The 69728-nt window shown below is 53.3% G+C and overlaps 3 protein-coding genes across 3 annotated transcripts in view; 1 reads left to right on the plus strand and 2 right to left on the minus strand.

Annotated features, from left to right (window-relative positions):
- Positions 1-12690: 12690 nt before the first annotated feature.
- Positions 12691-13232, minus strand: GP9 (glycoprotein IX platelet; the record flags this gene model as incomplete). The annotated part of the gene is made up of 1 exon (XM_084248433.1): positions 12691-13232. The coding sequence occupies one exon, from the start codon at positions 13230-13232 to the stop codon at positions 12699-12701; it is 534 nt and encodes a 177-aa protein (XP_084104559.1). The 3' UTR covers positions 12691-12698.
- An 11084-nt stretch (positions 13233-24316) lies between these two features.
- EFCC1 (EF-hand and coiled-coil domain containing 1) lies at positions 24317-52197 on the minus strand (the record flags this gene model as incomplete). Its single annotated transcript, XM_084247428.1, has 8 exons — positions 24317-24453; positions 25237-25306; positions 26729-26869; positions 28300-28465; positions 29608-29749; positions 31902-32041; positions 50143-50450; positions 51517-52197. 8 exons carry the CDS (start codon positions 52195-52197, stop codon positions 24317-24319), a joined length of 1785 nt encoding a protein of 594 aa, XP_084103554.1.
- A 7888-nt stretch (positions 52198-60085) lies between these two features.
- The window catches only part of CFAP92 (cilia and flagella associated protein 92 (putative)), a gene marked incomplete at its 3' end in the record, with an annotated part of 28484 nt that continues 18841 nt past the window's right edge, over positions 60086-69728 (plus strand). The window contains exons 1-4 of the mRNA XM_084247823.1: positions 60086-60487; positions 63145-63274; positions 64061-64265; positions 65807-65935. Of these exons, the coding sequence (XP_084103949.1) occupies positions 60108-60487; positions 63145-63274; positions 64061-64265; positions 65807-65935 (844 nt within the window). The 5' untranslated portion in view covers positions 60086-60107. The remainder of the gene's footprint in view (positions 60488-63144; positions 63275-64060; positions 64266-65806; positions 65936-69728) is intronic.

The following is a 69728-nucleotide window of genomic DNA, read 5'->3' on the forward strand; positions in this document are numbered from 1 at the left end:
AGCAGAGGCCTGGGCCTATACCCAGGGATTGACTTGCCACCCCAGTTCCAGTCGAGCACAGATGGTGACCCTGCCCTTTGCTACCCCCCACCCTCTCTGAAAAGCCTTCCTTCACTGGGTGCCAGGTTGGAACAGGGTTAGGTAGCTTTGGCACCTTGGACTGAGAGTCACGCATGGGAGACTTGAAATCCCATGCAGGCTCAGCTTGGGAGGGGGTGGCCAGTCCAGCCTGCATCAGGGAGCTTACCTCTCATTGGTGGCTCCGTGGCTCACCTAGCCACCAAGAAATAGCACCTCACTTTCACAGCCCAAGATGTCAGAACTTGGACTGAGAGGGCTCCTGCTACCCCATCCTCCATGCTTTGGGGCAGCCTTACACTCCAGGGGTTTTAGCCTAGAAATCCAGGATCACCTGAGCTCCACATTCTCCCACCCCCACAGTGCTGAGGATTCCACCTTTACAACCCCCTGCCCCTCTACCCCAGACCCCATCCCCTCAACTGGACCCCTCACGGACCTCCATGCCCTGGGGTTTCCCTTCTCTACCACCCAAGCCACCCTCTTGCTCCTGTCAGAGTGACTGGTCCAGCAGGTCATCCTGGTCCTGTCTCCCTGCTCTAGCACTTCTGGGGCTCCGAAGCAGCCCTTACTCCACCAGGATGGCCAAGACTGCCACAGCCCCACCCTGCCCCAGACCCCTTCCTGGCCTCCCCCTTTACCCACCCTGCCCTTTGATTCACTTAGAATCCTACAAGTGACCCAGCTGGCTACACCCCAAGTTCATCCCTTGCCCGTTGTACCCTCTGGCAAGAATGAGTTCTGCCCCAACCCGTGGCCTGCTGGGCTCCCCTATCCTGGGCTGAGGTCATTTCCCACTGCGCAGGCCCCCCTGGGGCAGGGATGACCACATGTGCCTGGGTGCCTGCTCTGTAGTGGCCCCTCAGGCGGGGCCTCCCCAACTCTCTGGCCCAGACATGGGTGAGAGAAAATGGGGAAGTGTGTGCAGAAAACAAGATGGGCCTCTATTTCCTTCCCTCACTTGGCCAGTCCCTCTCCCAGCAGATCAGGCCTCTGGGGCAAGAGGAGAACAGTTTAATCTCTCCCCTTGTTTATAAATTACCCAAGAATGGAGCAGGTAGGGTCGGGGTGAAGGGGAGGGGTCCTGGGAGGGAGGCCAGGAAGTATCCCAGCTGAAGGAGGCTCCTGAGGAGGGCAGGTTTTCCACGGTGGGGTCGGCAGGGATGTGTCCGGACTCCGAAGCTGGAGGGTACGTCTCTGTTCTCCCACGAGGCAGGTCTTGACCTCGAGGACACAGGGCCCAGCAGGTTTGGAGCTGGAGGAGCTCCTAATTCATATTGAATTCAGTTATCTTCCCCAGGAGGGCTGTGCAGGGTGGGGCCCCCGGAATGCTGTGACCCCCTCTGGCTTGGACTGTTGGGGTGGGAAGGGCCTCAGCCAACCCAAGGATGCCATTTGCATTTGGGAATTTTTCACATTACCTATTTATGAATATATAGATCTTTATATCAAATCTATTTTTTAAAACATGGAAAAGTTGCCTTTATGGAGACTTAGCAGAGCCAGAGTGTGCACATTCCTAAACCATTAAACAGATTTCTGTAACGAGCCAGTGGTGCCAGAGACTGGTTCTCTCACCTTTGAAACCAAGATGATCCAACCTCCTCAGCTGACCTCCCTGTCTCCGGGCCAGCCGTGGGGGGGTAGACCTTCAGGAAAGCCAAGGTGTCACGGCCCCTCACCCTCACAGCCCTGAAGTCCCTCTTCTGTCACCATCCCCAGGGCCACACTGGCCCCTCCCGGCCTCTCCCCGCTCTTTCCTGGATCCTGCCTCCAGTCTCCACATGCTGCAGGGAGTTTCCAAAGCTCGCTCGCTGAGTCACCCCTTCTCAGAACTCCGCACCATCCATGCTGCCCTCAGTCTCCTTCAAGAGGCCACAAAGGACAGACAGGCCTGGCCACTCTCCCGACACTCACCACCCCAGCCATTCATCACCCCAGCCGGCTCTGACCTTGCTGCTCCCCTGCCGGGCAGACCCACCTGAGGACCCGAGACCCCTGCTGGGCGCTGGGCTTCTCCACACAGGGTCCTGGTTTACAAACAGCTTGAGCTGGGGTCTCTGACACAAAGAACAGCTTCCCTCCCTGGTCCCTAATCGACTGGGACGTTCAGTGCTGACCCCACACTGCCTGGGTGGAGAGTGGGGCGCTGCAGCCTCTGCTGGAAAAGAAAGACCCAGCTCAGAGGCTGAGTCTGGGCTCACCGAGCTTCCTGGGCTTCCATGGAGTGCTTTCCCCCAGGTCTTTGTGGCCTGATCTGCAGCTGGGGATTTGGGTGCGGGGTACGGTTGGGCTGGCCTGACATGCCCCCTTGGCTGGGCATGTACCAAGGCTGCAATGGGCCTCTCCACTGCTGGGATTCTAAACCTCACATCCTAACAAGCAGCACCCTGGTACAGGTAGCCTGGGAACAAGCTGCAGGTACAGGGGCTCCCCATCACATCAACTCAAAGCTTCACCTTCTCAGCACAGTGACAGTATTTCCAGAAACTGGGGGTCTGTGTGCTGGACTGAGGGGACACAGGAGGCGAGGCCCTCAGAAGCAAGGGCCTCGAAAGAGGCCAGGAGAGAGGTGAGTTCTCCCCCCTGGGGGATTGCATGCAGGGCTGCTGCTCACTCTCGGGTCCCGGGACCCGAAGCAGGCCTCGTCCAGAAGAGCGTTAGCAAAAGAATCCCAGTGTCCACCCCAGAACTCATGACTCAGAGTCTGAATTTCATAAGGTCCCAGGGAATTTGTGTGCACGGTGCAATTTGAAAAACACTGGTCTAGACAGCCTGCCTACCACCAGGAAGGTCCGTGATCAGACCCTGATATAAGAAGAAGGATCTTGCTCTTTTCATTTCTAGATAACACGTGTTTTCCTTCCTGGGTGCAGTGCTGACTTTACCTGTGGCCATCGGGCTAAAGGCCTGCTGGTCTGCTCCCTGTCAAGGCTCTGACTGTCACCCTCTGTCTGGAGCCAGAGACCATCTGTGGAAGAGGTCACCCTACCTGACACCAACACACTATCATTCAAACTTGAATTGTGCCAAGATTTGAACTTGTCCCTGTCAGGGACGATTTTTTTCTGGATCCTTAACCCCTTAAAGCTGTAGACCCCTTTCATCAGAATGGATACAGATTCACGAGACCCAAACATGGCACACCGTTGGGGTTAGGCTGCTCACTTTCCAGTGTAGGCTCTTCAAACATCTAGCAGAATGGTGGGCACAACTGATGTTTGTTGAGAGGTTTCCACACAAATTCACAAGAGAGTTTCAGGGCCTCAAAAGCACACCCAGTAAGCGGCACAAGGAAGAGCTGTGCCAGGAGCTTTGGTTCGGGGGCCTTGGATATTGTGGCTGAGACGGGGCTGCAGGGACAACTGCCACAAACTCAGGCTTAGATTCAACAAAGGCATGTGATTATAAAATGATAGCCCTTGTGAAGCTCGCTCCAAAGGATGAATCTTAAAAACAGTAAAACCTAAGACAAACCATGTAGCCTTAGTTCTAGTCCAGGAGAGATGTGGAGCTAGCCCCCCCTCGCCACAGTGTTTTAGACAATTTCTAAGGTGCTGATCTCAGCAGAGTCAAGGCCATCTCCAAGAAGGAGCTGGGGCTCTGGGTCATCCTGCTGCTTTTCTACACTTTGCAGTTTTCGATAATAAATCCATAGCACATTTGTACTGGAAAGATAGAATAAGCTTAAGAATCACAAAAACAATATTCAAAAATGTTTATGATGCAACATTCACTGAACAATTCAGAGTCCTTGGATATGGAATGTTAGGAACAACATAAGAAAAGTCTGGACGTGAAAATGTTATTAATGTTTGTACCAAAATAAGGTTAGAACTTCCTCTTTTCCACACTTTATAAAATAGAACTGCATGGCTTTCATAATATCATATGCGATATATATACAAGATATGTAAGTGTGTGATTATATAGCTATCTCTACCTATAGACACACACGTGCACAGACGTGCTCTTGTGGGAAATAACCTGATAAAAATTTGAGGGGAAGATTTAGAATATTCTGATCACATATAAACCAGCTATGGTTTTAGGGAGACCATCATGCATGGTGGAATGATAGAGGTAATGAAGTTTCTCACTTATTTTGGGGGGGGAGGGGTTGCTTAAAAGTCGCCTATGTGTACGTGACATTTGTTTGAATTTGAGAATTTCCAAATACTCACAAAAGCAGAGTTGGCAGGGAAATCCTGTGTGCCTACCACAGAGCTTCAGTGACCCTCATCATCTTGTCAGACCCGACTCTACCCACCCTCCTCCTTTTTGATGGGATATTATAAGGGAAATCACAGACATCTTGGCATTTTATTCTGATTTTTCAGTCTGAATCTGACAGCAAACAGGTTAGCATAGCCATAATGCTGTTCTCCAGCTAGCAAAATTAATAGTGATTCCTTCTAGTCATCCTCTGTCTGAGCCATATTCAGATTCCCCCTTTGTCTAAAGAATGTCTTACCGTGTCTGTTGTGGTCAGTTATATTTGGGTTCTTATCTCTTTTAGGTCTACAGGTGCAGGTGGGTCTTCTCTTACCTGCTGAGACTACTGTGCACCTCCATCCACCTCCTTTTTACAGAAGCTGTTGTCTTCTCCCTTCACCTTGTCTGTTGGATTTGCCCCTTTTTATAGCCATCTAGTGATTTCAGCTGGGTTTGGGGCAGGGCGACATGTCATTATGGTGTGGTCGGTATGCCCAAGTAAGCAAAAGTCTGGAGAGGTTCTATAAGCTTCGCCATCACCACCTGAAGCCGCTCCACTGGCTCTCCCTGCTCTGCTAAAATCCCTCCCGAGGATCGATAAGGTAGTGCCTGTGTCATTCCTTCATTTGTCAAATTCTACAAAATCCGAAACAACAGAAACCCCCAACCCAGTCAGGATGTTGATGGGGATGAAATTTAATTTAGAAGTTAATTGCGAGAACTGAGTCTGCTGATGATAAATGGCCACATCTGTCCACATACTCAGGCTGTCTCTCCGTCCCCAGTGACAATTTACTATACTTGCTTTCTAATAAATTTAATATCCCACTAGATCTATTTCACAAATGGGCTTTTAAAGAGTTTCAAGCTTGTGGAGAGCACACAAGAATGGGGGCAGGTGGTGAAGAAGGAGGTGAAAGTGGTTGTGCCCAACCAGAGTGAGTGGCTTTATTTCACATACCAGGTGCTGTTAAGGAGTTTGTTGAAAAAAAGATCTTCAAACCTTTGAAGAAAAAGGTTTGAAAACTATCATTCTAGACTTTAAAAAAATTTTTTTTTGAGTAAAGTACATTTCTACTGCATAGCAGTGTTAATTACATTCTTTGTACAAACAGCCACCAACACCACCCTTGCCAGAGCTTTCTCTTTGTGTAAAACTGAAACTCTGTACCCAGAGGCAACTCCCATTCTCCCCGCCCACAGTCTCCTCTCTAGACTTTTTAAAGGCAAAAGAACAGGTGACTGCTGTGTCTTTTGAAGGCTACTCCATAAATAGATGCAGGTTTGGTGAAGGTTTGGTTAGGAAGCAGCTTTTAGAAGATAAATAAAACTTTCTGAACTCAAAGTCATTCAGGTTATGATTCAGGTATATGGAGTTCTTTTGGAATCTAGAACATTGAAATAAGGATGTATAGATTCCTTCTTCGGCTTTTGCTTTTACTAAAGGCAGGCATCTGACTATCAAGTGAAAAACCCAATGAGTTGGCAGACTTTACGGCCTGCCTTCTCTTTTTATATCTTTGTAAACCTCACTTTTGTTTTCTAATTACTAGGGATGCACAAACCTAAAATAACAGAATAGGAGTTGGCCTCTGTTCCTGCAATGGTCTAAACAAGAACATCAGAATGGGAAAGTGGGGCATTTAGGGGTTCCATGAGTGCCCTCTGTGTTGCCCTGATAAACCTGACTGCATCCAGCCCACAGGAAGAGGAAAGGGGGTGGTGGAAAGCCTTTTCCTTTAGGTCACCACCAAGAAGTTGCCACATCTGCTTTCACGCCCTTGGCTGGAAGGTGGTCCCGTGGCCACAGCTAACGCAAGGTCTCTGGGAAACGTAGTTTATATTCTGAGCTGTCATGTGCTTGGCTAAGACCGTGTTCCCTGTGAAGAAGGGGACAGCAGTGCTGAAGGTGCAGTATTTGTTGTACTTAGTTGTCCCTGACCAGTTGCAGGGGTGCTGGAAAAGACCATGGTGCTCAGGGTTAGCTGAATTCCTACTCTCCCCCAGGCCCATCCCAATAGCTTTGGGGGCACCATACTCCCCCTCTAACTGTGAGTTTTCTCACTGCAAAAAAAAGGGGGACAATTCTTGTTCTCTCGTGGGACTAGTAAGCTTAGAAATAACCTCAATATCTCAGAAAAGGACTGGCATAGGAATGAACTTCATGAAGGATTTGATTGGAATATTGATTGGAATTCTAATATTGATTGGAAAATAGCATGAGTGAAAACAGTTGGATTGCTGTTTATAACTGCAACTTTTCAGTTAAACCTAAACGTTCAGCAATAATAGATGAACAAATAAAATTATGGTACAAGGCTGATCTTTTAAAATGACTAAGTAAACACATATGGGCCATGGAAATATGTTTCTAATTAATCTAATAAGTAAAACACTTTTAAGTATTAGGCAAAACATACATAACTTTTTTGGGAAAAGCCTGGAAGGATATTCAAGCTAGCTTTAGCAATAAATATCTTTCTGGAACATGGAATAGTTTGCTTTGTAGTTTTCTCAATTTTTGGCTATGAACATGAATTAATTATATGTAGTTAGGAAAACTGATGAAACCATTCCCACTTAGAAAAAGAAAAGAAAGAAAAAGCTAGAGTAAAAGTGGTTTGTCTGGTTATGATCTCAAGCACATACAACTTTTCAGAGAAACGAAACCTCCCATGGTTGCCTCTGGATGATGGATTCGTGCCGGATTCTCCCCCTCTGTCTTTATGTTCGTTTCAGGGAGGATGTATTCTTTCCAGAGTTAGAAAAGGAAAAAGACCAAAGTTTATAGATTAAAAAAAAAAAAAAAAAAAAATGACGGGCCTCCCCGGTGGCGCAGCGGTTGAGCGCTGGGTTGCGAAGCTGCCCGCAGCCTCAGCGGCGCCGGTTCGATCCCCGGCTGCTCCCCGGCCACCAGAGGAGGGTCCCACATGGCGCGCAGACCTCTCTTGCCGCCCGCTGCTCCCCTCAGCAGTGTACTTCGGTCCTTCTGCCTGCTCTGCTCCCCGCTCTGGCTCTGGTGAATTCTCTCACCCTCCCGCGCTTCTGACTGTACCCAGTGCATGTATAAACAAAACAAACAAACAAAACAAATAAATAAAAAAAAAAATGCCTCTATAAAAAAAAAAAAAATGACAATGTGATCATGATTGTGTTTGGCTAAGAGAACATACAGAAATCTCCTATCTTGCTCCTTAAGCATTTTATCTTTAGAATGTGGGCAAAAAATTATGTATAGCATAATATTTATCGATTTAGCCATTTGTAAGTGTACAGTTTGGTAGTGGCAAATACACCCACTTTGTTGTACAAACACTGCCACTATCTACACCCTACATTTTTCACCACCCCCAACGAAAATTCTGCACTTATTAAATATTAATTCCCCCTTTCCCCCTCCCCCTAGCCACACCTCTCCTCTACAACCTCAGTCTATGAAATTGAATGTTCAAAGGACCTCAGGCAACGAGAATTGATGCTGAGACAGGCTAGGAGCACTCATGAAATGAGTCATCCTTCAAGGCTGCCCTTAAAACCATGTTTTAAGAACCAAATGCAGGTGAAAGAGGAGACAGGTAAAAGGACAAAATAAAAACATTTGGGGATGGCATTTTTTTTTAAAGATTTATTTATTTATACAAGCACTGGGTACAGTCAGAAGCGTGGGAGGGTGAGAGAATTCACCAGAGCCAGAGCGGGGAGCAGAGCAGGCAGAAGGACCGAAGCACACTGCTGAGGGGAGCAGCAGGCGGCAGGAGAGGTCTGCGCGCCCTGTGGGACCCTCCTCCGGTGGCCGGGGAGCAGCCGGGGATCGAACCGGCTGCCGCAGAGGCCGCGGGCAGCTTCGCAACCCAGCGCTCAACCGCTGCGCCACCAGGGAGGCCCTGGGGATGGCATTTTATTTAAACCTGTGACATGGCCTGTGAAATGGGGGGAGTGAAAGTGACAGTGGCAGCTACCACCCAGTAGTGGGGCTGTTCTGAGGTTAAATTACCTTAACAAGGGAGGTGTGGGCCCAGTGTTTGTTGACTCCAGTAGGGACAAGAACTGAGCACTGCAGGGTCCCGCCTGTGACGCTCTCCCTGTTGCCACTCTCCTTACTCAGTGATTAGAAGCATCAGGGGCACCTCTGGGGCTTGTCTCTTCACTGCGTGCCCCTTGAATGAATTTGGAAATCCCTCAAACTAGCTGACAATGAAAACATTAAGCATTCATGATACATAATTAAAAACATAACCAAACCCATAGCAGTGCAGGTAAGACAGAAGGGCAGTTCCCTCTAACAGAACCCACTTCGGGCAGGCACAGTGATAGAAAAAAATCCAGCAGGACAGTGTTTATCCAGCTAGCTGACAGTGATATGCAAGTGATAAAAACTTGAGCGGACACTATTTTTCGCAGTTACCAAAATAGAAGAAATATGTTAGCACCCAATGCTGGCAAGGTGGCCACAGGGCTGTAACAAGCTTTCAAGGATGGAGGTTTTCTGGGGGCATAAAAACTTTCTGGCAATCTGGAGGACATGCGTTTTTGAAGCTAGAGGTCACCAGGCTGGCCTATGTGCCATCCGGGTTGCCCATGGAAAGGCTGCAGTAAGGGCAACTGGGTGCTTGCAGAAGAAGGGAGAAATGTATCCATCTCACCCCCTCTCCCCCACCACCCAGGGGAATCCAGGAATGCAGGTTGAAATGTCCTCCCTATCAAAATGGCAAAGTTTTGTAAAGTATCACGTATCAGAATTTAGAAAGTGCAAAGTCCAATGTCCAACAAGTAATTTCTTTTTTTTTTTAAAGATTTATTTATTTATACAAGCACTGGGTACAGTCAGAGGCGCGGGAGGGTGAGAGAATTCACCAGAGCCAGAGCGGGGAGCAGAGCAGGCAGAAGGACCGAAGTACACTGCTGAGGGGAGCAGCGGGCGGCAGGAGAGGTCTGCGCGCCATGTGGGACCCTCCTCCGGTGGCCGGGGAGCAGCGGGAGATGGAACCGGCGCTGCAGAGGCTGCCGGCAGCTTCGCAACCCAGCGCTCAACTTCTGCGCCACCGCGGAGGCCCCCAATAATTAATTTCTTGGTCAAATCAGCAAGCTAGACTTTTTGGGCTAGAGCAACAATTCTCAAACTTTTCCGTCCCAAGACTCCTTGACACTCTCAAAATTTTTGAGGGCCACAGAGAGCTTTCGCTTATGTGGGTGTATCTATTAATAGTTTACAAGATGTGAAAATAAAGCAAAGACATTTGTGTTATCTAATTCAAAATCATGACAAGAAACTCAAAGATGTTAACATAAATAAAACATAATTAAAAATAGATAAGCCCCAAAACAACAAAAACCATTGAGAGAATGTTATAGAGCAGCCCCGATATTGAACAGGTTGCCTGCCTGTGGGTCCTCACCCGTGCGCTTACAAGGGACTTATGAATACTCCACTGCAGGCACACACAAAAGGTTAATAAAAGGTTTATTTACAAGGGAAAAGGAAATAAGGAAAATGTACAACTCAGGGAGAAAATAGGGAAATAAAGTCTTTAATGCGTCCTACCTGATCCGCCGACCTGGAAACCCAAAGTCACTCTCAGAGCTTGCCGGACTGCTGCGAGCTGGCGGAGAGCCAAAATGGGGGACCCCCTCCCAAAGCCCAATTGTCTGCCGTTTATATCAACCTGGCTGCTTAACCCCACCCTCAGGTCCCAGCCACCTTCCCTTGGGTGGGGATGGGACTTGGAGTTCCCAGTGTCTTTGGCTTTGGCCTGGGGTGGGGGTGGAGTCCACAAAGCCTGTATGGGATTAGCTTTAGGACAGCCTTTTCCCCCTAACAATTAGTGTGGCATTGTTTTATATTTTTGCAAATCTCCTTGATGTCTGGCTGAACAAAGTTAGCTGGATACTTAGTTTACCACTGCAGTCAACTTATTGGCTTCTCACACATCAGATAGCTTCTGGAATGCTCCCTTTAATATTAGGAAGGATTTTTTTTTTAAGATTTTATTTATTTTTATACAAGAACCGGGGTACAGGCTCTGTCACCGAAGACAGAGCGGGGAGCAGAACAGGCAGACTGCCTGAAGTACACTGCTGAGGGGAGCAGCGGGCGAGTCAGGAGAGGTCTGCTCGCCATGTGGGTTGCTCCCTGGCTGGCCGGGGATCGAACTCGTGCTGCAGAGGCTGCGGATCCCAAAGCCTGAAGTTCTTATTGTCCAGAGTGATTTAAAGTTTAAACGAGGATTCCAGCACCGGAGTTGTTTAGAAAGCGAACCGCCCGAGGCCGGGGAGTCTCTCCATCCAGAGCCGGTTCTTGGAAGGCTCCCCAGGTCATGGACTCACTGTCCCCAGCTCAGGCAGAGCCCGCGGGGACAGCCTTCCAGCTTCCGCAAGCTGCCTTCCCAGCACGCCCTTCTCGGGAGGGGAGAGGGAGCACGCTCTTGGCCAACAGGGGGATTCGCTTTCGGCTAGTCTGAGGCGTCACCCCCACGGCTGGAGAGGCTGAGGCCTGGCAGCTCCTCCGGTGGGATGGGCCCGTAGAGGCGGGTTGAGCATGTGCGCGCATGCGCGCGCATGCGCGCGCACGCACACGCACGCGCACGCATGCGGGCGTGCTCACGCACGCACATACGCACGCACGCACACGTGCCCGCAGACACGAGGGCAGGCGGGCGAGGATGAGGTGGGCCCAGCGTTAGGTCCCGGGGGCGGGGTGAGGGGGCTCAGGGTCAGGACTGGGCGTGGCCCCCAGAAGGGCCCACGCGCGCGTGTTCACAAATGCCCAGAAGGGCCAGGCGCCCGCCGGGAAGAGCCCCCCGCCCCCCCCCCCCCCGGGCTGCGGCTGGACACTGGCTGCTGCAGAAGGAGCTCGCGAGGCCCGCCTGGCCGCCTGCTCCCTGCTCGCTGGCCGGAGGAAAGCAGAAGATGCCCCGGGGGCCCCAGAAGAAGGGCTGGCAGGAGCCAGGGCCCGTGGAAGGCCTCGGGGCACAACCCCAGCAGGAGGTGCGAGGGAGGAGCGAACCTTCTTGGAGGTGAGCCGCTGCCAACGGGTGGGGCTGGTAAAAATGACCTTCAGGGAACCTCCATGTGCAACTGGATTTTGGAAAGGATGTCCCGGTGACTGTGGGGTAGACAGGGGACGGCAGAGCTGGTGTTTCGCTTATCCTTATGGGGAGAAGGCGCCTGGGTTGTTTGGGGGCTAGTGGTGAGGGGTGGGGGGCAGGGTCTACTCTTGGGGCTGTTGGCTGTGGAGGTGATGGAGAGAAGAGAGGGGTGGCAGACGTGAGGCCGGTGTGCAGGCGGTGGTGGGTACCAGGATGGTGGCGGAGGTGGTGTTAATCTCCATGGGGTGGGAAGTCGTGTGGAGGGTGGTGGGAGCTGACTGGGGTCCCTCAGGGGACGGTGGTGGCCAGCGGGGCGCGGCTGGGAGGCAGTGAAGCTGGCTGGCGGTGGTGATGCGGTGGAGCAGAGGCTCGGTGTGGGCCTTGCTGCCTGGCATGAGACCGTGGGGAGTTGGAGCTGGTGAATCAAACTTCCCAGGGGACCTGCTTCCCTGGGGCTCCAGCGCAAATCAGGAAGTCCCTCCCTGTCACTGAAGGTCGCTCCACTCCTCCCACCCTCAGGGGAGTCATCACCTGTAGTGGTGACACTGGGCTGCCTGGGCAGGTTCTTGCTGAACCAAAGCCAACAGGTGGTAGCGTTGGAAGACTTTGGTGACCAATCCTGGGGTCCAAGTTGGACCCTGAGCTTGCAGGTGTCTGATGTCATTTCCATGAGAAAGGGAGGAGTTGATTATTTTTCCAAAGAAGAGTAGCAAGGAGGGGAAGGAGAGAGGGGCTGCAGCGGGCTTGAGACTGGGGTGGGGCCTCGCACCCAGGAGGCCCAAGGGCCAGGACAGTGCAGCCAGAGCCACTTTGGGGTCTCAGTGCTGAGTCTCAAGGTCTGTCTGTGGCAGGTGTGGCCTGCAGGAGGGGGCCCTCAGCGCCTTATGCTCTGCCCACGGCCGTGTTGTGGGGGCAAGCTTTTTGTGCAGCGTGGATGGGATAGGAAATGGGCCGTTGGATGGCGGCGTGGGAGGCAGGTGTGGCTGATGGGGTGGTGTGAGAACTGGTGCCCTGGGGCCAGGCGGGCCCTGAGGAGGGCACAGGATGTCTAGAGAGGATAAGAAGGGGGGTAGCTGGGTGAGGGGGAAGGGTCTGGGGCCTCCCAGAGAAACTCCAGTTGATATCTGGTTATAACAAACCTGACCCTGGTTTCCTGGAAAAAGCCAGACCCTGGTGCTTGAAAGGAAATCAAAATCTCTGGGTTTGGATAAAATGGCCAAGCAGCCATTTTATTTTGAGCTGTGGTGGTTAGGACTGACCAGGGCAGGTGGCGTCCGGGGAGCCTGGCCCTCTGGTCTGGGGTGACCCTGGGGCCTGGGCTCAGTCCAGGGGATCTGTGGCGGTGCACAGCAGACCAGCCAGGAGAGCCAGGCCCAGCACCGCCATGACCACCAGCGCCACGTCCCACCAGACGCCCGGGTAGGCCCAGGGCTCCTGGAGCCGCCAGCCGCAGTTGCCCAGCTCATAGCCGGTCAGCTGACCCAGTGGGCGTCTGGTGGCGAGGCGGGGGCTGGCGCAGCGGACATGCAGCAGGGCCTCGGGCGTGTGGTCCTTCAGCCAGAGGCGCAGGTAGGTGAGGCTGCAGTCGCAGTGCCAGGGGTTCTTTGAGGCGTCCAGGGTCTGCAACTGGGGCAGGTGGTCGAAGGCGCCGGGAGGCACGGAGCGTAGGCTGTTGTTGGCTAACAGGAGGTGGCGGGTGTGGATGGGCAGGGCAGGCAGGGCTGTGAGCCCCCGGCTCCCGCAGTCCACCCACAGCCCCATGGTTTCCAGAGCCTGGCAGGTGCACGGTGTGGGGCAGTTCGTGGTGGCCTCTGCAGTGGCCCAGAGCAGGAACAGGGCCCCCCAGGCAGGCATCGGGCCGGCTGACTGTGGGGAGAGCCGCCGAGAGGTATGGGATGAGCCTGCAGCCTGCACCCCATCCCGAGGACAGTGCACTCTGGGGCTGGGACTCACCTCCCTTCTCAGGCCTCAGCTTTCTCCTCTGAAATGGGGTGGTGGTGACAGAAGGGGGTGAGCAGGTCCAACCCAGGGTCTAGTTGCCCCTCACCAGACAGATGGAAGACTGGATGACCAGGGTGGCTGTGGTGGGCGAGGTGGTTGTGTTCACTTTGTCCTTGGGTCGGGGAAGGGACTTCCTGGCCTTGGTAGAGACCCTAACCCTGGCTCAGGGGTAGGGGGAGCACCCCTGCTAAATGCCTCCTAGCCCTGGACCCAGCCCCCAGACCCTGGGGAAGGCCTTGGAGTGGGTCTCCCAGGCTGCCCCCAGACCCACACCTAAGCCTGGGCCGGGCAGGTGGTGTGGGCTTCCTAGACTGTCCCCTGTCCACTTGGCTACGACTACCCTGACACTCGACAGAAGACAGCAGGGTGAGGAAGCCGAGGTCAGCTGGGGGAGGGAGCCCGGAAGGGGCTCATCTGGAAAGCCAGGGATCTGGGCCAACACTCTGGGCTGGGAAAAGGAGGCAGAGAAGGAAAGTGACTTGTGCAGGACCTCCCTGAGTCAAAGACCAGACTCAAACCGAGGTCTCATGAGCCCCATCTCTGCCTGACTCTCCACTCTCCTCCAGGCTTACGGGGGTTGGCTCTGAGCCCTGAGACCAGCCGTCCCGGCGGGGACAGAACTAACCAAAGAATCTGGACATAGCCGGTGCCCTTGGCTTAGAGTGACTGCACCCCCCACCCTGTCTTCTGGAGGGAGCAGCCAAAGGGAGGCAGAGGCAGCCTGGTGGTCTTCCCTGGGGCCTGTCTGCCCGGAGAGGCCCTGCGTGGGAGGCGGTGCTGGGTAATGAGGTGTGCCACTTACCTGTGAGGCTGGGGCTCCCTTCTGCGACACGTCCCGCCAGAGGCGCTGGAGCGGCTGTGTGTGGCTGCCAGTGGAGGCCACCACTCCAATGGAAGGAAGGAAATGGTGAAAATAGCCGCTTATCCCTGCGTGCAGCCCCGGGGGCCTATCTCTAGAGGTGCAGGACCATAGGGCATCTCCAGCTAGTGCAAGAGGCCCCCCCCACACTATACTGCCAGTGCCTCCATAGGGGAGAACCCAGGAGCCCCTGTGCCAGGTGTGTGGGGCTTCCAGACCCTGACTCGGTGCCTCTTTCTCGTCTGTAAAGTGTCCGTGGCCTCACAGGTGTGGGTTGGGCCGCGGCCAGGGCTGGGCTGAGAGTCCCATGGCGGGGGAGTGACTTGGTTTTGAAGTCTCCTTGGTCTTCCAAATAGGTGGAGGAGAAGCTGTACTATTGGTGCCATTGCTTCTGGAGCACCTGACCCCATGGATAAAGGGCGCCAGCCTGGGCTCTGAGCCCTGCTGGACACGCGCCTCTCCCTGGGAGAGAGGCCGATGTTTCGTCTGCGTCACTTTTATTCCATCACTGCCTTCTACACGGGGAGTGGCCTTGTTCTCCATGTATGCCAGTGTATAAAGTTTCTCTTCAAAGAGAAATGTATTTTTAATTTAATTATATATATTTTATTATCTTTTTTTTTTTTTAAGATTTATGTATTTATACAAGAGTACAGGCCAGAGGCGCGGGAGGGTGAGAGGATTCACCAGAGACAGAGCGGGGAACAGAACAGGCAGACAGACCAAATACACTGCTGAGGGGAGCAGCGGGCGAGGCAGGAGAGGGCTGCTGTGCCATGTGGGTTGCTCCCTGGCAGGCCAGGAGCTGAACCCGCGCTGCAGAGGCTGCGGACAGCTTCATAGAGGGCGCTCAACCCACTGCACCACCAGGGAGGCCCAAATTTAATTTTATTTTATAGTTATAAAATATGAATCAAAATAAGCCAATAAAGGGTTTGTAACAGAGGGGGGGAAATTGCACTTGAAGGGGGTGAGGGATGACTGAAGTGTGGGGGTCCCTGGGGTGGAGCAGAAGCGGTTTGGCTAGAGGGCCCAGAGACAGGGAACGGGAGGAGGGTGCCGGGACTGTACCCCATGGCCACAGTCAGTGACAGCCAAGGAAGTGAAATCGGAGGAGAGGGTCTGGGCTACCCAGTCTGGAGGCCATTCGGGAGGACTTAGGGCCCAAGTGAGACTGGGAGCGGCTCAGCCGGATGCTGAGGCTGCCCTTGACCTGCCCTTGACCTGCTGAGGGGCTGGGTGCTATGCAGCCCACTCTTCTTTCCCTTTTTCCTATATTGTTGTTCATTTTCGTGCAGTTACTGTTTCTCCCTCAGGTGTAGTCCCTGTAGCTCTCCCGCCATGGCGCCCGGGACCGTCACCACAGCCCCTTGTGTTTTTTCCCTTCCCTGTCCAGCCCCTCCCCCTCGCCGCTCCCCCCCACTGGATGCCTCGGAGCTTCGGTCAGCTTAAAGGTTTTGTCTTTTTCCTGACCCTTCGTTAGGGTCGTCCACATGGAAGGGAGATCGTCCGCTATTTATCGTCGCCCTCTTGGCTTGTTCGGCTAGGCCAGTCCCTCTGGCTCCACCCCGACTGCGGAGTCGCAGTCCCTGTGTAAACACACCTGCCTTTTTCATCCCTTCATCTATTTGGGGCCTTTGCCTTGTTTCCTTATCTTGGCTGTTGTAAATAGTGCCACAGTAAACATAGGGTGCATAGGGGTGCAGGCTTCCTTTCGAATTAGTGTATTTGTGTCCTTGGGTAGATTCCTGAGTGGAATCGCAGGTCACACGGTAGATCCATTCGAGGCGCCTCCACACAGCCGTCCGTGGGTCCCGGCCTGGAGGATCTAGGCCTGCAGGGGTGTCCCCGTGTTCGCAACAGCCTGTGTGGTTTCATCTTGTCTTTTTTCTTTTTTTTTTTTTTTTTTTTGACCATCCTGCACTTCCTAGCCCTCCTCAGTGCGTGGACTTGACATCATGCAGTTAGTTGTGTGTTTATCACCTGTTTCTCTCCCCGAGGACGGTGTCCACCTCCTAGGGCCAAGGCAGAGAGCTGCAGTGGGGGCCCCTGGGTTGTGTGCGGCGGGTTGAGTGAATGGTTGGACTTTAAGTGACGCCGTGTGCAGGAGGGACCTCCCCCTTTCTCACCTGCCCCCTCTTCTGCAGATGCTGAGGGGCCTGTGGGGGCCTGGGCGGGGACAGGTGGCTTCTGAGCCTGTGGGTGCACTGGCAAGAGCTTTTGCTGGCAGAACTCCTGGGTTTTTTAAAACGCTCAGCGATGCGGATTGCAGCGTTGGAACGAAAACCTACCGTGTGACCTGCGATTCCACTCAGGAATCTACCCAAGTGGTGAAAACCAGACTCAGGGAGTGAATCCTGGCACACGTGCACCAGCGCCGTGCACGGGCGTTCAGTGAAGTGGCGAGAGTTTGTGCTGAGGGAATCTCCATGAAGTATTATCAAGGGACAGAGTAAAATGCGCTGAGGTCTAAAGGAAGACCCCATTTCGGTAACAGACTGGAAAACTCTCCATGCCCAGGGTGCCCCGGAGGCCTGGGTGTTGCTGGTCCGCATCACGCGCCCTCGCAGGGTAGCCTATTCCTCCATGGGCAGGTTGGGCGTCTTCTGAGGGAGGCTGGGGTCTCCCCTTCCCTCCTGAAGGGGGGCACTCCGTTCTCTCCCCCCAACTCAGCCCCGTCTGCAACCTGGAAAGGAGCTGAGTGTTCACCTTCCTCAAGGCCCAGGGGGACTGCCGGGTGTGTCCAGAGGAGTGGCCTTCCCACCGCTGCTGCTGGCCCAGAGCTGGCAGGCCAGGGGCTGGGGCGTCGACACCCCTGCATGGCAGATGGGTCACACGTGGGCAGAGACTCTTCCAGGACCCTGCACCCCGACAGGAGCTCATCCTTCCTGGGCCTTCCCCTCCCTGCCTCCCTCCCTTGGGGAAGGAAACCTGGCCTTGTCCCCGCCCCCACCTGCCCGGGTACCCTTAGAGCTGGTGGGAAGGGGGCCTGCCAGCCGTGTGTCCTCTACCTGACCTGGTGGGCCCCTCTCTCCTCCCCAGCCTCTGAGACTTGCCCCGTGTTTGTAGTGTGTGTACCTTCAAACAACAAAAGCTACACAACACATTTTTTTTGTGGGAAAGTAAGAGTTTCAGATAGGCAGGAGGGGACAGTAAGCTTTTCCTCCATCCCTCCCTCAAACAAGATTTCCCTTTTTTCCCCCCGTCTGTATTTTCTTCTGCCCAGGCAGGGGCGGGCGGGGCCTGGGCTCTCGGGAGCCGCCTCCTGTGCCCACGGGCCTGTGAGCAGCCTGCGGGGCACCAGCATCCTGGGCCCAGCGCGTGGGCGGCGCCCTCCGCTGAGGGCATTCTCTGGGCATGCGGCAGGCCTGCTCTCCTTATCGCAGGCGCACAGACCCTCGCGGGGGCTGCGGTGTGGCGGGGCAGAATTTGGGCTCCTGAGAGAGGGCTCCTCTTTGCAGGGACCGCCCAACCCGGCCAGCCTGATTTACTGCACTTTTCCTTGTGGGGAGCCTTCAGGCTCCTGTTAGGTCACCCTCACCTCCTTGTGTGTGGAGACCTCCCCCGCTCCTGTCCCTCCCTCAGTCTGTAAACATGCTCATAACCTCCCTTATTCTGCACAAATTGCGTATGTGTATATGTGTGTGCATGTGTGTGTCGAGCTCCCCACCCCGCTCCATTTCTCCCTGCTGCTGCACAGCCAGACCAGGTGGGGTGGCGCCCCTCTGTGGGCACAAGCTCTACCCTGTCCCCTGTTTTCCTCTCAACTTCAAGTACAGTTGCACCCACAGCTCCAACTCCAGCCCAGACCTGGGTGTGCTGTGCCTCCTGGTGGTTCCCTTACCACCGCCCTCTATCCTGTCCACCATCATGCCCTCACCAAGCTGCCCCCTCTCCTCTGCTTTCACATTGACAGAATTTGAGCTGATTGCCTAGTTTTCTAGGTGAAAATTACATCTCCCAACTTCCCTTGCCTTAAGATGTAGTCATGTGATCAAGCATGACCCAGTGAAAAAGAGGAAGACATTGAGGGCGCAGTGTGTGGCTTCCAGCTTCAACTTGCTGGCTGCAGCTCTGGGGACGCCGTCTTGGCCCATGGGGCAAGCTGTGGGTTGAGCATGGCAGAGCCAAGAGCAGAGAAACTTGTGTTCTTTGCAATTCTGGAAACCAACTCTGGCATGCCTACCTAGACTTCTCCCTGAGAGCGATGAAATTTTCTGTTGTTTAAGCCTCTCTCTTTTTAGGTCTGTGTTACAGCGGCTCCTGACACCAAGCAGGCCAGTCAGCCTGTGGCTGTGCCCCACATCTGCCCCCACTCTTGCTACTTATTGCACAAAATGGTCCTGCCTGTCAGCCTGGGTGGGCAGAAGTCCTAGGCGTGGCTCCCAAGACCCCACGCCCTAATCCCCAGCGCCGGTGGATCCAATGCGGAGCTTGTGCTGTTTTATGCTAGGGTCAATCCTAAAAAAGAGGGGTTTTCCAGTATGTCCTGATCTAATGTGAGCCCTGAAGTGCAGGCAGCTCTGGCTGGTGGTTGAAGAGGAAGTGAGAGAGCTGAGCCGAAGGGGAAGTCGGAGACATGCCCAGTGCAAGGAGGGCTGGGGACGCTGAAGAGAGAGGAGCTGCTGCTGCCTTGGCATTAGGGGGCTCCCCAAGAGCCTCTGGGGAGGAGCACAGCCCTGCCTGGGCCTTGATTTCCTTATGAGACCTGAAGCAGAGAACCAGAGCCACCTTGTCCCCGCACTCCAAACCCACCAGAAGAGTGAGAGAGAGATGAGTGTGTCTGGGAGCTGCTGAGTTTGCCTCAGTTTGTTACAGCGGGAAGAGAAAAACCCTACAAGGCTTCCCCACTTGTGCTCTGTGTTCTGCCCCGTCACCCCCCAGGGTATTGCCTCTGCAACTGTCTCCTTTCTCCCCCCATCGCCAGTTTCTTGCTCACTGGGTCACTTCCCTCGGATTACAAATAACCTGTAACATCGCCTTTTGAAAACCTACCTAATTCCCCATCTTCCTCCATTTACCACCGACTCTCTGCCTCTCTCCACCATATGACTCCTGCAAAGATTCGTCCCCACTCACTGTCCAATGCTTCGTAGTTTCTGTTGTCTCGCCCCCTCCCCTCCAGTATATTCAGAACTTACCTATTTCCCCCTTGGGCTGCCACGCCCCTGGGCTTTGGTTGACCCCTTGCTTCCCGCTGCCCTCAGAACGAGCCCCGTGCTCCCCCTTGGCTCGTCCCTGCTGCTTCTCGGCCTCCTCATGCACCCTCCTCTTTGCTTAACAATCTTCACTCACATGGACCTGCTTTCTGTTCCTCAGACACTTCAGTGCCTTCCTGCCTCAGGGCCTTTGCACTTGCTGGTTCTTCTCCTGGAACCTTCCATGGCTGTTTCTTGCCATTGTGTCTCAGTGCAAATGACTCCTCTTCTCAAGGCCCCCCAAAGGGAGGCCCCACAATGCTGGACTTCTTTATAGCACTTATCAGGACCTAAGATTATCTTCTTTTTACACTTTGTAGGCATTTATGAAGTGTTTTCTCCACTGCACGTGAGCAAGATGGAGGGGACTTTGCTCCATGAGCTGCTGTTTAGAACCACACCTGTGACTGACACAGCGTGTGCGGAATAAATATTTGTCAGCTTTGCTGACCATCTCTCTTCTGCTTCCAGCCAGTCCATTCTCTCAAGGACTGTTGTCTCCTGGGTGCCAGTCTCTGCCTCTGGCTGCAAAGGCTTGACCTTGTCACTTCCCTCCTGGACATCCCTGCAGGGCTTCCCAGTGTCTTCAGGATAAAACCCAGCCCCTCAGCGGGTGCTCTTGGGCCATCCTTTGCTGTCCTCTCTGCCTACCCTGTCACCTCCCCCTGTCTTGCAGCTTTGTGGTCGGTCATCTTTGCGCCTTCCTCCCCACTCACGTGCAGATTCTTCTCTCTGCCTTTGCCTCTCCAGTCCTCCCTGTCTGCAGCGCTCCCCTGCATTTTGCCCGGCACTCTCTATCCTTTAAGCTTCACACAGGGCATGACCTCTTCCAGGAAGCCCTCCCTGACCTGCTCCCCCACTGAGTGAGTGGTGCTGTTTTTGGCTGAACTGTTTACCCACAGCCCAGCAGCTCCTAGGGGGCCCCAGGCACCCACAGGGATGGGCACCGGTGCTGTTCCCCTACTGACGGAGAGTCAGCAGTCTCCGGTGACTTCAGATGGTGCCGCCTGGGACACGGTGAGAAACGACAGAGTCTTCCTTTCCCACCCCCTGACCTGAGGAGAGAGCCTCAGTCTGGTAACTGTATTTTAGGGGGAGCAGTGCTTAGAAGGCCTTTATTTTGGGGGCCCAGGGTCCTTCACTAAGCTCCATGTAGGGACAGGAAGGGCCAGAGCAGGATCTCTATGATCCGAGCAGACAGGTGAAGGAGGAATCCTGGAGCCCTCAGTGGCTTTTGCAGGCTTTTATTGGGATTTACTGGGTACACAGCAGGCAGGGATGCTGGGGGGGGCCGGGAAGCTGGCAGGCCACCCAGCCCCCAGCAAGTCTTCACTCTATCTATGCTCTCTGGCGTTCTCTGCTTCTCTGCTCTCCTGGCGTCCCCGTGAAGCCGCCCTTATACGCCCAGTCTTAGCCCAGGTGTATCCACTTACGCATGCCCACACCCCGGGGCAGGTGCCCGCCATCAGGCATGCATCTAGGACCGCAGGGATCCATCATCCGTCCTAATGTTGGGAGGGCAGGAAAGCCTGGTGCTTTTTTACCTTACCCTGTGCTTCAGGAGCAATGTTTTCTTCTCATGGGACGCAGAGAGGATTAAGGGGCGTTGACTATAGTCTAGCATTTTCAGCTTGTATACAACCAGGAGGAAAATGGGGTGCCCCCGTGACCAGGAACCCTGTTTGCTGATTCTTTGCAGGTATTCCTCTCCACTGTTGGGGTGGGGCTGTGGAGGAGCACCCTGGCTTCCGAACCCAGTGTTGCCACTTAACAAGTCTGTGATGTTGGGTAATAGTTCCAGCCGCTCCCTGCTCAGTTTCCTCATCTGTGTAATGGGGGAATATAAAACCTCCATGGTCCTGGAGGTCCATGGGGCCGAGTGTCAGGCTTGTAAAGTGTGTTGGCACAATCTGTCCCAGGTTCACCAGCCACAGGCAAGGTGTGTGCCCCTAAGCAATCGGGCCATCAAGATTGGCCTGATGCCCTCTGCTGAGTTGTCTTCAGTGTCTAAGGATTTGTCTGTTGTGATTAATAAGAGACAGAGTCTGTGCTCCAGCTTGGCGGCCAAGACTTTGACCCTTTGGCCCAGTTTCATCAGGTTTAGCAAATGCATCTGGTGAGCAGTTAACGACATGCTTGTATTGTCTGTGAACTTACTGTTATATGGCCGTCTCTGTATGGCAGGGGAAACTGGTTCCCAATTAAATGAGAGCACATCACCTTTTCCCTGTTAAAATTATTTCCATAAATTTAAAAAGTGAGCTGATCCTAAGGAAAACACTAGGGCAGTAATAGCACAGGTGGAAGGAAGATCCTGCAAATAGCCAGAGATGGAGGGAGGTGATGCCCACCCCCTGGGGGCAGGCTTGGGGGTGACTTTGAACCGTTCTTCAGTCCTCTGTTAAGTGGGTGCGTTTGCCACCTAGTGGCAAGAGTGTGAAATTACAGACTGTTTGCGGGAAGGGGGCAATTTAAGGTCAACACAATGATTTTTGTTTCCAGGTGTGAGAGGACATTAATTAGAAATTCACAGACGACATTTTCAACAAGTTGCAGATGGTTTAAGCAATCCCAGAGAAACCTCTTTAGAAAACAGGGGAGAGTGGTAGACATGAAGGCTGCGCACAAATACAGGATTCTCCCGTTTGCCCTGAAACATGGTAGGAATCCTGCCCATCCCCCACTCCCTCCCCTTGGCCTCCCACCAGGCTGGCTGAAGGGGCACACAGGGATCCCCACTTGGCCCCGTGCTTAGGGTTTAAGGCTTGGTGGCTGCTGTCTTGAAATGTATATAATCAGTTCATCTCTGGATGTGTTTTGCCAGTGAAGTCCAGCAGGGCCGTGGAATATGCTCCAGGGACGTGGAGCCTCAGCTAACACTTACTCCGCTTCCTGTCACCTCCGGACTCTTGGTCGCCTGCTCCCCTGTCCCTGACCTGCCCTTTGCCTGGGTGTGTTATGCCAGTCTGCTGGCTGGAGGCTGGCAATGGGAGGGGTTGCCTGGCAGCCTTCAGGCCTGAACAAATGAGCACATTCCCGACCCCCCATCTCTGTGTCCTTGTGTACTCCCTTCAGCCTTCAGCAGACTCTGTGCCTGGGGGGACCCTTGTCTTCTTTTCAACATGCTGGTGACCGTTGGCAGCTTACTAATATACCTAAATAGTGTAGTGCTGGTTACTGATATACCTAAACCCACACCACAAGCACCCGAGTCACCCTCAGTTTTGATGAAGCATATTTTTATTAGGGAATGTATTTGTTGCTACTGCTGCCTAACAAAACATCCCCCAAACTAGCAGCTTAAAACAATGACATATTTATTATCTCCCAGAACTTGTGAGTGACTTAGCCAGGCAGTTTTGGTTCTGGAGACTGCAGTCAGAATCTCAGCAGGGGCTGCACTCGTCAGAAGACTTGAGGACAAGCTTCCTAGCTGTGAGCCAGGGCCCAGGATTTCAAGCATGTGAGGGCAGCCGGGCTGATCTCAGGGGCTGATCTGACGATGGTTGTTGTGACTGGAGGCTGGTCTGACAGCAGGAGGCCTCGTTCTTTGCTGGCGATTGACAGGAGACTTTGGTCTGTCACGTGACCTTTCCCACAGGGTTGCTTGGGGCACTTATGACGTGGAGAGCAAGGACAGAGCTACCAGCCTTTTATGACTAATATCAGAAATCACACCATCACGTCTGCCACGTTTTCATTGTTGGAAGTGAGTCACTAAGTCTAGCACATGCACAGAGGGAAAGGAATTCAGCTTTATATCTTGATGGAAAATTATCAAAGACTTTCTAGGCATTTTAACAGGAAATTTTCAGATGTAAATAGTTATAAGACTTCCATGGAGAGAATGCTGGAGCTTTGCTGGAGGCCTCTCCCGAGGGATGAACAGTTCCCAGGAGCCTCCCGTGCTGGGAAACTTCTGGGTGGGCCTGTGACCGATGCTGAGGCCCACATATCAGGGGAGGTCCTGTTTCTTGTGAAGGTTTCTCAGAAATGTTGCACTTACTCTGCTTCTGTCCAAAGGAAACCCCAAGTTTCCCCTGATGACTGCTCCCCGGAGCACCATTTCTCCCCTGGAGACATCCCCCAGCCTTCAGCTCAGCAAAGAGGTGCCCACATCTTTCTATGAAATTGTACCCTCGACCCACTTTGCTGTCAGTGACCGCAGGCCTCGGTGCTCCTAAAGGCCCTGCCTGCTTATCGTGGCGGCAGGCTGGTCACTTGGTTGTGAGTATAGGCGTGGGGTGGGTTGCTTGGCTCTGCAGGGCCGAGGGCAAGGGCAGTCTTGGGGAGAAGAAACCCGAACCTGGTTGCTGTTTGTTGAAGAAGGTGATACTGCCTGACTGGGGGTTTCCCCAGGGAAGCCCCACATTCTCTCGCCCTGAGGGGGTGTGGGACTGCCAGCCTCTGGCCAGGTTCTGCTCACTGAGAGCAGCAGGCCAACCTTGGGCCAGGCACATCATTGGGCAGATGACCAGGTAATACTGAGGTTCAAGGCCTTAAAGTTGAGGGCCCAGCCTCTCTCCTGTGGGCAAAAGGAAGGCCACCTGGGCTGCAGCCAACAAGGCTGAGGGTTCCAGGAAGTGCCTGACACTAAGGCCGACTCTGCAAAGACAGCAGAGAGCCCTCCTCTATCTTTGCCCCTCCCCAACTTTTTAAAAATCAACTTAAAAGCAGTTGTAGTTCACAGAAAATTGAGCCCAAGGAAGGGAGGCTGCCAGGCTCTGACACGGGAGGCCTGGGAGGGGGCCTAGGGTTTCAAGCATGTGAGGGCAGCCGGGTTGATCGCAGGGGCTGAGCTGATGATGGTTGGTGTGACTGGAGGCTGGTCCTCGAGGCTGGTCCGGCTCACCAGGATGCCCACAGACTGATCAGTGATCTCAGCAGGAGATGAGGCAGGGACTGGTGAGTGCAGGAGCTGCAGAGGCTGGTGCCAGTGGCTCTTTCTGCAAGAGCTCACAGCCAGCTAAGGCTTGGTGCAGGGCATCCAGAATGGCCAAAGGGCTAGCTGTCTCTGCTGGAAGGAGAGAGTGGGGAGGGAGGGCTGGGTCACTTGCCCCCTTCCTTGCACCCTCCTCCATCCCGTCCAGCTACCTCCTCTTATCTCTCTACCACGGAGGTCCTGGGGAAGGGGCTCCTAGGGCACAATTTCTGGCCTTCTCCCTGATGTCAGGGCCTGTTCAGGGCACATATCCTAAATCCAGGCCCGACGGGGCCAGTGAGGTCAGGCTCATCACCAGTCAGTCACCCCAGGCCCTTTGCAGCAGGAGCTCGGCCTGTCATTTTGATGTCACTGGTTGGCACAAGTTGGCACCGAGGAATTTCTGCTGCCCTGAGCTTTGTTTAAACATGTGGGGGAAGGTGCTTAGCTTGGCACTTAAAGGGAGATACCCAGAGCCTTGGGGGCAGCCAGCATGTGGCTTTTCTTCTGCACCTCAGTCTCCTCATCGATGGGACACAGGGGCCTAACAACACAGGTGCCACCTCAGCCCAGCCCACTGAGCCCAGTGACTGTGGACAAGTCTGAATCGCCAGCAGGGAGCCTACCCAACTCCCTGGGAGACTTGGCCACACTGGTTTCTTTAGCTCTTCTTCCTGGGACTTCTGTTCTCTGCCCTTTTCAGATAGCACTTTTACTTTCCTCAGAACTGGTTCTGCCTGTCCCCTTTACAGCTGGTCAGGGCGGGAATGACGGTGGCATTTGTAGGCAAGACATCAATCTTGGGCCAAGGCTGGGGTTTCCTGGTCAGGACACCCTCCAGCCACCGTCCAGGCTCCTAAGGTCGGGGCGCTGTCCTACCGTGTGCAGGGTCCCCGCAAGCATCCAGCGTGCTCAGCAGAATCTTCCCCAGGGCTCTTTTCGATATGTTCTGAAAGAGAAATGGAGACGGGGCTGAGACGGTGCCCGCATGGCCTCATTCAGCAGGTGGGGCTTGGTGGCCACTGTGGGCTCTGGCTCCCTGGGGGCTTATGGCAAACCCCAAATCCCTTCCTGCACCCCCAACCCTGCCGGTGACTGCACTGCTTGATGGGTGGATGGAATAGCCTGCAGCACCCATCCCATCAACCAGAGGGCAGGTATTTACTGCCTGTCACCTATGCCCAAGTAGGCACTTGCGAAATAACCCTGAATAAGAGCATTTTTATGTATTAGCACTTTACTCCTTGCAGCAGCTTGTTTAAATGCCCATTTTCACCAGTGGAAAAGGCTCTGCAGAGAAAGAATGAGGAATTTGCCCACAGCCAGGAGGTAGCAGGGCCGGCATTTACCCCGGGCTGTTTGTCTGGAGCCCGTGTGGGAACCAGCGTCTTTGCTGCGGGTGTTGGCGGCCGCTCTCCCGGCCTCATGCCCTGTGTGCCAGGCCACCCTGCTGCCGGCGGCGCCTCCTTCAGACCTGGCTTCAGGTCCCCGCCCACCTCATGGTGGCCAAGCAGACCTGGCTAAATCAAGTATCTCTTAAAAAAAATTATTTTTGCTGATGCTATTTGGGAACATAACTGGCTACTGTGTACTATGTTGTCATTTTTTCCTGTCGGCCGCCTTGCCGGGGAATCCCAGCCTTTGGCCTCTGGTTTCCCTGGGTGTCCCATGAGGGTGACTCTGCTCTACAGCGACCGGTCGCTCTGTGTCCCCTTCCCAGTTCTTACGCCCTCTCTCCTGTCGTGCTGCCCTGGCCAGAAGGTCTTGGCGGCAGGCAGTGGCGACAGGCATGTGGTTAGAAGGATTCATCCTAGCGCTTCCTCAGCACGTGTGAAGTCTGCTGGGGTTTAGCAGAGACTCTTCTTGGCTAGGAAGGTTGTTCTTAACTTGCTGAGTGGTTTTATAATGAAACCAGACTGTTCCTGACTTCTCTGCATCTACTGAGACAAACAAATGCTTTTTCACTTTTAATCTACAATGCGGTAGGTTGTGTTGGTAGGTTTCTTGTTCTGATATGGAAACATCTTTGCTTTCCTGGGATAAGTGCAATTTGATTATGTTGCATTTCGTTACATTGTTGGATTGGGTTTGCTAATATCTAATTTAAAAATTTTCCATCCTTATTTAAATGTGCCATTAGCTTACAGTCTTCCCTTCTTACACAGTCACGTGTCGCTTAAGGACATGTCCCTTCAGACCCTGCACCAGAGCATCCTCCTTCTTGATTAGCTTCTCTGAGCCTCTGTGTCTGATCTGGGTGTGGACATAACACCTCCTACGGTGAGGAAAGCCCAGGGCCAGGGCCTGGCACCAGTGGGGGCTCCCTCCCAAGAGCCCCTCCCCTCCCCTGGGCAGCCTGCCCCCAGCCTACCCGGTCCCGCAGCCTCTGCAGGAGCTGCAGCACGTCCACCAGCTTCTCTTCCAGCAGGGACAACCGCACCCGCTCCGTCTCCACCATCTGCAGCTCCAGCCGCAGGTGCTCATTCTCCTCCGCCTTCCGTGGTAGCTCGGCCTGTGGGACCAGTGGGGCTCAGTGCCCGCCCTGCTGCCCTCTGCCCCTGCTCATGGCTCACTCCCAGGCAGGACCCCTTTGCTGGCCTTGACACCATCACAGAGATCATCTCACCTGGCCCCTCGCCTGCCAGGTGGTTAGGCAGGTAAAATCACCTGTATCTCCGCTGTGGCACTGAGGCCCAGAGGAGCTGAATGGCTGGCCTGAGGCACACAGAGAGCCGGGCTGATGGAAGAATAGGAGGAAAATGTTTTATTTTACAGTCAAGGGACTCTAGGTGGAGAAAAGAGAAGGAGACTCTTCTCTCCACCTTTCTGATTCTTTTTCTTTTTAATAATTGCTTTTCTTGGTTGCAAGCAACAGAAACTGACCTGGCTGGTTTAACAGAAAGGGAATTTGCTGGTGGTGGACTGACTGGTGGGGTGGTCCAGAGTGGACTGATGGCTGGAGAGCCTCAGGAACCCACGGGGGGGGGGGGGGGGGGGGAGCCGAGAGCAGGAGCCGCTCAAGGCTCGTGTCTGGCAGCAAAGCAGAGAACACTCTCCAGCTGTTTCCTCCACCTCCCCGGATATGTAAAAAGAAGCGCAGGCTTAGAACTTCAGGCATGGAAATACAAAACTCTCTTATGTTAAAACCACGGTTTGTGAAAGTGCAGTGCTAGGGCTTAGTAAATGCTAATTCTTGGTAGCATCCTGCGGTTAATTACTTGGAGCAGAGACATGAGGAGAACAAACTAAGCGGCCAGTTGCTGTAGAGACATCTGGCCGCTGGTGTTGCGGTCCCAGCTCCCCGCTCCCCAGTGTTCTTGATGACAGCACTCACTAGGTTTTCTTGGTGGGGGGGACTGCCCCTCATCTGACTTTGCTAGAGCTCCCAATCCCGAACCCTGCCCCCTACCACAAGGATGGTCCCGGGAAGAGCACTTGGCTGAGGCTGGGCCAGCAGAGTTCCTCCCTGAGATTTAATGGGAATGAGGCTCTTATTGTCCCCTTGGGGTTTCTTAGGTGGCTTGATAGGAGCCTGGAGCTGTCTGTGGTCTTGCCATCCCTCTTCCCACCATGCAGAGTAAGCCCCTCTGAAGTTGGGGAGAGTGAGGCCAGTACCCAGAGAACCACAGAGTAGACAAGGGGAGACAATCTAGCCAGGTCCCTGGAGCCAGCCGTGCCTGAAGCTCATCTCAACTGTTCTTCTGAGGCTGTTCTTCCCAGCTCCGTGTTCTAATAAATTCCTGTTTTGCACTCAGGCTGATCTGAGATGGATCCTTTTAACTTGCAGCCAAAATATTCTTCATCAAAGGAAATCACATTGCTGAGTCTTGGTTTACTCCTTTCTGAATGGGGCATAGGACTTGACTGAGATGCCTCACTGTTCTCCTAGCTCTCAGAGACCCTAGGCTTGATCCAGTCCTCAACCTCTGGGGCTCAGCTGACCTCCTCCTCAGGCGGCCCCACAGTCTTCCCTCTGCAGCCCTGGGTCTCCAGGTGCTCCACCAGTGTGGCGATGCGGGCCTCCAGCTCCCCCAGCGCCCGTGCATGGCCAGCACTGCCAAAGTGGCCAAAGTAAGTCAGGAGCTTCTTGGCTGTCTGGTCATCACACCTGCAACAAAAGGAGAGTGGCGGCACTGCTTCCCGAGGCTGCCCCAGCCTCAGGGAGTGGGGGCCTGCGCCCCTGTGCTCAGCCCTCTCCCTGGGCTCCACATCTTTCACAGAGGAAAAGCCAAAGGCCTCACCTGATCTACGCCCCACCCACCTTCACTCACTCTGCTCCAGCCTCCGAGGCCTCCCTGCTGCCCCTCCCACTTGCCTGGGGCCTTTGTCCTTGCTACTCCAGCTTTCCAGAATGCTTTCCCTCATTTCCTTCATGTCTCTGCCCAGGTGGCACGCTCTCAGAGAGGCCTTCCGGCATCTCCCTGCATGGCTCCATCTGCCCCCACCCTGCTTCATCCTCTCACTCACATCTGTGCCTGCTCTCGAGGGTGGGGGCCCCCGTTTATTCTGTTGGCCCAGTGCCCCTACGCCGGCGGGACAGGGCACCCAGCCGCACCAGGTGCTCGCTAACTGACACGTGGACTTGGAGAGCCAGGGATGACGCTAACCCTGGAAGAGCGGCAGCACTGTGCAGTCTCATGGGGACGTCACTGCGGCCCCCAGGGGGTGGCCTCATGGGGGTCTTTTATCACAAACCCTCACGAGAGCTGAGAGCTCTGCCAGTTGGGTGTCTTCGTTTAGAGGCGAGAAGACTGAGGCCCCAGAAGCCAGCGACTTGCCTCAGGTGCCCCGGGTGTCCCTGGCCCGGCCTTGCCCCCCTCCCCCTCCTGGTGGTTGTGAGGATGACCCGAGCTCAGAGGTCAGAAAGCGCCAGCCCCGGGGCCAGGTGGGACGGGGCACTGCGGACAGTGTTTGTCACACGGAATGGGGGTTTGGAAGGCACCTGACAGGCCTGCAGGCCACACTGAGCAGTGGGGCCTGCCTGGGGACAGTGACCAAGGGATGCGCGAGGCAGTGGGCTGAAGCCACATGCCTTTCTGCTGCGCTTTCCTCCCTCAGAGCTGGGGCCGCGCCCACCTCCCCCCATGGATGAAGGGCAGGGGTTCCCAGATGTGAGTCACCCGCTTTCCTCCCAAGGTCAGCTCTGCCCCCGTGTGAGGGCCTCTAGGCTCTGGGCCTTGCCGGCTTTGGGCTCTAGGTTTTTGGGCCCCAGCGAGGACAGGTCCCGGGGCTGCGTCCCGGCTCACTTACCCGCTGCCGAAGCTGGACAGGCGAGCCAGCAGCGACCCGACCTCGACCGCGGGCGGCCCCTGCCCCTCGCGCCACTCCTCCTCCTCTTCCTCATCAGAGGCCGCCTGGCCCTCCACCGAGCGGAACAGCTGCTCGCCCCCTGCTGGAGAAGCGAGGGGTGGGGGCATGGGACAAAAGGGGAGCTGGGGCAGCTGTCCCCAGGAGGGCAGAGGGTGGGACTCCCCCTGCTCCCCACAGCTGCTCCCCCACCCCCATGCTCCATAAGGTACAGCCATGAAGACTGCTGAGGCCCCTTCCTGCCCCCAGTGGAGCCCCCCTTCCCGGGATTTTACACCGGGACACTGGGAGGGAGAAGCCTCCTTTTCTTCTTTACTCTCTAAGATGACACAAAAAGCCAGGGCCTGCTTGCGCCCGGAGAGGTGCGTGTAATTTCCATTTTAGGGCCCTGCAGTCCCAGCCAGGGGATCAGGCTGGGGGCGGGCTCTACAGAACACACACCAGGGTGAGTGGGTTTTCAGCTCTCAGGGGGCATGCCTCTGACCCCTGGGGGGGAAAAAGGGGGGGGTGTGTGTGTCATGCATGTAACTGCTGTGGCCCCCAGCATGGCTGGGCCTGGTGGGTGCACTACAAGTCCCAGGGCCTGCTGTGGCTGCCTGGTGCCTGGCATACCTCTCAGGCAGCTCCCACTCTCTTGGGGGAGCCCTCCACTCCCCACCCCTCCCCGCCTCCCTCTCTCGGGAGACATGTGAGTCCCACCTGGCTTTGGTTCAGGCCGGGCAGGGACCAGTCTGAGCCAAGGAGACTGAGGCCAAACTTTGAGTCAAACTTCTGGGGAAGAGAGATGCCATCATGCCTCCATCCCTGGAGTTGAGGGCGTGGGTCTGGAGGTATCAGTGGCCAGCCTGTCAGTCTGAGGGGGGCGCCCTCTGCAAAGCAAGTCCATGCAGAGCAAAGCTGCAAAACCACAGGGATGGTTCTGCCGCCTCTTAGCTGAAGACTGGTTGGATTGTATTGTTAATGGTTTTCTTTGAGTCACTTTGGACTGAATGGCTGACACTCACAGACAGATACCATCCTAACCGACACAGCTGTGCACCCCCAATCACTTGCAGAAGATCTGGGGTGGCCCGGGCAGCGGTATTTTTAAAAGGCTCTGGTGATGCTGGCACGTGAAAGGTCTGAGAACCCTCAGATGTCCTGACCTGGATGCCCTCCCCTTAGCCTGACACTCCCAGCTGGGTGGGCTCAGCGCCCTTCTGTTTTGTGTTAGTTAAAATGTGTCCCCGGTGCAGCAGTACCAGGGCTGAGTGGCCGTTCCATGACTTTTGGAGTGTGAGTGTATTTTTTTTTTCCCCAGGGGAGAGTGTGAATGTGGTCTCCCATTGCCACAGATTATGCAGTCAGTTTTCCACATTTGGGAAAACTGCAAGGGTGACACACCTGGACTGTGATGGAGGAGAGCCTCGCTCCAGGAAACCACCTTCATCATCGTGGTGTCTCCCTTGCCAGGTAAGTATGTGAGTGTATTTCTGACATGGACATTTTGGTTTTCGTTCTGAGAATTTCTGATGTTAAGTGTGTATGTGTGCGCGCTCATGCATGGACACACACGTGCACACGAGCATGTGTCTCCACGTATGCGTATGTATGTGTGTGCAGGTGTGCATGTTTGTATGTTTTGCCTCTCTGGGTATGTGTGCACACATCTGTGCATGCATGTTTTGTCCTCCTGGGTGTGTGTGTTGTCTGTGTACATGTGCATGTATGTGCTTTTGTGTGTGGTTATCATCACAGTCACAGTCTGGTGCTGGAGACAGGGGAGGAGGTGCGAAGATGGGTGGGAGCCATGGCGCCCAGCGCCCGCTAGCTCCTGCCCACACCCAGGCCAGGACAGCACAGCGGCACACCTCAGTCAGCTTTTCTCTCCTTTCCCCCTGATGACTCCACATTCACCAGGCCCAACTTCTTAAGACACTGAACCTTTTTATGGTCTTCTTGAGGGGTGACACTGCCAGCCCCTGCTTATATACCTCTGATGTTGGGGTGCTTACTCCACCCTGGCTTCTTGGGCATCCAACCCATCCCTTTGTGGGACTGAGAGTCCCTCAAGCTGGAACCTGCTTCTCTGGAAGCCACCTTCCCTCACTGCTGTGTTTTTAAGTTTGAAAAAATTAAAACTTGGGATACCCAGTCCCAGCAAGTGGGGGTTCTGCTTGGAAGCTGAATGGTCAGACTGGGTCACATTCAGATCCATTGTCAGCCTGGCAGTAAGTTTGAGTGTGCGGGGAACAAACCTTCGTCAAAGGGTCTGCTCTCGGAGTTACTGTCTGGAGGGGTCTCTGGGCCTCTAGTCCCACTGTCCTCAGGTTCATCACTCTTGGCATCTGGCCCTGAGCTGGCTCGTGGTAAGGTTGGGAGCTGGGTGCCCTCTGACCTGTGGGCAGGGAGAAAGACACGGGCATTGAGAGAAAGGCGAAGGCTCCGCCAACTTTCTGCAGTGGGATTGTGTGCGCCCTCCCCCTGTCCCACTTTACTCTGTGCAGATAAGCTGCCTCTGATGTGCCTGAAGAAGGCCCTGGATTGTCTGTGACTGACCCTAAAAGCCCTTAAAAGCTTCTGTTCTTGCCCTTAAAAGCTGTTAACTGAAGCATCTCTTTTCGGGCTTTGAAGAACCTGCTGTACCACCGTGAATCGCTCTTCTTGATATTCCAGGGTTCTCACGTTTTAAATAATCATTTTTCATATTCCTGAAGTCACAAGGTCAGGGGAAAAAGAAAAAGAAATTTGTCATAAACATGAAAATGTTCATTAATGAACTGGCCACTTACTGAGTTTTCACCCCTTTGTTTTACAACATGACTCTTACCCATCTTTTCAGCATCTCAGCCTCTCCCTGAAGGCAGATGTAACAGTTCACTATGAATGGTCTGCTCGGTGAAACTGCAAAGCTTGAAAAAGGGGACAATGCATTTACTAGGATCAAATATTAGTGGAAAACAAGGGCTGCTTGAAGCGCAGGCAGAACCCCTGGTGGCGGGAATGTGGCAGGGTTGGGTGTTTGTGGCCAAGGAAGAGGAAATCAACATGATTAGGAAGCGCCAGGAGTGCCAGAAGAGACTCCAGAATTGGGGAATCCTAGTAAAATGGACACTTCTCATAATGTTGCCAAAGGGACAAGGGTACACCACTGGGTTCTCACAGCTTTGTTGGAAAAATTATTCCAAAGGAATAAGCAACCCTGAACCCTTCTGTGTCTCAGCATTAGTGCATTGAGCTTTTAAAGCACTTTTTTAAATGAATAAAAAACTAAAAACAAAATTATGACGTGAGCCAGCAATCTTATTTCTGGATATACATTTAAAAAAAAATGAAAGCAGGAACTCAAGCAGATATTTGTACAGCTGTGTTCATAGCAGCATTATTCATAGTAACGTAGAAGTGACCCAAGTGTCCATCAATAATGGATAAACAAAATGTGGTTTCTATGGTAGAATCCTATTCAGTCTTACCAAGGAAGGAGCTCAGAATCTGCTACGACATGGTGGAGCTCAGAGACATTACACTAAGGGAAATAAGGCAAACCCAGAAGTCCGGGCACTGTGAAGGTCTGCTATATGAGGTACCTGGAGGAGTCAAGTTCACAGAGAGGAAGTGGCATGCGGTTGCCAGGGGCTGAGGGGCCTGGGAGTGAGGATTTAGTGTTTATTGGGGATAGAGTTTCGGTTTGGGAAGAAGAAAAGGATTCTGGAGATAGATGTGGTGATGGTTGCACAACTTTGTGAACGTACTTAATGCTGCTGAATTGTACACTTAAAGGTGGTTACATTTTATGTTATGTATAGATTTACATTGGAAAAAATGAATGGTTGAAAAGATCACTTGATTTTATTAAATAGTAAACTCGTTTTAATAATTTTGTTTTTATTTTTCAAGTTAGTCTCATGTCACAAACACACACTACTTTTCACTTTGGTCCCATTTTATGTGGATTCATTTTAATGCATTTAAATATTAGTGGAAAACAAGGACCCTTGTCCTTATTTCAGGAGACCCTATTTGGAGTCACTGGTCAGTCCTTGGGCCTCTGCACAGACCTCACTACAAGAAAACTTTCTTGCAGGGCTTTCTGACTAAGAATGGAATGGGGTCCCTAGCTAGATAGTGAGCTTCCTGGCAGAGGAGGTATGCAAGCAGGTAAGGGGCTTCAGTGGTGGAATTTTGAAGAGTTGAACAAGACAATATCTAAATCTTCCCAATATGTGAAACTTTTCCCCACTCCATCCCCCCAAATTATTTAAGGGTTTCAACAAGCAAAACGAGATGGAAAATTCTTAGCCTGGCACAGGCTGGCCCCAGTATACTGGGTCTCCACTCCCTGCAGCTACTGGACCCCGGCCCTGCTCTAAGGGCAGCTTCCCGCATCAATAGCAGTAATAATACCGGGTCTTTTAGATGCTGACTGGATGTCGGGTGCTCTTCTTAGGACTTGAAATGTTTTCCTGACCACAGTCCTGGATGATTTTGCAGATGAGGAAACGGAAGCCCAGCAAGCTAGAGTAACCTGCCGGGGCTGCACAACTCGAATGTGGAGGAGCTGGGATTTACACTTGGCCGGTGGCGGAAGGGGAGCTTGGAAGGCAAACTGGGGTGACCCCGCCCAGCTGCTGTGTTCATTAGGCGACTCCAGGTCACATGCAGTGAAGTGGGGAAGAGGAAGCCACCAAGAGCAGTTTGGAGAGCAGGACAGATGAGGACACACTTTGGAATTTTCCAAGAAATAAAGTGTGGCTTCAGAGAAACAGCAGTTCCCCAGGGAGGCCGGGGTGTGCCACTCCTGACTTGTAATTAGCATCTAACTGCTTCTGTCAGCTGGCTCCATCTGCAGCTTCGTCCCGTCCCCGTTATCACACAAGCTTGCTGTAATATCTCAACCTTAAAACAAAGAAACAAGCTTCCCCGCCAGATGGCTTCCCTTAGCTACCACCCCGTCTGTTTACAGCAAAACTCCTTGAAAGCGCTGCCTCTGCTCCACATGCCATTCAGTCCTGCCTTGTCACCCAGCACTGCCCTTTGCTAGATTAATGGCTGTTTGTCGCATGTGGCCTACAGAAAGGATCGAAGGTCCATTCCTCTCTCACTAGAGCACGTTCTTCCGTGGCTTCCGGGAGAATGCTCACCACCCCTCACCCCCAGCGCGCCTCGTCTACTTTGCTGTTTGTCTTCATCCTGAGCCCTAGTGATTTCTCCGTCTCCACCCCATCTCTGTGCTGTGGTCTGTGCTGTGCTGTGGCTTTTGGCCCCATGATTTCCAGTTGGCGTCCACCCTGCCCCCGGTGCAGTTTCCTAACCAGTTCCCCAGCTAAACTGCTGCGTTGGCACCTCCACGTGGGCATCCCCACTGGCATCTCAGAAGCTGCCTGTCACCCTCGACTTCCTCCCCCTGCTCCTCCTTCCTTTCGTGGAAAGTGCCATCACTCACTTGGCCACCCAAGAGTGGTCATTGGGCTGGGCCACTGGAGCTCATGCGTGAGGGTCAGGGCCCAGCCCAGTGGCATAGCAGAGGGCTGTTGTGTGCCTGTCATCTTGTGGCATCTCCCATGCCTGGGTCTGTGCAGGTCAGGAGAGGATGTGAGAGGAGGAAGAGGGGACAGGAGTGTGGCCCCTGCCCTCCGCAGACCTCTGGTGGAAACAGGACCAGAAGCAGGGAGCACAGAGAGCATCCTTGCTTTTCAGGGCCATACTCCCTGGACTCAGGGCCTGACTTTCACACAGATGAGCGTGCTGGGTCAGAAGAGCAGGGACAGTGTCCTGGAGGGGACAGGACTTGGTGCTGAGTAGAATGGGAGAGATGTGAACAGATGTGTCTGGGGACAGGAGCGGGCAGCAGGGACAGAGCAGAGGACTCCCAGAGCAGACTGGGAGGGGCTGAGGAAGACCCTGGCTGGGTACCCTTCCTCTGGGCTGGGGTTATGTGTTCTATTTTGGGTAACACTCATTCCCTGGATCTTGGAGTCTGGTCTCTCTCAGAGGAGGTAAAGATTAAGTCACAGGCATGGTAGGGGGGCCACCACCTCCAAAGCTGGGCCATATTCCATTGTCCCACCCCCAGTTTCACCCAGCCTTGCACAGTCCCGCTCTCGTTTGTCTTACTGATGGTGGGTGCCGGGTTAGGTTTGCATGTATTAGGTTGCATCAAGTGCAACTGCAGATTTTGACTGTTTTTGGCCTATAAAAGGGCAATTTAAAATGGTTCAGGCTAATAGGAGGTGCCCATAAAATATTAACTGGCTGCAAACCCACCATATACCCTGGTTTGTGAAAGGTTTTCTTAGGATTTTCTGGGGCCCAAAACTTATGGGAATAAATGAATGAATGATACAATTAGCAGTAATTCAGGTGAGGAAGAAAGCTTGGTCAGGTTGGGACAAGGCCAGAGTCCAGGGGCTCCCCAGCCCCCTCCCATCACCTTCTGTTCTTGGATTGTTCCAGGAAGCATTAGCTTTGGAGCCACAATACCCAGGTTGAGTCCCAGCTCCATCACTTTCCAGTTCCAAGCAGCTGCTTCCTGTGGGTCAGGGCTAAGCCATCTGCCCACCTCCCAGAGGGGTGGACCCTTAAAGTGAGAGGATGATGGGGTCCTTCCCAAACTGCAGGCATTTTGGGTCACTGGTCCTGTTGTTTACTAACACAGATTTTCTAAAGGAAAAGATAGTCACCAATAACGAAAAGCCAGTATCTCTTGCAATAAATAGAAACCATAAAAATATATAAAGTGATGACCACAAAAAAAATTAGTCAGTGATATAGCTACATCTTATTTTCTCTCTGCCTCTGCTGACCACAGAGCTGTTTGTGCTAGGGAAAGAGCTTAGCAGTGTTAGGATGAGCTAGAGATTGATCAGTTCCAGACCAGGACTTGAGTAAATCAGGGCTGGAAAGGCACAGTGAAGGGCCTGCCTCCTGGCTCCATGCCTGGCTTATGATCCCATACTTCTCCGCTGCTGCACCTCACTGGGGAGCCATGGAGGGGCTGCGGGGTGCTTCTGAGACCTGCAGAGCTGTCTGTCATTCTTTGCTTTTCAGGACCCACCTCATGCCCTCACTTCCGGACAGATTGAGTCCTTGTGTGCGGTCGGGTGTCCCCCCAGCTGGCCACATCTGTACACTGCCCAGAGCCCCAAGTGAGCCTCTGATGTCTTCCTCCTGCCGGAGGCCAATGGCCACATCTGGCCACCAGCCCGGCGGCTTACATAATCATCAAGGGCCAGATGTTTTTCTTCCCCTCTCCTCCAGGCCTGGCAGCTCCTGGCTCCTGGCTTAAGGCCTTCAGTAGCCAGACCCCTCCATCAGTTCTGTAATGCAGAGGGGGGTGAGGAGCTGGCAGGTCTGGTGTCTATCCCACTGGCCGGTCTCTTCATTTCTTCTAACCTGTGCTGTCTAGTATGGCAGCCACTAGTCACTTGCAGCTACTTAAATTAATGAAAATGAAAAAAGGCCAAAAATGTATGAGCCACATTTCAAGTGTGCAGTCGCCATATGTGGCTGTGGCTACCAGGCTGGACAGTGCTTATACAGACCATTTCCAGCATCAGAAAGTACTGCTGGACAGTGCTGAACTAAAGGCTTATTAAAAGTTAATGTAGTAGTTCACAGTCGTTTTGCCTGAATTCTCATTTGAAAGCCACTGTTTTCTATTCAGTTCAATGTTACAATTCACTAATACAGCCCTGCGGTGCCAAGTTTGCTCACACTACAGTTATTTGAACCTAGAACTTGAATCTGTTGGTGTATAAACAAAAAATGTATCACAAATGAGGTTCCACACCTCCTCATCAGAACCATTTGATGGTGATCAAAGCACTAGGATGAACACTGATCAGGGGTCTGCTTGGGCTTCTTCATCCCATGGGAATAAAGATAGTTGGCCCTGTACTGCGTGGGGAAAGTGCAGCTGTCTCCATGGCCTGAAAGGGTGTATAGTCTGGGTGTATTAAAGCCCTAAATGTGAAGGGTAGAGTTATAATCAGAGAATATATAATGGGATAGCTTTGTGACCTAATGACATCAAAGAACACACAGGCTGGTGGATGTCCCGTGGCCAAATTACGCATTAGCCTCCCAGGACCCAGCAGTTCCTTCACCAGATATATATTCTGAGGACTAGCACACTAGTATGCCTGGAAGAGGATGCTCGCCAGTGTCATCTGGGGAGAGGGATATAGGAGTGGGTGGGCACTCTCAGGAGGGGGAGGCGGTGGGCAGATGTGCACACAACACATGCACCGAAAACACCCAACACTGAGCACAACACGCAAGCAGCAGAGTGAGACAGAAGACTCAAAGAGAAGGTAAACCCAAAAATGCACACTTTGCAAGAACACAGACCAACAAGAAGATACACAGAAATCAGATGAGATTGGTTGCCTACGGGCAGGAAGGGGCATGGGAATAAAAAGTGAGAAGATCCTTTGCTTCCTTCACTCCAGTCCAGGTCTCCTGCATGAGTGGTGGGTCAGTGGCCCAGAGTGTGCAGCATAACAATCTCAGGACATTACTGTTTAAGTCGGGGGTTGGCAAACCTTTTCATAGGAATAGAGTAAATATTTCAGGCTTTGCAGCCCACACGGTCGCTGCTACAGCCATTTAATGCTGCATTTATCTGTGGAAGCAGCTACAGATAATATATAAACAAATGAATTTGGCTGTGTTCCGAGAAAACTTAGTGGACATAATTTGAATTTCAAGAAATGTTTGTGTGTCAGGAAATACTCCTTTTTGAGTTTCCTCAACCATTTCAAAAATATAAAAATCGTAGCTCACATATTATACAAAAATAGGCATGGGGCTTGATTTGGCCTCTGGGTGTTAGCTTGCTGCCCCCGCCACACACACACCCCCCCAGCTGAACTGATAAACTGATAGCTTTTATTCCTGAGTTCATTCCAGGGGAAACATGTTCAATCACTGTGGTGAACTGAGGTATCACCTTTATCCCCAGAGCCAGCCAGCACCTTCTGGATTTGCCGAGAATTCTGAGTGAGGTTATGGAATAAAGCCGCCATCTGGGGTGAAAGGACCACCTTGAAGGCAGCAGGGACTCTCGTGACCGGCCAGGACAGTGTGACCATCTGGGTAAGCAGAGGGAGGGCTTTTGTTTGTCGCTGATGTGTGAAGCGGGTAGAGGGCTGACAATCTCCAGGACACACACCAGGGGAGGTTCGTGCGAGTCTGGAGGCATAGGGCATGAGACAGCAGCAAGAATGGGGGAGGTACCCCAGCAAACTGCTATACCAGCTGCATCTGCCCCACCCCTTGCTTTCTGCCTGAGTCTGGCCTTGCAACCCACCCACTGATTCTGTTACTTCTGGGGCGCCCCTCTGAGCAGTTCCTTTCCAATTGCAATGAGCCAGTGCTGGCTTTTGTTGTTTGCAACCACAAACTCCTTGCTGGTGCCAGCTTCAGCAACTGATTTCACTTATCTGAACTTGATCTTTCCAGTGAAATGTCTGTCTCACCGTGGCGGGTGCCATGGTTCCTGCTGGGGTGGGCAGAGTTTCCAGCAGTGACCCTCAAGATTCCACATCCTAATTCCTGCAACCTGTTAATGTGAAGAGGTGTCACCTGGGATGGTGTTTGTGTCACCTGCAACAGCTGACCGTACTGGCATCATGTCCCAGTATAGTCACAGGGGTTCCCTGAAGAGCAGAGTCCCTTCTCTGTTGGCACAGAAGAGGAAGTCAGGGAGGCCTGAAGTGGAAGATGAAGTGGAATGCCAGGAGCAACGCTTGGCCCATGGCCATCAGGGGAGAGGGGAACTCAGTCCTGCAGTCACAAGAAACCCAGTTCTGCTGACACCTGGATGAGCTTGGAAACAAGATTCTTACTGAGTCCGCCAAGGAAACCCTGATTTCAGCCTTCTGAGAACCTCATGAGAACCCAGGGCTCTGGCCTCCAGAGTTGTGAGATCATAAGTGGGTGTTGTTTTAAGCCACTAAGTTTGTGATAATTTGTTGTGGTTGCATGGAAACCAAACCCAGCTGCCCAAGCATTCTCACCCTACCTTGCCCTGTGTTGACACAACCGCCATCATGCTTTCAGGCACAGAGGACTGTGCTTCTGGAGAAATTAGAGTGGTCTAAGCTGATTGTGATGTTTCCTTCCTTTTACCAAGGATTGGCTTAGGAACAGGCATGTGGTGTACTTCTAACCAGTGAGAGGTGAGGGAGAGTCTGCCAGAAGGGTCTCTGGGGAAAGGGAAGTTGAAGGAGGAAGTTACTTTTCTGTCACTGGATGTGGTGGTGATGCCTGAGGCCCTGGCAGCTGTCTTGGGGCCGTGAGGACCCATGCTAACAGGCCAAGATGACAAGCGGAAGACAGTGGAAAGGTGGAGCATGAGGTCCTTGCAGATGTCACTGAGCTGTGAAGGAACTGCTCTCTTCTGGACTTGGGGTCATCATTGCTTGTGGTGGCCATCCTCAGCCGGGGTTTCTGTCACTGAAGCCTAAAGCTTTATCCTAGCACCGCTTAGGGGTTCACGGGATTGTGCCTTGGCGTCCTTGGCATAGTGCTTCGTGACTGGCAAGCTCTCAGAAACGTTGGATCAGGCTTCATCCTGTGTCTGCTCCCCTCCTGCCTCTGCTCCCGGGTGAGTCAGGTTCAGCCAGAGAAGCTGGGTCAGCGGGGGACAGCCAGCTGTGTCTGTGGCTACTTTATTCCATGGGGGTGGCTACTGTGATTGAGGGCTGGCTCTGCAAGTCTAAAACCCACCTCAGGGGGAGACAAGGGGCCTGGATCCAGGCCCTGTCTACAGATGAAGCCTCCTCTTTTTCAGGGAGGCCTCAGCCTCACTGTAAGGCCTTTCAGGTGATTAAATTGAGCTCACCCAGATTTTCCAGGATAATCTTTACTTAAAGTCAGCTGCTGTGGACTTCAGTTATGTCAGCAGGGGCCTTCACAGCAACTGTAGATTAGCGTCTGAGCCACCAGGGACAGTGACCAAGCGGCACATCAAGATGACACATCAAAAGATCCCCCCTGTACTACCCAGGGCTCAGCATTTTCTGCAATGGATGGAAAATGTCACTGGCATTTGCTTCACTCTCTGCTTTCAACCCTCTGAGACACTCAGCAAGCTTTGGGAAGCTGCAGGACTGACAGGACCCAGCCAGGCCAGGGCCCTCAAGGGGGGTGTCAGCAGACCAGCCACATCACTGAGCCTGCCCCGGAGGTCCTGGGGCACACACACATGCTTCCTCTGCTGCGTGGTGTTTCCTGAGCAAAGCCTCTCAGGAAGCAGAGACTCGTGTGTAAAAACAAGAGAACAACAGTAGGAAGAAGAGCACAAGAGGGGGGCATCGGAGGGAGAGGTGAAAATAAACCACAAAGAGGTCCGTGTGGGACAGTCCAGGGGTCCTCTCAGCCTGGGAAGCACTCATATCGCGTGTCACCCCCCCCCCAGCACTGGCTGCCACCTTTACTGGCTGGTGTGGAGTCAGGTGTGCCCTGCGCCCCTCTTGGGGTCGGTGCAGGGTGACTCGCGGTGCCCAAGGATCTCTGAGGCCTCTTTGGCCTGAGCTGCTCATTTTGTTCTGTAATTTGCCCAGCAGACGCATTGTTGACCAGCCATGTGCGGCTGCTGGGGGCACTATACTGGGCAGAAGAATGACCCTGACCTCATGGAGCTCGCGGTCCCCCGGGAGGTGGGCCTCCATCACAAATCACAAAAGGGCCTTGAGGGAAAGGCCAGGGGCTGTGAGAGGCAATAGGAGTAGACCAGATGGACTGGGGTGTAGATGAGCTGGCAGCGTGGATGAGCATTAGTCAGGAGCAGGCTGTGGGAAAACTGAGGGGGGCCTGCTCGCCCAGAATGCCCAATCTGGTGGGCTCCAGGAATGGAAGGATCATGGTGCCTGGAGGTGTGTGCGTGCGGGGCAGAGTGGAGGAAGCTGGGGGTGGGGGGCAGGGGGGGGGGAATGGGAGTCGGGGCAGAGCCCTGGCTGGTGTTTGTCCTGAGGGCACCAGGAAGCTACAAGGTTAGGTGAGTGTAGAAAGGACCACCTTGGCCTCTGCATGGTCAGTGGGCCAGAGAGGAGTTAGGAGTCCCGTCCAGGGGTGGGGCAGGGCAGGGTGGTGGGCACACATGGAGGGGGCAGGATCAAGGGTGGGGTGCATAGGGAGGGGGCCTCTGGGCTCTTTTCCTGCCCTTTGTTTGGTCCATCCTCATCGGTCACTTTCCAACTTGCTTGGCCCCTCCAGACCAGCACAGATGAGCCAAGTTCATTCCCATCTGCTGCCGACTTCGCCCCCACCGCACGTCTCACAGATTGCTCCTTCCCTCTGGCCACTCAGGTGTCAACTGCAGAAGCCTCCTGTCATGGTGTGAATTCTCTCCCCAAACGTACACATGGAAGCTCTAACCTTTGGTCCCTCAGAACGTGGCTGTGTTTGGAGGCTGTGGCTGGGGAGAGGTGCTCAAGTTAACGTGAGGCCACTGAGGGGCCCCTCCAATCTGGTGTGTCCTTATAGGAAGAGGAGGCGAGGATACATACACACATGGAGGATGACGCAGGGAGAGGACCACCGCCCGCCACCCACAGCTGAAGAGAGAGACTGCGCCCTCAGAGAACCAGCCCTGCTCACTCCTGGCTCCTGCGCTGCCGGGCCCAGAACTGTGAGGTGGCAGGTGCTGTTGAAGCCCCAGCCCGCGGCACCTGTTGCACAGCCCAGGCCAGCAAGACTCCGCCCCAAGTGCTGGAGTGAAGCTGGCACCTCCACCTCACCTCCCCCTATTCATCCTGTTGGTGTCGCCCATTGGTGGACACCCCCACCCCCACCCCAGACATCAGCTCTGTGAGGTCAGGGACCTTGTCCTGCCCATGCTGTTCCCCTCGTACCCAGGACAGCACAGGCACTTTTGGGACACATGACAAAAATTTGGTTGAATAAAGAAAAGTCTGGTTATTTCTGACAGTAAATCACGAAGAGACAACATGAAGAATCTCTGTACCCCCTTACCGGGCTCTGACTTAGGGTGGCCCTACGCATCCCCACGTCACCTCAGTCCTCTCAGACGTGTCCCTCTCCGTCCCCTATTCAGATCAGGTGACAGAAAGTCTCATGTTTCTGGCAGTCCAGGCACTGCCTTGCAGGAGGAAGGCACTGGCTCTCCTGGGGCAGGCACTCTGTGGACTTGGTGGCAGCAGGAGCATAGACTAGGGGCAGTGGCACTCCCAGCCCAGGGGACTGTCCATGTGACCCAGATCTGGTCAGTCAGACTGGCAGTGATTGCTCCATAGCAGTCACCCCATCAGCCTGCTCTGTCACTGGCGCCATGACTGGCTCGAGGATGGACAGGGCCATGTTAGGTCAGCAGAGCTGATCTGAGGTTCTGCTGTGACTACGATGAAAGAAAAGCTCTTTCTGTTGGGAGTGACCAGGAGAACAGGAGTCAGTCCTGTGGTGTCGCAGCTCTTGCCAACATGAGGGAAGAAGGAAAGCAGAGCCAGTCAGAGGAAGGCAGAGAGGGAGCTGCCCAGGGGCCACCACCTGAGCTCTGGATTCAACAATGCCTTAAACCAAATGCTCTTAGAATTTTTAGTTGACAAATAAGTAACTTTTTTTTTTTAAAGTGGTTCCACCAGGCCTCCCTGGTGGCACAAGGGGTTAAGCACAGCACTGTGAAGCTGTCTGCACCCACTGCAGCACGAGTTCAATCCCCAGCCAGGGAGCAACCCACATGGCGCAGCAGACCTCTCCTGACTCGCCTGCTGCTCCCCTCAGCAGTGTATTTCGGTAGATCCGCTTGTTCTGCTCCCCACTCAGTCTCTGGTGAATCCTCCCACCCCCCACACCTCTGGCCTGTACACCAGTTCTTAGATGCATAAATAAATAAATCTTTTAAAAACAAACAAAGTGGTTCCAGTTTGGCTTCAGTCATTAAGAACTAAAATACTGAATATAGTGTGAACTTCCTCCACTGGAAGAAGGGTATTTGTTTCTTTCCATTTCTCTCTGCACAGCACCACCTGGAGAGCCTGTGCAGCAGTTTGGCCCATCAGAACACCCTGGGGACCATGGTACCTGCTCCCTCATGCCCTCCACAGTGGCACTGGCCAGGGTCTGCAGAAGTGTCAGCACCTCCCACACTGCGGGCACACGTCAGGGTCCTAGCTTAGCACCTTGGAGCTACAAGCATGCCCGGCCTCCACCTGCTGCTACAATGTCTCGTGGGTAAGCAGCACGTCCTTGTGTGGATGGGACCTCCCTGGACAAGGGGCAACAACAACATGTGGCAGGCCCTCTAACTTTCTGGAAAAGCACAGTGCTGCACACGAAAGCTCCAGCATCTGGCTCCAACGCCCAAACATCCGCTCTTTCATTTTCCCTCTGCACAGTGCCTTGTGCAGTCTTAATCTTTCTTGGTCTTCACTCCCCAGGGGAAGCGCATGAGGTGGATGTTTGTTGTTTCTGTCTGACCTGCGTCCTTCTATCTTGTAGCAGCCCCCACCCCCACCCTACAGCCACCCTCCCAGCCCACACTGGTGTTGGGTGTGGGGTGTGCTCTAGTCCTGGCCAGCTGGAGTACTCCCCTCCCCCTGCCCCACCCCATACACACGGGGATCCCAGATGTGGCCCCGTCACCTGGCTGGGTTGGGCAGCATTCTTCCCTGGGCCTTTTTCTCCAGGAAAGTGTGTTGGCTCACCAAATTTGAAAAGTTCTAAATGTGGGGTCATTGTAGCCACTCCTTGCAGTGTGCAGCCAGGTGAGTGCAATTGAGCAGAGATGGGGAGGGAGGGAGCATGCTGGGGGCACAGGGGTTTAAAGTCTGTGGCGCAGACACATAAACACTGCACAGGTGAGGAGGCTCCCCACAGGTGAGGGCCAACTGGCGGCAGGGACATTCACTGGGTGCTTATGTGCCCAAGCCAATTTGACTGTTATTGTTTCCTTAGTGCTTACCCTGTGATATAGGCATTAAAATTAACCGTGTTTTCCAGGTGAAGAAACAGAGGCATGCAGCTTCCCAAGAAGTGTCAAGGCACCGAAGATAATGTACAGCATTTAGAGGTAAGTGGACAAGGTGGGGCATGGCCAGTGGTGACTGGCCTGGCACCTCAGGCCACCCTGAGTCCTGTGGCTGCCCTACCCGGGGAGCTGGTGCCTCAGTTCTTGTAACCATCTGCATATGCCTAAGGGCCCCTGCCCAGCTTGGGACTGGAGGAGCTGGGACTTGAAAGCAGGGGTCTCAGTGCACCCCCTTACCTAACCAGGAAGGTGCAGGAGCCAGAGGTTACTCCCAGCCCACGCGAGGGCAGTGGCAGAGCCTGAGACTCTTGGGCTCCTGAGGACTGAGTCCCTCTCAGGCTGTGCCCCGACTTGCAGGGTGGCCTTGGGTAGATTGCTGTCCCATTCTGGGCTCCAACTTCCTCTCTGGAGCTCAAGATCCTGCTCTCTGCAAGGGCAGGAAGCCCTAGGCCCTGGGCTAGCACCAAATGCCTGGGCTCAGGATCTGCCCTCAGAGAAACTGCCCAGGGCCATGGAACCAGGATAGATCTCTCTGGGAGAAGTGATTAGTGATGGAACAGTTCAACCACTGAGCCACACTCCACGGTGCCTCTACTCCCGGGGCCTGAAAAAGCCTCTCTTCTTTTTTTTTTTTCCTTTTTTTAAATATATTTCTTACATCATTTTTCAATTTTGCACAATTTATGCCTTTTCATCTTGGTTATATTCCCCATACAATTGCACCCCCCCTTATTTTGACCCTAATCCCTCCTCTCCCCACCCCCCCACCCCCAGGCCTCCCTTCTTCCCCCCCCCCCCGCCCCCCTGCTCCCCACCCTGTGTGACCCTGCTTTGGCATTGCACTCACGTGGCTTCTGGGCAGGCTGTGCTTTCCTACACAGAAAAGAACTGCCGGCCCCTTTCCTTCTGCCTGTAGTAGCTGTGGCGGCCACGCGGCCAGATGAACGTTGAAAAGAGCTGACTCCCAGCCTTCTGGTTAGGAGTGGACAGTGAACCCCGATGTAGTTAAGCCACCATTCGAACTTGCCACTGAAAACAGTCCTAAGTGATAAATCCTCTACTACGGACATTTTCCCAGGGGTTCACCAGACTGTTTTTAGACTAAAGTGGCTTGACACTCCCTGCCCTGCCTAGCCATGGTGCGTGACCTGTGGGCAGTGGCGCGAGTGAAAAATTGTACTGCTGGACCTGGGCTCCCACCCCGCAGGCCTGTCTGCATCTCCAGGGCCCAGGTGGGGAGGCGGCAGGTGCCCCAACGGCACTGTCCCATTGTGAGCCCTGGGTATTGTCCCGGGAGAAAGAGTTCCCACCAGCGCCCACCCACACACCGGCTCCCAAGGATAATGGATGCTGAGACCAGACCTGCCGCCTCCGGCTCCAGATGGTGCCATGGACCCCACCGCCCCGCCCCCACTCAGCTTCCTTCCCTCCCTGCCAATGATTTGGGCCCCCCAGGTCAGGCGGGCTGCTGCCATGGGCAGAAGAAAGGAGGTGGCCCTCCGATGGCCTCAGCTTTATGTTCCCTCCATGGTGGCCGCTGCCCTTGGGTCCTCCCCTCCTCCTTCCTGGCCTTTTCATCCTCCCCAGCAACAAAGCCAGTGGGGACAGACTGGTGGCCCCTCCTCCAGCTCCAGCTGAGCGGGTTTCTGTCTTCTCTGAGTTTGAGCCTAGGCCCGCCCAGCCCAGCGGTGCTAGCCCCTGACTGCCTGCCCAGGTCTCCTTAAAGGTCCAGCTGCTCCTGGGAGGTGGGGTGGTGGGGAGAGGGAGGGAGGGAGGGCAGGGAATGGCTCGGATGTGGGGGCTGCAAGAGAAGACCAGAGATACCACAACCACCAGGGGCCTTCCACTGAGTTAGGGATTTCCAGCCGCCCCCCACCCCCACCCCAGCACCACTCCCCCAAAGCCGGATCAGGCCATTGGCCAGCTCTGGGCATGCCTGTGCTTGCCCATGCCCCTTTCGCCAAGACAGTTTGAAAGTCGGCAGCCATGCCTTAATGCAAGCCTCGGACTGGGTTCTGGGCCAAAGAAATGCCAAGACCTGGTGCTTCCAGGGGGGCTAGCGGGTAGGGCAGGAGACCACCTGCAGTGACCCGCTCCCCCTGTTCCACAGCAATTTCTGAAGCACCAGAACAGGCACAGGTTGGCAAGGGCACAGAGTGCCCCCAAACCACACCTCAAAACATTCAGCCTCCTGGAGAAGCTGACTGTGACAAGCATGTCCCACACTAACAGGCTCCCTCCCCAGCGGCCCGCTGTCCAGGACTTTCCAGTTGCTGCAGGCAGGGGGTGTGTTGTTAAGCACCTGGGATTTACGCCCCTTGGTTCTCCCGGGAGGACCTACCTCCATCTCTGGGTAGTGACTAGGGTTTGGCCAATCAGATCACTCAACTATCCTGTCCCATCTCCCCTGCCCCACCCCAGAACAGGTTCAGGGCTGAACATGTTTTCAGGTTGGTCCAGTGAGGTTGAAAGGACATTGATCAGGAATCGGGAAACTCAGGTGAGCCCTTGAACAGTGAAGTGTTGGCCTTGTGACATGAGTAGCATCCCCTCCTGAGGCTGGTTCCTCACCAGAGGAATGCTGAACCCCAGAGCACCGTCAGAAGGCCAGAGTGAGTTGGTTTCTGGGAAAGTGCTGGAAATGTGTGATCAGGGTTGTGTGTTCTAACCTAATGGCTTCAAGCTGTCATTCTGGGGTGAGGGATTCAGCCATTGCTCCTCTCCCCATACATCTGCAGAGCACCTGGAGGCATTACAGAGTGATGTCACTGAAGTAGTGATGGGGCTCCAGTCTTTGGGGTGTGGGGCCTCTTCTCCCCACCCCCAGTTCCTCCATACTATAGGCCCAATAGGGCCTTGCTGCAGGAGGTGGTTCAGCCCACAAGAGGGACATCTGAATCCTGGCATTTGTCATGCAACAGCCCCTGGTCGCCCCTGGCTCCCGACCTGTAAATGGGGCAGCAGAGTCCAGGAGGATTTGTGCCTTTACCTCAGTAGCCTGGTGTGCAGCTCTGGGCTGTCCTGGCTGCGCTGTGACTCCTGCCTTGTCACTCTGTGCCACTGACAATGTGCTTCCTCGCTGGCCTTGGTTTTCTGCACTGCAAACTGCAGAGACTAATACCTTCTTTGCCAGCTGCTGGGGGTCTCCTGCACTAACACAGCCATGCCTGTTGCGCAGCTGATGTTCATGTCTTTTGCTGTTTGTCCGACCCTCTTACAAGAGGGAGAGCTTTGGGGCAAGTCAGTCTAGAAAGCCGCACACTGACCACAGAGAAGGGGCAGAGGAGGCCTGCCTTCTGATTCCCTGTGGTGTGGAGCATGGAAACAAGGGACAGCACCATGCAGTCACCACGATCTTCCCGCGGTGTCACTCACTGTCTCCTTTAGAGCCGCCATAATATCTGCTTCCCAGTTTCCTCACTAGGAGCGACCTGATGCTACTTGTCGTGTCACCATGACCAGGCTGCAGGAGCAGCTGCCTGGTAGAGTTCTGGGCAAGGAAGATACAAGTTTGGCCTGGAAGGGGAGTGGGGGGGGGGGGTGCAGAGGGATTTCTTTTCCTGAATATAAAGGCAAAGCTCTCTTGAAGAAAACCCTTCCCGCTACCAATGTTGCCCATCTTTCCTGGACCTAAATAGCAGGCACTAGGCCTGACCTGGGGGTGCAGCAGCCATATTGTAACCATGAGTCAACCTAGGTAAGGTAAAGTGGAAAGAGAAAGAACACAAGTATGGGGGTAGGTGGACCTTCCATCCACCTTCTGGCCATGTGGCTTGGCCCAGTAAATTCTGAGCGCCTCACTTCCTACATTCTATAAAAGGAGAATAAAACCCCTACTGTGCAGTTTTGGGGAGGGCTAAATGGTGTCATGGCTACAAATCCACCTTTTCTCCAGTAAATGGCTGTCTCCATGTTTGTAGTTGTTCTTACAATTATGCCCTAAAGGACAGTTAGTTTAGGGCAAAACAATGATAAGACCTATTATTTCTCCTCTTGGAGATAGTTCCAAGGCTGGACATGGGCCTCAGGCCAACCAGCTCTGCTCTTTAGCCAATCAACTATGCAAACAGGAAGTGGCTATCCAAACATTTGGAACTGCGGGAGACTGGCCCAGAGTGGGCCTCCTCAGCAGCATCCCTCCACTATTGTGCCTTCTCACCCCCCAGCCCAGCCATGAGTACCTCAAAAGTCCAGGCCAACTCCCTCCTCTGAGCAGCTGGGTTCAAAGCCACCCTTGTAGCCGTCCCTCCCACCAGCCTGGCCAGCCCACCTGCCTGTGAGGCCAGAGGGTGACAAACCCTCGCCTGGCTGCCTACTCCCCCCTGACCTCCCCACTACTCCCATCTCTTTGTCACAACTGTCACAACGCTGGAGTAACATATATTTTTTTGAAATGTGCATCTGCTCCCGTCACCTCCTTTAAAACTTTTCCAAGGCTTCGTGCTCTCTTGAGGGAAAAACTGAAGTCCTTCCAGGCCCTAGATGGCTGGGCCTCTGCCTGCCTCTCCAGCTTATCCCCTCCAGCCGCTTGGCCTCCTTTTAGTTTCTGGAACATACCAAACTCCCTCGTGCCTCAGGGCTTTGTTCATATTGTTCTTATTTTTTAGAATGATCTCCCCACACCCCATCTTGGTCCATCTTGCCAGGTAATACCCCCATCCTTAACTCTTCACTCTAATGTCATTTCTTCAGGTGCTGGCTGAGCTGCAGCAAGTCTGACCGTACCCCCCCCCCCCACAGCCTGCCGACACAGCCTCTCATGCTGTGCTCTCACATGCTCTCCCGTGGCTGCTCAGAGCAGGATTTCCGGCTGTCCTGTTCACAGTCACATCCTGGTGCTGGTGTGCTCAGTAAGTGTGAAAGGCAGGTGGGTGTGCCTTATGGCTCAGAGGGCGGTGGGGCTGTTTCCTGACCACCTAGTGTGTGCCAGGCAGGCCCTCACTGCTTCACAGCCAGTCTGGCAGGCGTGGACAGCCGTCAATGGCCAACAAAGAGGAAGCAGGCTCTGAGAGGGCCAGTGCCTGGCCCATGTCGTGGGTCTGTCGGAAGCCCTGCCAGGATTGGAACCTTGGTCCCAAGTCCAGCTTCCTGCCCCTGGGGAGCTGGCACAAGGGCTTGGTGTATCCTTTCTGTCTTTCTTAATCTTTAGAATGGGGCACCTACCTCCCAGGGCTGTTGCAGGGATTCAGTTGGTCACATAAAGTGCTTAGCTCAGAGCCGGGCACGTGAAGTGCCCAGTAACCATTAGCTAGTGCCATTATTATTGTCAAAGAATAACATACCCTGTGCAACTGTGAATAAGTAACTGGAACTACTTTCAACAGGTGTATGGATGGGTAGAGAGCCATGAGTGACTGAAGAAATAGAAGAATGGACTTCCGCATGGAGGAACCCATGAAGGTGCATAGAAACAAGGAGGGAATGCATATGTGAGGCTTGGGAGAACAAGAGTTGTTTTGGGGGCACCCGGATTTGCTCCCTGGCCCAACACTCCACGCATGCCCACTCACCTGTAGCGCTGCAGCTCGCCCTCCAGCCGCTGCACCCAGTGTTGCAGACCTGGCACCTGGCGTGCCAGCACCTCGAGCTCCCGCACCCGGCTCAGACTGCGCAGTACCGCCTGCCGGGCCTCCTCGGCGCGGCGCCGGACCTCAGCCTGGCCCTGGCGCAGCCTCCCGGCACGGGCCTCAGCTGCCGCCAGCGCATCCCGGGCTTGTCGCAGCTCCCGCGCGGCTGCTTCGGGCTCATTGCCCCCGGCTGCCTCGGGCCCATCGCGCACCGCCTCCAGGGCGCCTGCCTGGCTCTTCCAGAGGCCGACCTGCGGATACAGGACAGCAGGGAGAAGGCGGTGAGCGCCAGGCACCTGTCGGGCCACCATTTTGGCGCCCTCCCAGGTAAGCAAATCGAGGGTGCACGTTTTTTCTCACACTGCTGGCGGGTGCCAGGTGTGTCTGAACGCTTAATCCTCACAGTCACTGATGAGGCAGGGACTCTAATGATCCTGCTTTTATTAAGGGATGAGGGAGTAGGGCACAAAGCCCATATTGTGTCTTTTGCTCATTACCAGTGATTTCCAGATGTCACCCCTCTGCTCTGCCTGCCTCCATTCCTAGCACTTCACCCTTCTTGGCTCCTCCATCCTCCAGACTCAGGGAACATCTAAGCACCTCACAAGGGCATGTCAGGCCCTTGGCACATGGCTGGGCACAGTGGAGAATTGTTAGTTGCTTGCCTTCCAGATACTGAGGCTGGGTCCATAGCTCACTCGGTGCCTCCTTTTCAGTATTCCAGAGTGGCCCTCCCTCTGCAGGTGGTGGGCGGCCAGCGACAACCTGATGCACAGTGGCACTTCTGTTAGCACCAGGGTATCAGGTCTGGCCCTCAGGGAGGCCCATCAGTAATGTTGTCTGTCTGAATGAATTGCCCAACTACCCCCTTAGGCAGGGAGCCCCTTAAAGGTAGGGACAGGCTCTTTACCCCTCATCACCTAAACCTGCCAGAAGCCTGCACCACGGAGAGCTGGTGCCCTTTGGATGACTGAGTATGAGAGACCTCCCAGGTCTCCTGGAAGGTTCAACTCTCAGTTAGGAGCAAGAGGACATGGGGCAGGGGTAGTGTGGGATGGTGATCTGGGTGGGGCTGGGTTGGGGGGCGCTTAGGGGAGGGGGAAGCTGGTGGAATGGTTGCTGAGAAAAACAGTGGGGGCTGGAGTGGGTGAGAGAGGGGTGGGGTGAGAAAGAACCGCATCCAAGTCGGCAGAAGGAGGGTGGGGCCGCTCTCTCCGCTCTTCCTTTTCCTCTGCCCAGTTTGCAGCCCTGCGGTTGCTCGGAGGACCCCTTCCCCACGCCAGCCCTGCCCGCACCCGCACCCTGCGCAGCGCGCACCTGGAGCGCCAGGCAGCGCGCGTCACTGCTCTGCAGCGCGGCGCGCAGGTCCTCCACCAGCTCGCGCAGGCTGCTGTTCTCCTCCTCCAGCCGCGCCAGGCGCTCGCCTTCGCGTCCGCCGTCCGGCCCCGGCGTGCGGGGAGTGCGGCGGCGCCGGCGCGGGCGGCGCAAGCGGATCTGCGTTTCGATGTGTTCGCTCAGAGCGCCCCGGGGCAGGCGCGGCCCGGCGCGGGTGCCGAAATAGCCGCAGAGGCGCGCGTGGAACTGGCGGAACGTGAGCTCCGGCGGCTCCGCGCACAGCGCCAGGCGCGCCTCCTCCGCATCAGCGTCCGGGTCGGCGCCCCCGTCCCCGGCGCCCCCATCCGCGGAGCTCGCGTCTCTGCCGGCCGCGTCCCCGGCGGGGGCAGCGCCCTCGCCCCGCAGCCCCAGCACCGCGCAGAGCGCTCGGAAGTCCGCGCGGGGCAGGCGGCCGGCGCCGCGGCAGTCCAGGTGGTGGAAGACCTCCTGCAGGTACTGGTCCAGGCCGGTGGCCAGCACCACGATCTCGTTCTCCACGCCGCGGTCCAGCCCGTAGTGGTGCGCCAGGGCGCTCAGCAGCCACTGCGTGCGCCTCGCAGGGCGCCGGTACGGGTCTCCCGCGCCCTCCACGCCGGTCTCTGCGCTCGCACCGCTCGGTTCCATCGCTGCGGCGCGGCGCTCCTCGCGCTCCTCGGGCCCCTCCGCCCCGCCACTTCCAGGGACGGCCCCGGAGGCCCTCGAAAGGAGGGGCTTAGCGCTCGCGGTCTGGCTGCAGCGGCCCGGGCGCAGAGGGCCAGCAGCTGCGCGGGCCGGGCAGGGCGGCCGTGTTTACCCCTGTTGGTTTGGGGCGGGATGTGGTAGCTGGCCCGGAAACTCCCGAGTACCCCGCGGGGCCACCACTCCGGGTCTCCCGGTCTCGCTTCTGCCGAAGTCCGCGCTCCTCTGGCCTTATCACTCAGGGCGTTCCCGGTGCCCCCGCTTTTCCTCCCAGTGCGCTTCTGTCCGCTCTACTCCCCACCCGCTGTCCCGCTCGTCTGGTGCAGAGTTTGCCCGGAGCCGCGGGCTCGGGCTGGCAAGCCGGGGAGGGATCGGAGAGCAGTTGTCTGGTTTCTGGGGGCGTGTCCCCCACGCCCACGCGCCACCCCACCCCTCGTCCCCAGAAAGCCTTTCCAGGGCAGTCCCGCTGGCCTGCTCCCGCCGCCCGCCCTCTATCCTGGCAGGTACAGGGACCCTCTGCCCCTTGAATTCAGATACTGGGTTCCCAAACCCACATCTCTGTCCATCGTGCAGGTGCAGAGCCTGGGGGTGCTTTCGGGGCAGGCCCCTCGGTCCAGACATTGCCCTCAGTCTCTCCCTCTGTGTGTATGGGGTGGTGGGGAGGGAGGGTCGGAAAGTTCTGGGGCTTTGGGCCCAAACCCTGGCGTGCGTGGACAGTGAGTCAGTGTGTCACCTGAGTTGTTTGTCCGCTGCCCTTACGCTAACAGGTTGCTATTTGGCCAATGTTTTCTCTGGGGCCTTAGGACACCTTTCCGGAAGGTGAAAGAAAAGCTCAGGTGTGAGTGCAAGGCTGTTTTTCCGTTTTCATGAGTGGTGTAGAGGTGTCTACACCTGTTAAGGACACTGGGAACAATTATCTAGCAGTTGGGGCCAGACGCAAACTTGCTACAACTGTCCTCGAAGATGAGTGACTCTGCCTTCTGTGTATCTAAGAACTTAAGTGTTAAATCCCAGAATTTGAAAAAACACTAAGTTCTGTTTCTTTGCTGAAGTTTCCCAGAAATAGTACTTTGACCATTTGGCAGATTCCTGCCTCCCAGCCATTTTGGACATGCATTTAAAAAAATAATAATAGCAGTTTGACAAAAAGTTTCACATTCATACCCACTTCTGGCCTTCTGTCTCAGAACACCTCCCGGACACAGGATGTTCCTGGCCTCACTGAGGCATTGGGGACCACCTGGCCCGGCAGAAGGGATGAGTCACCGCAGAGCAGGGTGCTGCTTGTTAGGGGCAGTGTCAAGACTTACACAGCAATAACAATAAAACAGCCTTAAATATTCTCTACTGGGATATGTAAGTGCCTAGAAAAAGCTGGAAGAAATCACAAAGAGATTCACTGGTTACTTCTGGGAACTGGAACTGCTTAAAGTGATATTTACCTTTTTGACAAGGGAATGTTTTTGGTTATTTTCCCTTTGGGAGGAAGGATATACTTTACCATTTACATACACACCGTAAAGTTCACCCATTTAATGTTTATAAGTAAATGGTTTTTAGTATATTTATAGAATATAAAACCGTAATCTTATTTTAAGATATTTTTATCACCTACCCTTCCCAAAAAAAAACTTGTACTAGAATTGGTCCCCCCTTTACACCCCAACCCCAGTGCTAGGCCTACACCACTTTCTGTTTCTATGGGTGTCTCTGTTCTGGACATTTCACATAAAAGGAATCAGGCAACATGTGACCTTTTGTTAGTGGCTTCTTTTTGAAAACAATGTTTTCAAGATTGATCCATGTGGCAGATATCAGTACCTTATTCCTTCTTACTGCTGAATAATATTCCTTTGTGTGGACAGACTACATTTTATCTATTTGTGCAAGGACGGACATTTGGGGTTATTATCAAGAATGCTGCTGTGAACATGCATGTTCACATGTTCATGTATTTCCGTGTCTCTTGGGCATATACCTTGACATAGGATAGCTGCTTGCTTGGTGGTTTCGTATCCAGCTTTCTGAAGAGCTGTTGAACTGTTCTCCAAAGTGGCTGCACAATTTTCAGTCCTGCCCCCAGTGTATTTTTATGTTTCGTGTGTACACCTTCTCAGCCCTGGAGTCTGGCTCGTCCCATCTTGTTCCTCCTTCGTCTGAGCTCTTAATGCCTCAAGCCTTCCTCAGCCAATCCCTGCCATCTTTGATTCTTTTCCTGTCTTCGTACCCCACATCTAGCCAGCCAGGCTGTCCAGCGCTCCACCTTCAGAACACGCCCTGAACCTGACACCTTCCTGCTCCAGTGTTCCCACCCTGGACCAAGCTCCCAGCATCACTCACCTGTGTTATTGCAACAGCCTCATCCCAAGAACTGCCCTTGAATTCCTAGTCTGGTCTCCAGAGGATGCCCTCCTTTGTTCAGAACCCCTTAAATATTTCCTGCTGAGATGGCCCCAGGACCCCACACCATCAGCCCCGGTGTTCTCCCCATTACCTCTCCCACCTCATCTACTGGCATTCTCTCCCTTAGTGGCCTCCTGGCTGTTTCTCTGACTTACTTTGGGGGAGGGGGTCCCTTCAGACGTTGACTGCTCCCTACCCAAGTTCTTTGCTCCAACATCACTTCCTTAGAAAGACCTTCGGTGACATGACCAGCACTCTGCACCTCTGACAGACTGTCTTGCCTACGTGTGTTCTCATCCTGACAGAGCTGACAGCCATAAGGGACATTGTCTCTCTGTTCACCAGAATGGGGTCTGGTGAAGAACTGGAAGGAGAACTCCAGCTCCCATCTTGGCTGCCTCCTTATGGTTGCCACTGGAAAGGGTGAGGTGTCTTGTCTCGTACTTGCTTTCTGTGTGACAAAAGATAAGTGTTTCTTCTCTCTTTGTATTTTTTAAAAGCAGCCATAGCAGCATACTACCAGTTATTTGTGGGCATCCCCTAAGGTCTGTGTTTCCCAAGGCCAGGGACTTGGAGCCCCCCCGGCTCCAGGATGGGGCCTGACATACAGGAGGCAGCATAATGGTGGCTGTGTGAACCATCATTTGTAGAAGTGATTGCACGGCCTCCAGAGGGAAAGCTCCCTTTAGCTGGTCTCATGGCTTCAGGTGTCCTTTGGCTTGTGATATTGGCTGGCGTCAGCAAGACCCCAAGTATCAGTAGTTGATTAGGAACCTCCTGCCCCCAATTGGATGGCAGAAACTTCTGGGAGCCCCACCACATTTGTTGTTTGATGTGTGCATTTAAGACGTGTGCATTTAAAACAGGATGCTAGAACTTGGCGGGACTTCTGAGCTCCTTCTCTGCCCATGAATCTGATTTGATTTTACTCGGTGCTGAGAGCTACCCATGGGGCCCACTCAGCCCTGCCCAGGGCCTGCAGCTGGGGGCGGCTTCTGGGGGAAGGAATGTGTTGAACAGGAGCTTTGCCCGCCAGTCAATATTGAAAAGAAAGCCTTTAAATATCTAGCCACAGAGCCCTGGCCAGCCTCCGCCCCCCACCGCTGGGCCGGGCCACAGGGGAGTCAGCGTTTATAATAGTGGCTGTCAGGCCTTTCTGGCTGCCAGACACGTTACCAGGCGCCTCTGAAATCATTCCGGTTTTTGTTTAAGGTTGGAAGTGAGCAAACTCGGAGGTCTCTGGGCTCTTTTGTCTGCACTGGGGGTGGACTGTGTGTCTGTGTGGGGGAGGGGACAGAGACTGGGGCCAAGGAATGATACCCTGCAGTTGGTTCGGTGTTGTTTGGACATTTCAAGTGAGATAGTGTTCAAAGTATCTTTAAACGGTTCCGAAAGATGTGAAGAAGCAAAAAAAATACCATCCTGCCAACAGAAGAATAGTGTTTTGATATGTTTGTTCCCAGGGGTATTCTATGCATATTCATATGAGGGACCTTTGTGGAGTTCTGTAAATATTCTGTGACTCCTTTGGGGTCACCACCCCAAAGGTTGCAAGACTCTATTTCTGTCTGTCTGTCAAAAACACTTAAAAAGGGTGAATTTTACAGGATGTGAGTTACACCTCATTAACCTTGACATAAACAGTTGAATCTTTGCTGGTGTCATCTTTGCATGTCAAAGCCTCCTTCCTAGACAGCTTTGCCACTTTTTGCAAAGGTTGTTCCTGAGGGCAGCTCCAGCTCCTCTCTAACTGAAGCATGAGGGCTATCAGCCCACAAGGATGCAGATGAAAGTTGCCATTAGCGTTTCTTCATTTAGAACAGCACTGTGAATGGCTGGCTCTCTATCCTAGGTGATTTATTACTGGGCCAGGAGTGTGAAAGTTTTAGAAACTCTTGCTGTTGTCAAACTGTTTGTCAAAAAGTCAGTGTTGTTCTGTGAAGTCCCTGCAAGTGTCTGGGAATGTTCCCCGGCCATCATTATTAGTGTCAAGGCTATTATGTTATCAGGAGTCCTGGTTAGTTCAGACACCGTGTTTTCCTTCTTTTATTAAAAATGAGTCTGAGAGGCCTCCCCTGTGGCGCAGCGGTTGAGCGCTGGGTTGCGAAGCTGCCCGCAGCCTCTGCAGCGCCGGTTTGATCCCCGACTGCTCCCCGGCCACCGGAGGAGGGTCCCACATGGCGCGCAGACCTCTCCTGCTGCCCGCTGTTCCCCTCAGCAGTGTACTTCGGTCCTTCTGCCTGCTCTGCTCCCCGCTCTGGCTCTGGTGAATTCTCTCACCCTCCCGCGCTTCTGACTGTACCCAGTGCCTGTATGTATGTATCAATCAATCAATCAATAAATAAATAAATAAATCTTTAAAAAAAAAAATGAGTCTGAGTTGCAAAGATTTCCTAGGCACAACACCAAACACATGACCCTCCCAAAAGAAAGAAAATCGATAAACTGGGCATCATCAAAATGCAAAACATTTGCACTTCAAAAGATGCCAGTAAGAAAATGCATGGACAGGAAGGGGACTAGGAGAAAGTAACTGTAATGCACATGCTCAACACAGGACTTGCATTTAGAATTTACAAAGAACTACAGTAAGAAGACAGTCTAATCAAAATGGGGGTGAAAATAGGGCTAAACATTTCTCCAAAGAAGGTACATAAATGGCCAGTGAGCGCATGAAAAGATTTCAGTATCTGTAGTGGTTTGGGAAATTCAAAATAGAACCACAGTGAGATCCCATTTCGCACTCATGAGAATGATGCTAATAAATAAGACTAACACTAAATGTGTCTGCGGATGTAGAGAAATGGGAACTCTCAAATGTTTCTGGTGGAAATGTAAAATGGTACAGGCACTTGGAAAATAGTTTGGCAGTTTCCAAAAAGATAAGCATAAAACTACTGCATGGCCTAGCATTTCCACTCCTAGGTATCTATCAAAGAGATACAGACATCTAGCCATACGAAGACTTGGACACACGAAGAATGTTCATAGCAGCATTCTCTTTTTTTTGGGGGGGGGGGACCCTTCCCGGCGGCCGGGGAATGAACCGGCGCTGCAGAGGCTGCGGGCAGCCTCGCAGCCCAGCGCTCAACCACTGTGCCACCAGGGGAGGCCCCCTAAATGTCCAGTCTTGATGTCCATTAACTTGATGGCTGGACAGGCAGTATGTGGTCTATCACATTATGGAATATTATTCAGCCATGAAAAGGAGTGAAGTTCTGATACGTGCATCTGTGTGAATGAATCGCAAAAACATTACGTTAAATGAAAGAAGCCAGTCATAAAGCCAGACTGCCTACTGTAGGATACCATTTATAGGAAATGTCCAGAAAAGCCAACTCTTTAGAGATAGAAAGTTGATTTGTGGTTGCCTGGGTGTGGGAATGGAGATTGTCAATGTGCACGATGACCTTAGTAGAAGGAAGAAAATGTTCTAAAACTTACGGTGATTTCACTACTTGGTAAAGTTCCTAAAAGTTATTCAGTCCAGCACTGGACATGGGTGAACTTTGTGATGTAAAGTATACCTCGATACAGCTGGAGGCTACTTTAACTGAGATAGGTGGCAAGAGGAATACGAGCGCAGCTAGTTCAATATGCTTCCCAGCTGCCGGAGTCTTGGGGAACCTCGCGGCAGTTCTGGGGCTCCCGCACCCTGGGAGAAGGATGATGATCAGTTGGCCTCAGGCTGCTCCCGTCTCTGGTGCTTACCTTTGGCAGCAGTGGCTTTGCTCTTGCTCCCATCCGACGGAGTCTGTTCTCCTGAGGTTCAGTCTGTTCATCCCTTCAAATCTGGGCTGGTTTTATAACTTGTTTTGGTCAATAGAATATGGCAGAAGTGACACAGCGCGGCTCCCCATTGCCACAGTCTTAGTGCTCCCTGCCTGCCTCTGCGCCAGCCTCAGCAGCCCTTGCCTGAAACTGCCATGTGTTTTCACCCCTGTGGGCCTTTGCATGTGCTGTTCCTCTGCCTGGATGCTTACTCTGGCTGCCGTTGTGTGGCAGATTCCAAAGTGCCCATCTCGGTTAAGCCTGCCCTGCCCCTACAGACCGCCCCTCTGCGGTGTGTCCCTCCACCCCAGCCTCTTGGTGCTCTCTGGCTGCCTACCCTGGGACCAGCAGCCAGGGCTCGCTCACCCGCACAGGTGAGGAAGTGGAGGTGAAGTGAAAGGTGTGGGGTGGGTGGGCTTTGCAGGCAGGCCTGCTTTGCAGCCAAATAGTCCAAATTTCTATCCAGGGCAGCACACTTTCGCTGTTACCTGAGGCAGAGCGCTGCACCTCTCTTAAACTTCGGTTTTCTTGAAATCTTTGAGTAGGGCTCAGATTACTAAACACAGTTGTCATAGTTGAAGGACACAACAGGACAGAAGCGGACAGTCTGTGTGACAGATTAGGGGTGTGGTGGGGTGATCTGAGTTTGCAGAGCCCGTTGCTTCCTGTGCCTTTACCAGGGAATGGGAGGTGAGCGCGCCTGGGGCCGCGAGGAGGAGCCAGCACCCCCGTGCACCCCCACCTTTCCCCGAAGTTGAGGGTCAGGCTCAAGTTCGGAGCTGAATTCCTTCAAGGTGGGACGAGCGAGTGAAAAGATGAACGGACGGACGAAGCAACGGGTGTCCGGGCTCGGGTGGGCGTGTTCTGCAGCCCTTGTCCGACAGGTGCGGGGCCCCCGGCGCGGCGGGAAGTCCCGCCCCGAGCGTCTCCTAGCGACGGGGCGGCCGCGGCTGGGCCCGCGCGGCGCTGCGGGCGGAGGAGGCGGGTGTGCGGCCCCGGGCCGCGTCGCGCTGCCCCACGCCCGCCGCTCCGGCCCGGCCTCGCTCCCCGCTCGTCCGGTGCGGCGCCTGGCCCGGAGCGGAGCCGGAGCGCGGCGCCCCGCGTCCTCGCTGTTCTGCCCGGGGGCCCTCGCCCTCCTCGCCCGCGCCCCGGCCCCGTGGCCCGGCGGTACAGTCGCCCCACGGCCTGGCGGTTTTGTTTTTTCCCCGAGAGGCAAACCCACGCGGTGCTGGGGGCAGCTCACCGCGAGGCTTTTCTGAGTGGAAGCTTCTCCCCAGCCCGGGGTGGCTCCTCGGGCACTGCGCTCACCTGAGCAACACCCCACCGGCCAGGAAAGGGCCTCTGAGCCCGGCGGGAGGCGCAGCAGCTGCCCTGCGGAGAGGACGACTCTCCTGGAGACACTGGAATTGCTCATCACCTGCCAGCCAGCATTTTCTGTGCTTCACCCTTCTCCTGAACTCCCAGGACACCCACTGCGTGCCAGGTAGTGCCCCAGGGCGTGGCCATTCGGCCTGGAACAGGACAGGGGACAGGGAGAGAGGATGCGGGATCTTCCGCGGACCGCAGGGCAGTGGCCACTGTTGCTTGATTTCTCCCAGCCTGGAGTCCCGGACTGCGGGTCGCTCTTCAGCATGTCTCTGCAGCCCTGGGAGTGGGAGGATGACAAGTCAAGCCTGGGGCCCATGTCCTCCATGGTCAGCTTCTACCAGTCCCTGAGTGAGGGTGAGATGGAGGAGTACCTGAAGGCCAAGGCCCAGCCCCAGGAATCAGATTCCGACCACCTGTTTAGCAGCCTGGGCTCCTTGGAGCGGCCCGCCAGCACCTTCACGTCGGACATACCGCAGGTGGTCCCCTGCAAATTCATCATCTCACTGGCCTTCCCTTCCTTTGCTGCTGGTAAGGACAGAATTCCGGACACTCTGCCCTGCAGGCCCTCTCCCCACCCGTCCCCACCCCCTTTCCTGCTGAGCCGCCCCCCCAGCCCCTTAAAAAAAAAAAAAAAGGCAGAATTCCAATACCCTCTTGTGTCGGAGCTTAGTGCACATATGCCCCCTCAAGCTGGGTGGCAGATGCCAGGACCAGAAATTGGAAAAGAATGGCAATTTTAGAGGGCCCACTGGGGGCCAGACAAGTTAGCAGTTACACGGGCGGCCATAATCCCTTGACAACCCAAAGGAGGAGGTGATGTTATTTCTGCTTTTTCCACACTATAAAATAATGGAGAATTAAGGCATAGGTTCCCATAAACTGGCTGTGCAGCCCTAGCACTTTATTTAAAATGCAGATTCTCAAATGTATTAAATGAAAATCTAAGTGTAAAGGTGTGTCAATCAGCAATTGCCACAAAAATGCTGGGTAACAAGTTCTTCAGTTCAGTGACTTCAGACAGGAATCCCTGATGCCCCTGGGTGGGCAGGTCAGCTGAACTGGCCCCTTTCCGGCTCTGCTCCAGGTGTAGCTTGTTCTCCCCTGGCACGTGGGCCAGCGCGGATGCATCCCGTGGAAGGGCAGAGACGCCAGGGGCAAGCCCAGTTACTAGCCCAGCTATCCAAGCTCCCTCAAGGCTTTGGGTGTCCCCTGCCTGGTGACCTTTTATTGACTAAAGCAACTCACATGGTTGACCCCCAAGATTAGAGGCAGAGAATAGCCTTCCAGTTGCTGAGACACTGTTTTCCTCCCCATAACTATTCCCCTCGTGATCCCATGATGATCAGCTCCAGCTTTCCCTCGTTCTGTTGATTGTTGCCCCAAACACCTTGGAGGCTGCTGTGTTGGGTGTAAGCCGAGTTTACAGGTGCTGAGGAACTTTCTGTGGTTATGTGTGACCGCCCATCCATAGTGACGCTTTTTATCTTTGCTCTGTGGCTCTCCAGCCCAACTGCCTGGAAAAAGAGATCAGATACCAAGCAAAAAGAAAATTCGTGCCTACCTGCTCACTTTTAACCCTCACACCTCTTGTAGCATCTCCTGGACTTGTTTCCTTATTTTGGAAGGCATTTGAAAAATAGTTTCCTGTGTAGCAAAACTTTATGAGACTATAAGGGGAGCATTATCCTGCCAGTGCTTTGGAAAGACACATCTTGGGTGGATGTAAAATTCTAGTTTCAGTGTTTTTCCTTCAGTCTGAGTGTATTTATGGATCTGTCAGTAAATTTTACACAAATTGTTTATGTAAGAAAAATCAGGTTGTACACTTTTTTAAAAAAAAAAAAAAAAGGATTTATTTTTATTTATGCATACAAGAGCTGGGGTGTAGGCCAAAGATGTGGGGCGTAAGAGGATTCACCAGAGACTGAGTAGGGAGCAGAACAGGCAGCTCTACTGAAGCACACTGCTGAGGGGAGCAGCAGGTGAGACGGGAGAGTTCTGCTGCGCCATGTGGCTTAGCTCCCTGGCCTGGGATTGAACTCATGCTGCAGTGGCTGCTGATAGCTTGATAGTGCTGAGACTTAACCCCTTGTGCCACCAGGGAGGCCCGAGTTTTTGCACTTTTTCTATGCTACAGCGTGCTTCTGAAAAATTTGACAGTATGTCTTGGATATCTTGGAGGAGATGAGCATACTTGTTTTTATTTTGTTGTTTTAAGTACCTGTGTGGTATTCTCTTGTGCCTGGATTTTACTACCCCTTCCTGGTGAACGTTGAAGTTGGTTCCAATTTTTGTTGTTGTAATTCTAACAGACTTCATAATACTTACATTTCTGTGCATATGTAGCCTGTACATGTGTATTTGGTATATTCTGTAATCTGAATTTCAAGATGTCGAATTGCTGGGTTCAAAGTGTGCATTTAATTGCCCCTCTAAGGGGTTACAGCGACTTGCTCTCTGATGGACAGGCAAAAAGAGGGGTGAGCAGTGTGTGGCCCTTGCTGGCTCACCTTGGGTGCAATGGGAACACAAACCTGTGAAAAGCTGCAGACTTCTAGTCAGTTGCTCCTTCTGGAGAAATTCTAATGCCTACCAAGGACTGGCAGAAGAGTTTATTCCAAACTGCACAAAAGCTAACTCTTTCTGTGGCACAAAACCAAGGCAGAAACAGTCTCCTGGGTGTTCAAAACTTGAAATTTTAAAACCATAGCTTTAGGGATGGTCATGTTTTTATAGAATGAAATTTGGATTAAATATGCATGGAGCACCTAACATGGTACCTGGCGGAAGCAGAACCTGAAGTGTTCCGTTTATGGTCCGGGGCAGGCCCTGGGCTCTGGTGGAGCCAGCCTTGTTTTCCGTCTCCTTCCTGCTCTCCCCTCCACGTTGAATGGCTTTGTTCTTGAGGTTTTGCTGGGCTGTGGCCTCTGCCTGCAGCCTCTGCCAGCTTCTCCCTTGTAAGACTCTGCTGGGGGGCTTCGCTACCCTGGGCTGCCTTTACTCTGCCTCCTCCATGAGCTATTATGCGGGTCTTTTTTGTTGTAGCCTGCTTCTCCCTGCTGAGACTAGGAAAAGGCAGGCAAACACCTAAGGTGAAAAATTTCAGGAGCCCGCACCCTGGTGCCCAGGCGGGTTCTTCCCTACTGGGTGTGGTGGCTGGACCTGCGTATGGGGTGGGGGCGACAGCCTCCCACAGTGTCTGGCTCAATATGGCTCCAGGGAATCTTGGACATGGTCTGCTTTTCCTCACAGGTTAAAATGAGACTCATTAAATTTCTGTTTTCCAGTTCAGAAAGGAAAATATTTAAATTTAAGTTTGAATGACATATTCAGACACTTTAAAATGGACAGATCTCTGACGAAATCTCGCCGTTTCTACCACATCGAGTATTTCCTTCTGCCAGATGACACAGAACCTAAAAAAGTTGACATGGTGCTGTTTCCAATGGTGGCCAAAGTGTTCCTGGATTCCGGAGTTAAGGTGCGTGTGCGCAGGGTGCCTGCTTCCCCAGAGTTTGCTGGAAATGCAGGCCCCACCCACACCTACTGATTGAGAATCGGCCCTGCCTTGATAATACCAATCCGTGGTTGTTTGGGTGATGTCTTTAATCGCTTTGGTGTTTCAAAAGGGTTTGTGGTGCCTCAGTTACTTTCTTTGTGTAAGCGTGTGCCCATGTGTGTAACTGCACACCCACTTGCGCACACACACTCCTGCTTGTGGCTTGCCCGGAGCATGGCATGCAGGCCATTGGAGAGGACACTCCAGGGCATTGTGTTGTTTTTTAAAATTATTTATGTTTGCTTAAAAGGACAGGGGTGCAGGCCAGAGGTCGGGGGGGCGGGTGAGAGGATTCACTAGAGAGAGTGAGGAGCAGAACAGGCAGATCAACTGAAATACACTGCTGAGGGGAGCAGCGGGCGAGACAGGAGAGGTCTGCCATGCCATGTGGGTAGCTCCCTGGCCGAGGATCGAACTCAGGCCATTGCAGTAACAGTGCTGAGACTTAACCCCTACACCACCAGGAGGCCCCATTGTGTTGATTTTGAAAATTTTTTACTGTGTTGCTCAGAGGTGTGAAGGGGCCCAGGCCATGACACCCATCCCCCTTGTGGGTTGGAAGCCTGGAGCGCCAGGCAGACCAGAGGTCAGGCAGGTGGAGGGTAGGGCCCGGCTCCACTGTGGGGAGGCGAGGGGGTGGTAGCCATCCTGCATCTCAGATGGAGTCGCCTCAGTTTTCCCACTTAGTCACTGCATTTTCTTTTACAGACTGTGAAGCTGTGGCAGGAAGGGCATAAAGTCTGGGTGTCCTGGGCCCAAACTTTTCACATCAGCGTGACAAAGGAATTACTAAAGAAAATAAATTTCTACAATATAACCTTGAGGCTCTGGGACACCAAGGACAGGGTTTCGAGGAAAGTCAGATACTACCGATTAAAGATGCCTGGGTATTCAGAGGATACGGGATCTTTTGGTAAGTCAGGTGTCAGTTGTTTTTGCAGCTTTTCTTATGGCTTCTCACCCGTTCACAGGATAAAATCCAGGGTACCTCGGCTCCTTCAGCTGATTGCCCAGATACACGTGCCCCCCAGGCTGTCCTCAGGCCTCAGGGAGTGCTTCCCCCAGAGTTGTGGCTCGGGGTGGGGGTGTCTGTGTGTGCGCTCATTGCTGCCACTTCTGCTTCCGCCACTTCTGGGACTGCCTGTCCCTGGACAGTGCCCATCCCGCCTCCCTGGCCAAGTACTGTGTGTCCCCTGGAAAAAAAATTAGAGGATCATAATAAACAGAAGAGAAAACTTACTCCCACTTCCCCAAGACATTCGTCCTGTGTGTTTCTTGTGTCAATATGATGGCAATACCAGAGTCTTCTTTCACTATTAATTTTTTATTGCGGTAACATTGTTTTACAGCACTATATACGATGTAGGGGTAGAGACTCTTACCTCTTCAACTGCATGTTACACCAAAACATGATTAGCACCAAAACCCTGCTGATCTTCTATCCTAGGCCACTGGCACCCCTTCCTCATTTGCTCCCCACCCTGTGCACAGACTGTGCACTCAGGCACAGTCTCTACGAGCCTCGGTCCTGCAGTCGTATTTCAGGGGTTTAATCTGCTTAGTTTTGTCTGTTCCTTTGCTTTGTTTCTTTGTATTCCATATGTGAGTGAGATAATGGAGTATTTGTCTTTCTCCCGCTGACTTATTTCACTCATATAATTCCCCCCAAGTTCCATCCACGTCTTCGTCTTTTTTATGGCTGAGGAATATTCTGTGTGTATATCCCACATCTTTATCCACTCACCTGCCATTGGGCGCTGAGGCTGTTTCCATGGCTGGGCTATTGCAGACAGCCTGCTTTCGAAATTCCCCTGGAGGGACAGAGCCGAGAGAGTAGAAGGACCCGGAAGTCAGACAACTGAACTCAATCCAGCCTCCATCTTGGACTGGCTGGTGACCTTGGAATGTTCCCACTTCTCTGGCCAGGTGCCCCGGAGGCGTAGTGGTGGGATCGCCTCCCCCCACCGCCATTAGCAGTATGGAGGGGGTGCCTTGTCTAGAGAGAATTTTAAAATTGCAGTAAGAGGCTATCCATGAAACTATGGTAGGATTTAATTGTAAGGTGCACCCCAGTTTTTAGAGATGGTAAAGGTCAAAGCAGTGTGCATCGTAGAGTCTACAGAGTATGTTGAAGCTGTGCAGGACAAGGAGCCCTGGGCATAGTGCTGCTCCCGAGGACCAGCTCTCTGACCACAGGGAAGCGAAATGTGATGATTGAATGGATGACACATGCCCAGTACTTAGTGGTCGTCTCTGGAAGAAGCCTTTGCCAATCCAAGGTCGAGTTTCCTGGTATTTTGAAGGAGCCCCCCTAGTAACACCCGCAGTGGGCTGGGGCCTGGCATATGTGCCCACAGCTCTATCTGAGCACTGGGGGCGTGATGGCCACAGCGTAGGTGTTCCCTGCAGGTGTCTGTTGGACAGTCCCTGATTCTTCCTTCCCCTGTATTCTAGAGGATGTGAAAAACTTGGTGTTAAGTCAGAGGAAGTTGCCTAAACAGGACATTCACAGCACAGGGAAATGGAACCAGGAGTATGTGTCAGGAAAGCCAGAACAACCAGAACGAGTAAAGTCTTTGCAAGGTGAGTGGAGCGGCCCTTTGTGGACAAGCCGCATGCCCCACCGTGGCAAGGAGGGCGGTGGCGGGGCAACACGTGGTGGCTCTGTGGCAGCCCTGTGGCAGCCCTGCCCACGAGCGCCGCTCCTGCCGGGCCCTGCACTGGGTCGTGATTTGTTGTCTTTGCTCAGTTTTAATTTTGTGACTGACCAAAAAGTTTCTAACCATAGTAGTTATATATGTTTTTTACAAAATTCAGTGACTATAGGAGAGTATAAAACAAGCAGGGAAAATAGCCTATAATTCGGTCACCAGGCACAAGCACTGGAAAGTTCTGGTTATCATACCAGGGCAAGATCCCTTGTTTTTGCTGTAAGATTTTCCTTTTACAGAGATGGGTTTATCCTGATTTGTTCTGAGTATCCCGAGACCGAAATGCCCTGTCGCCACACGTGCGCTTCTGTTCCCTTAAAAACTCCATCAACTTTATTTGTGCTGACTGTGTCATATTTCATCTGCTGGTAGCGCTGTAATTTGCTTAAGATTCCCTCTGGGTGGGATCTGGGCGGTGGTTTTAGTGTTCTCTGAAGTTAACAGTGCTGAAGTGGACAATTGAACAGATAAAAGACTTTTGCCCTCTTAAGCTGTGGGATGTGATAAGGAACTGGAGGCCGCCTCTTGCCTGCATTTGACCAAATAATTATAATTAGTCTATTCATTTATTTACTCATTTATTATTGACAAAGGTTTTTTCCTGGTTGCTTACCACATCCCCGACTCTCTCCCTGGGAACCTGCCTTACAAAACGCATCTCCGTTTCCCGGGGAGCCAGTTAGTGTGGAAGAGGTTTGGAGACATTTGCTAATAGCAGGTTTTCACTCAGCAGAGCCCGGCATTTTCTCCAAGGACTGGGAGGATGAGAAGCTGTTCAGAATGGAAGATCCTGGCTTGTTTCAGTAAGGATGGACCCATGTTATTTGGGGGAGTGGTAGTGGAGCCCCCCCCCCTTGTACTAGCCCTGCAGATCCCACCAGGGGTCATGTGGATTTTAGTGCACTCAGTGCAGTTGGACTCACTCAGTCAGGTGAAGGAGAGGGTGGGAGGGAGGGCCGGAGGGGGAAGGGGGAGGGGGGAGGGCTGGTTGCTGCTGGTTTTACGTGGGCGGTGTGGGAAGCAGACACTGCTTTGCGCGAGTTAACTTATTTAGCCCTCATAACTATTACCCCAAGAGGCGGGATTACTCTCTCCATTTTCTAAACAAGGCAACTGAGTAGCTAAGTGGTTCACATAACATGATATAAAACTAGAAAATGAACAGACTAATAGAAAACTAACACAAGGCTGGAATTCTTGGGCGCAGTAGTGCCGCCAGCCCCGCCCTCACCCTCCGACTGCTGCGCCCACAGCCTTACTGCTCTGAGGGCAGTTTGCTCTTGGTGCCTCTTCTCACGTAAGATGGATCTGGAAAAGGGGCCTCCTTGGCTGCTGTGAGGATGAGGAGTAGGTTGGAGGTCCTGCTGGTGGCTTGTGGGAATGGGATGGGACGAACCCAGGGACCATGTCACTGAAAAGCCTTGATTTTTTTTAAAAATTGTTTTTGCATTGAATTTATAGTCGCTGGGAAGAACTGACACTTTTATATTGTGGAGTTCTCCCATCCGTAATCACTGCATATCCATCGAATGCGCCTCCTCCTCTATGGCTTTTAATAAATTTTTTCTTCTTCCTGTAATGTGGATAATTCTATAAATGAATTCTTGGATGTTTGAGTTTTGACTGATTTTATAAAAATGCTGTTTTCCATCCTATTTTCTAATTGGCTAGAAATTGATGGCACAGGTGTGGTCTGTAGACCCACAGCAGCTGCATCACTGGACAGCATGTTAGAGACATGGAATATCCCCCCAGCCCCCCCATCTGTAATCTGATTTTTATTTGACTACACCCTTGGGTGATGTACATTGAAACCTGAAAAATAGCGAGTTTGAGGAAGAGAATGTCATTCTGCTCCCTTTTAGTTCAGTAAATAGAGTCTTAGACCTGGGCCTTGATTTTTTTCACTTTCATTTATTTCTCTTTGTGAATTTTCTAGATTGAGTGCTTCAAGAAGAAGGAATTCTTTGACAGGTCTAACTGGGATGGAGAGGAAGGAAACTTCAGTTAGCAGCAGCTTAAACACATCAGAAAAGCAAAAGATCCCAAGTAAGTCAGGGTGAGATTTTGGAATTTTATCATATAACAAAACTTGAAAGAATTATGAAATATTTCAAATTAAGAGTGGCTCAGTAAGAGACTTTGATATCTGGCCAAAGATTACTTAAAAGTAAAAGAATAGTAGGCCTCCCTGGTGGCACAAGGGGTTAAGTCTCAGCACTATCAGGCTATCAGCAGCCCCTGCAGCATGAGTTCAGTCCGCGGCCAGGGAGCTACCCACATGGCGCAGCAGACCTCTTCTGTCTCGCCTGCTGCTCCCCTCAGCAGTGGATTTCCATAGATCTGCCTGTTCTGCTCCCTGCTCTGTCTCTGGGGAATCCTCTCACCTCCCCCCCTCACCCCTCCACCTCTGGCCTGTGCCCCAGTTCTTGCATGCATAAATAACTCTTTAAAAAAAAAAGAAAAGGTCACAAAGAAAAAGGAATAAGAAAGAAATGAAAGAAACATTAACACGTAAATAGTAGTAGATTGTTGTTGTATTATTATATGTACTTTCTATTTTTATTTCAAAATAAAAAGAATGCTTTGAAAATTTCACTAAAATTTATACTACACAAAAGGAGTGAGGTTATTTCACCTGAAAAGAGGAAACTCAGAAGGAGTTTCAGCTATGAGCGTTCCAGCTATGTTCAGCTATGAAAGGGTGGGCGCGTCTCGGAGGGGCTGAAGTAGGCTGTCTCTGACACCCACAGAGCCTGACCCCACCAGTCTCTTCTCTGCAGCTTCAGAGAGGGGAACCAGGCAATGCAGGTCAGTTAATGGGAGAGTTAAGGAAATGCTTTGTAGCAGTTATAATTGAACGAGTAGGAAATGGACCATCCTACAAGCTGCAAATGTACCAACTCTAGAATTTTCCATATCACACAGGAAAACCAATTGCTTGCTAAAAAAAACTGGCGAGGAGACCCAAGCCAAGAAAGTGGGTTCTGAGGACCCCAGCCCAGCCACAGCCTTCACTACCACTTGCTCTGCGGCCGCGGTTGTGCCACCCAGCATCTGTCAGAGAGTTACAACTAGTTTCTGAAAATCTCAGCAGCAGAGATTTTCACGCCCCGTTTCCTCAGGCCGTAGCCCTGTGAGCGTGGTGCTGTCTGGGCTGGTCCCTAGTTCCTGGTGGGGCTGGGAGCGCTTCCGTGCCTCCCCCCCCCCCCCCCCCGCCCCCGTTCAGTCACGCCCTTCTGTGATTTGCCTGTTCCCGTTTCTTTGCTGCTGCTTCTGTTGGGCTTAAATTTTTTTCTTAATCCATCCAGAGGCTTTATTTTCTCTCCTCCTCTGGAGAGTTGCGCGTTGCTGGTTCCATGCCCAGTCAGGACCCGGGCTGAGCTCTGGGGCCCGCCCTCTCTGCCTGGTGTCTGCGTCTGGCTTCTCCCACCAGTACTTTAAATGTTCCTGGATGTCTGGTAATATCTGAGAAATTCGTCCTCATCCAGATGTCAGTCTAGTCTCCTATGTTGGTTTTGGAGTTTGTTTTCCACCTGTCGCCTGTAGTTCATTTGCATGTGGCATGAGGCGCCCAGTAATTTCTCTTGCCTCTGAATGGACAGTCTGTAATTAGCTGACGATCTACCCTTTCCCACGGATCGGAAATGCCCCCTCTGGCTTCC

This window comes from Talpa europaea (genome assembly GCF_964194135.1).
Source record: "Talpa europaea genome assembly, chromosome: 11".
In the NCBI taxonomy this organism is placed as follows: domain Eukaryota; kingdom Metazoa; phylum Chordata; class Mammalia; order Eulipotyphla; family Talpidae; genus Talpa; species Talpa europaea.